Here is a 70,557-nt window from a genome sequence, read left to right as displayed (position 1 = left end):
GGTGGGGACATGTCCATTTCCAGATAAACCTAGCTTGTCCCTACCATTTTTTTTTTACAAATATAATGCAAAAACAGCATATCCGGACCATTTGCTATTGAAATGTCCCCACCACTTTTCGAGTCAAACCTAGACCTTTGTATATAAGTGTATATGAATATGTATTTACCTGCCATATGAGGTGTCACCCAAAATGTAGGTTTTGGCTCCTGTATTCTTGTCTATTTCAGTTGCTATTGGAACGGACTCGACCAAGAGTTCATCAGGAAATTGCAAGGCAACCTGTCAAAAGCCAGAGGCGGCAACACATTGACAATACAGCACTCACTCAATGATGGTAAATTAGTTAGTATTTTTTTCCTGAGGTACATATTGCGTCAACACCTACATACCTTTTTGAACTGGTTAGTGGTGATGAAATGGCAGGTCTCCTTGATTTGGTAGGTCTCCTCCCAGGCCCCAGCAGAACGGTCAGATTTGATGCAGGCTACGTCTACAGAGCGCTGTATGACCAGCTCACTGTTGCTACTAAAAGCGTCTGTCATGACTTCTGGAGATATAACACGCCTATATTGTTACGCCTAAGTTTGAAAGTTGGTGGAGTCTCACACGTGCGTACACATAAGACTTTACTTGTCTAATTCAAGTAGTCGTATATAAATAGAGCGACAGAAGGCTGTCAAGTGGTCAGCAACAAGCCCGAGGTCTCAGTTCTACTAAGTCAACATACCAAAGGACGGGTCTAGGTTCCGAGATCCCGCATTAAGAATACAACTACTTCCCATGAGTAAACATTTAAATTTACAGCTTTGAAAACGTACCAGGATAATTTAACAGGTCCCATAGCAGCCACCACGTGAAAAAGTGTTCACCACAGGCCGGTGCGTTCAGTACTTCCTGTTTACTTATTCTAGTTCTAGCATTACTTGAACATTCTATCGCCATCTGCTGTTCTGGTGGATGACAGTAGTTCTAGTCACTTTAGTAACAGCCAGCCATTTATGAAACACTATGTACAATGAAAAATGAGTGAACTCTACGTTTTTTTTCAAGTGGATGAAATGTCAGTTTATTATACATAAATAATGAATAATCATTTTCTAACAAATTGACTTCATAATGATCATTGTAACCCTTTCAGCATTAGATAAACCATTGTAAAATATTAACTACAAATTGCACCATACAACTCACTGTAGACATATTTTAGAGAAATATAAGACTAACAATAAAACAGTGTATTTGTTTACACCTCAGTAAAAATTCACTGTGCCACTGTGACTATAATAACTGATCATTCAATTGTGAGAAAACGAGAAAAAACAATGTTTCAAAGGAGCAACAGATGAAATGGGTTTACAACCTCACAAGGCATTCAATATAAAACACGTGTATATACAGTTTGTGGAAAAACAGCTGCTTTTTCTCCATAGTCAAAAGTCTTCGCATGAAGCAAATCCACTTGCGTGCGTTTGTTCTGTGTTGTTGTCCTGACTGCTCTAGTTTACATCCATATCCGATAGAATCCCAGAACCACAGTTAGACAGGTGAAGACAGAGCCTGTGATAAGGACAAGATAAGCAAGTTAAGTCAATCAGTCAAGGAATTACTGTGTGTGAACCCTTCATCATATACGCTGGTAGTCAGCGTTTAGTCTACGTAGAACGCAGGTATACACAGTATACCCGCCTCAAAATGTCATGGATTTCAGTATACCCACCTAAAATTGTATTGATCCATTATTAGAATAGCACAAATATATACAGTTACCCACCTCAAAAAATGCTCAAATATTCACTATACCCAACCCACCACAAAAAAAGACTACACCACTGCTGGAAGTGGACAGATAACTTAATGCAGCACCAACCTAGGCTTGACAAGGAGACAGCTGGGGTTGGTATTATCATCATGGTGTTGGGTGGGGGGCAGTGGCAGGCTTATGATGAGGTAAGGTTTGTGTTTTGGGGTGTTTGTTAAAAAAGGTTGAGAACCAATGATCTACACATGTACACTACAGATGTATATTCAATGGCTGCAGCTATTGATAGGCATGGGGATAAATGATCACCTGCGAGGTATTTGATGGTGTCCAGTTTGTGGGATTCCAGCATGGTCTTCAGGCCAGCCACTTCTGTGTCAATCTTCATATGGATCTGGGTCACATGCCGCTCATTCTCTGCATTCTGGAAAATATATACAAACATTTTAACAGTGCTACACGAGCACAAACAACCAAGGGCTGTAAATAGTTCTGCAGGAACAATGTATTATGTCAATGGGTCATTTTGTTACAAAATCTTTCATGTAAACATCTCAGTCATAAAACAGTAATTACTATAGTAATATGTTTGCTTTTTTACCATCTCCATAAGTTCAGTCCGTGCTTCCAGGAGTCTTCTTTCATGCTCTGCTTTCTATGATAATAGAAAATAACAAAGTAAAATAAATATTCAGACATAATATCTTATATTATTAAGTGATAGGGGTGTAACAATCATTTTTTTCCTGATGTTAACAGTTTTTTTTGCAGACAACATACCATTTCCTTCACTTTACTCTTCTCTGCATTCATGTCCATGATTGCGTCCGCTCTGACTTTGTTCATAACATCCTATAGTTTGGAAAAAAGAGTTTACAATTCAATTAGAGGTTCAGAGAAAATCCTTTATTTCAATATTAAGCATGCATTGTTTTTCTATATGATTTGGAAGGGACTGTTGGCAGCTATGCCCACATCTATAGTGTTCATCATAAATACTTACTGCTAGCTGCATCTTCAGCTGCAACAGTTCCACTTTGACTTTCTGTGTGAAGACAAAAATGGACATTTTAAAGTCGAAACACAGCATATTAAAGTATCTTACTTTCATATTCAAGGCAATATAACCAAGTGCATTTGTCAAAATGAACGCCTAAAATAGGGGAATGGGAGTTGATCCCGAAACCCAACAACTCACCCAATCCATGTGATTTGAGAATTCACTGAGCCACAGTAACTATCATGTATGTTTGTGTAACCAAGGTCTTCCTGCACAGTCTGCCACCCAGGGCTCGAACTCGCAACCTCCCATTCACAGAATGGGAGCACAGGAAAAGTTCTACTAGTCTACTAGGCTAAAGAACTAGGCCGATAGCTCAGCACCATTGCATCAGTCTGCCTCTGCCTACATAAGGCCTTGGGACAGAGGTTTACTAACATTATACCCCGCCCCGTACTCTGCTAGTTGGCATCCGTTACATTTGCGTATACAGTAACCTGCTCTTCTATTTGTGTCATTCACACAGCAGCACTCACTTCATTCTCTGCCAGCAGAGCAGAAAATTCACTCTTCTCCAGGATGATCATGTCTTTCTTCACCGATGCTATGTGGGACATCACTCGCTGTAGCATTATTTCCTATTAAGCACAAAAAAACAACAGCAACCAGATCATACATCAGATCAGTTACCGTATCAAACCAGATCATACAATAACAATTCACACCTCTGTGTCAAGCTTAGGTGCAGTTCAGGCAAAGAAAATGTGAAATGATTTTCTATTGTTTTGACATTGGCGATAAATCTACTTCTCACATTTCCAAAGTTTTGTTGACAAAACTGAACGGCAGTGCTTCCCAACCAGGCGGTACCACTAGGGCGAAGTGACCATACTGCCAGAGGCATGTGAAAAAAATTACTAACAACAAATGTATTGAGTATATGGAGCAGAACATGAGTGAGGGGGCAACGCTCATGGTACGACAAGAAGTCTTAGAGTGTACACAAGACAAACGCAAGAAAACACTGTTGTACTGGACACACACACAGTGACCATTCCTGTACCTTGTGTGTTGTACAATGTTAATAACCACTTGGGACAACATTATTTGAATGGCTGGCCAGTGGCCACCTGATCTCACCTGCTGGGTTTTAGTTACCATGTCAGCATACACTGTATCCATATTAGTGTTAGTTGTGTTCACCATAACAGAAACAACAGCTTCAGACTGCTGTGTGCTGAATCCTGCCAAAAGTAAAAGTAAAGCAAAATGTAACACACAGGGCTTTATGCTTTACAATAATGATGACCTTTCAACATTTTTTTTTTGAGAATTCTTACCACTTTCCTCCAAGAGACGCACTATGGCGTGTGTGTCGAAAAACAGTTTTCTGTTGCCGGACTTCACCATGCCATCACCTGTTTGCCTTAGGTCATATTGCAGATATCTGATTGATGTGCTGAGGTCTTTCACAATGATAAGGGAAAAAGAGGACAGTTTGGCTATTAACTGACATGTCTATGTAGTAATCAGATGGGTGAAATCAAAGTAGGCCTACAGCAGGATGTAGCTACTAGCTACCTTGTTATTACAAGTTCAACCAAGAACAGACTAAAGAAGAATGAGTGATGATGAATGAATAAAGAATAAGAAAGGAAACAAGAATATTAACTGGCATGCCATGTATACACAAAGCTATCAGATGGGTTAAATTTTTTATCATCAGCAGGATTGTATAAGAGGATTTCTTGTTACAGTATTACTTGTTCAAGATTGTTATTCGTGGTTTATTATGATGGGACAGGCAAAAGAAGAGCTAGACAAACATGAAGGAAGTACAAATCTAATATCAGCATTGTTAAAAGATGAAACACAGGTAGTAGACTACCTACCTCTAACCAACATGCGGGTGCGTTTTAGCAGCATCGAGTCCGCTCCCACGTTCAGGAACTTCTCACTCTGACATGCGCTGACTTTGGGACCAAATAAATAACCCACGTGCATCTTTCGCTTAACTCTGAGACTTAACATCTTGTAGACTTGAGACGACATAGACCAGGACGGTCCTGAGCCTGTGCCTGGTGTAAAACAATACCTCCTCTGCAACCATCGGAGGCATAAACGTCTGACGACCTCCAAAGGTTGATGAGCAACAAGGGTGACAGGTCTGTCTAGTTCTAGACTGAGGGCAGCCGAAGAGTCAACTGAAGAACGCCCTGTCCTCCTTCTCTGTGACTGTCCTTTCCCAAGTTGAACAGATTTACTCAAACTCTCCCATAAACCTATCACGTTGCCGTTCGGTGGACACCTGAGAATCATTTTTCTCAGCTCTGTGTTACATATGTACCAAAGAAGGTGGATCTACCTTCTTTGTATGTACACAACTCCCAACTTCCGTGCACATCCTGTCAAAAACTTCCTTCCTACGCTTTTACGTGACGTAGCAACGTTATATTTCCAACGTAAGCGCAGCTGTGAATAGATCACAGGCTTTTACATGAGCCTACGTTATTTGCGTAGGGTAGTGTTCTGTCATTGATGGTTTCTGTTCATGGGTTCCAGATTGAAGAGCAGACTTGCACTTACCTGCATTACTTATGAGTGTTTGCTGAGAAGTTGGCTTAGAAGTCTTTGTAAACATTATTTTAAGGTTGAAAGTGTTCAAACTCTCTTTGTTTTAATTTTTAAACTTTGTTTTAATCTTTCTTTAAACTTTTAAGACAAGGCCAGTAAAGACGCAGGCCTATATCTTTTCAATGATAAGTACAGGCGGACTGGTGTGCATTTATGACTCTACAATGATGTAAAATCTTGTCGGGTGTATTTATGCAAGCTGTATGTGTCTGTGTGTGTCTGTGTGTGTGTCTGTGTGTGTGTGTGTGTGTGTGTGTGTGTGTGTGTGTGTGTGTGTGTGTGTGTGTGTGTGTGTGTGTGTGTGTGTGTGTGTGTGTGTGTGTGTGCGTGCGTGCGCGCGTGCGTGCGTGCATGTGCATGTGCATGCATGTGTGTGTGTAAGAAAGAGAGCGAGGCTAATTGCAAGGCTTATTGCTATATTCAAATGTGTGCTATATGTTTACTGCAATAATGTCTATTAGGTCTTATATGTTTTTGTAATTGTGTAGTTATGTAAGCTGTCAGACACCTTAATTTCCCCTCGGGATCAATACGTACTCTACTCAAAACGAGATGTTTAATGGACAGTGCCGTATGGTGATGTGACCTACAATCGCCACAGATATTTAAGAACATGTTTTAGGTGTGACTTCAGTGGGAGATGTAAGGTGTTGAGGAGCGGCTGAGGAGTGACTGATGCTAATCAGCTTTGTGATGCTGCAAGTAAAAGAAGTCTCAGGTGAATGAAAAACTTTGGGAAACTGACCTAGTACAGAGTGGGAGAAGATCGCTGGAGGGTTAGCTATGAAAGCAGCCATTATGTAGTTCATTGTTGGAGGCTGAACCCTCTTAGTGTCTTCCCAAGTCAGTAGAAACTGTATGGGGATGGGTGACAATGTAGGCCTAATCTGAAATTTAGTGTTGGTTCCTGGTTAGAAATTGTAGAAGTCTACTCCAGTCGGCTGAATTGGTTTAATTTCTTTCTGGAATAGCTCTTCTATTCATCAGTGTATATTACGTGTGTTCATTGAGTAGGCCTAGACAGATCCCTCGCAAGTTTTCAACAGTAGGGCTACTTGTAAATGGTAGAACATTTTTGGAGTTGTGTCTTACTGGTCTTACACTGTTTGCAGGGTACACCACCAGAGACATACAGAGCTGGATCTTATAACCATTTTTCAGTCGTGATTGGAAGCCCTGAGATGTTTGTTTGTGTAGTAAAGAGAGATATCCTCTGCGCTCCTGCACTTCACAATCTGGTGGGTCACAGGAAAGGACTTCATAAATACAGGGCGTTTGCCCAATAAAACAAGTTAGTATCCACATCTGAAGATGCTCCGGTGATTCCTTTCTTTCCCTGAGATGTTTGTTTGTGTTTTTGTGAATGCAAGCAGCAACAAAACAAGCAACTGAACCAATGGTGTCTGTTGTAATTGAGAGTAGTTACAACTAGTTTATAAAGCAGTTATTCCTCTGTACCTAATAAGATATAATAAGACACAATAATAGATTAATAATAATAATAATAATAATAATAGTAGTAACAATAATAATAATAATAATAATAATAATAATAATAATAATAATTGTATTTGTATAGCGTTATATCATACAAGGCATGCAGCTGAAAGTGCTTAACCAATGGAAAAAACATCAATGTTAAAGATGGAGTTAAAAAGAGAAGGAGAGACAGAAACAAGAGCGAATAGCGAGAACAAAGGAGGAAGACATTCATAGACCTAGATTGTAGAGGCATAAGGTCCACATAGGTTGGGGCCAGGGTTCTTAGAGGCATAAGGTCCACAGTGGTTGGCTCCAGGATAAGTGATAGATGGTCACACTGAATTTGGGCACTCAGATGTGGCCCCTGGTGGCAACAGGGGTGTGGAAAAACTCCCTTTTTCACTTGATTCATGGTGTATAGGGGGAAGTACATAAGAGAGTACTTCCACAAATATACTTTTTCTTATACACCTCTGTACACAACCATATTCTCTACTCACTGAGATATCTATCTCCTTTTTATGTGAACAACACTTAATAAATGAGCAAGACCCTGAAAGCTGAGAGGGCTTGGGAAGTGTCTTGTTTGTAAACCTTAAGTGGCCATGGTCAAGGTTTAGGGTTCAGAGTCGAGGTTCCTTTTACAGTACTTTAATTCGTAATGCACCTCCTGACCTATTCTTGAACCTAACATGGTTTTCATCCGGAGTGCTTCAAAGTGTTAAACTTCTCTCTCGGTTGCCGTTCTTCTTGAGTCTTGAGAGCCTCAGATTTCCTTGCCTAAAATGTTTATTACTAATAGCGCTATTACTGTTCTACAAAAATGTTAATGAAAAGAGGGTTACCTTCTCCAGTCCCTTCATTACCATTGTATTGCCTGTACACCAGGGGTGGGGAATCTATGTCTCGAGGGCCGTTTGCGGCTGTTTTATCCACCCCCTGATATAATTTCAATGTTATTCAGCTTCACATGAAATATGACATATTTTGTAAAGGAATCTTAGATCTCTCAGGGAACCTAGAGAAGGTGGTGTTTGTTTAAAAGGTGGCTGCCTTCAATATAGGCCAAAAGTGAAGGGGAAAATCCTGGTTTGTAGTACGGCCCTCGGAGGACTTTTACGGCCCTCGGATGAATTTGAAGTGGCCCTTCGAATGAAAAAGGTTCCCCACCCCTGCTGTACACAGTGCTGGCCTGGGACAAAAAAACCTCTGCATTTTTGGACAGGCAACAGTAAATTGTGGGCCAATCTCTAAGAAAACAGAAAACTCAAAAGCTTTGGTCCCCGAGCACTCTTGGCCCACCGGGAAATGCTGTGTATCATATAGGCTACCAGATTACCAGCCCAGGCCTGGCTGTACATAGCACACCATTTTGTAATGTGATTCACGTGTAGATAATCAGGCGTCCTTCACATAGGCTGTTAAGACACATAGGCTATTAAGGCAAATCTTCTTACGCTGCATCGGCCTATTGTTGCCCCTGTGCTTGAGAGGGATGTTGATTGTAAAGCATGCCTTAGAGGTGGGTCGTCATTGGCCTCATTTAAATAAGCGCTGGTGAATGGAGGTAAAGTTATGGCGGATTCATCGGAGTATTTTGCAGTGAAATCGATAGGTGAAGGTGGCGTCTGCGCCTCTGTTTTGGGAGAGTTTTGCTCGGTGTGATATTAATAATAGTAATTTTCTCTAGCATTACTGGTATCATTGACTCATTAATTCTACCCTGTGGGCCCCAGGCTAAAGAGCTTCATCTTTTTTTTTAAATATATTTTTGGGGCTTTGTGAAAGCAGACAGGAAGGCTGTGGGAGAAATGGATGGGGTAGGGTTGTGAAATGACCTAGGCGGGATTGAAAACTGGGTCTCCACCATGGGCATGTAGTCTGCACGTGGTCATGTGCATTAGTGTTAGCCAGGCAGTTCCATCCTAGTCACGAAACACCTTCAGCGTTACTACTAGTCAGGCCAAGAGCAATGCAAGTACTTTCTGAGCTCCCGAAAAATCGGGAACTCCTCCCACTTTGTAGGGAGGCAAACAACCATTAGCAAACCAAGGGAGGCGGGTCAACCATGGCGTTTGAGAAATGTTAATTGTTATGCTCTTGGTCAGACCAAGTCTCGAAGAGATTTGAAAGTCGATGATAATCAGGCTACATTAGTGTAGCCCCATGGACTTTATTGCTGGATCAGTGTGGTGACTTTACCACTATTCCATCTATATTGTAATGTGTTGTAATACTAAGAAAGGTCTTGGGTTTGCAGGTGGCAGTGAGAAATCATCAACCCTTCAGTATAAATAATTCAACATCATGTCTTGTATAACTGAAATGCATTGGTATTTACCAATGTTTATTTTTTCATACACTTCCATTTCAGCATTTCAGGTACACTTCCACATGGCTGATGAGATCTGAAGACGTAAATAACACAGCAGGCCAGTCAATGAACAACACAAAGGAGAAATATTGCTATTTTGTTGAAGAAATTAATTTTGTTCTCGAAACAAAGTGCAACTGAGTTAATAATGGGGATCAAAATTATGAAAGTGAAATGAGGGATCAATTGAATTGATTGGTCCAAAGACAGCACTGAACGCTCTTTTTCTCTGTTTTAGCCAGTTTATGTATTGGCTTACTTACATATCCGGGCCTAAGGTGTAACCTAACACATTAAAATATCAGTTTCATCATGCTAAAAAGAGAAAGTCACAGAAACACTGGTGAGGATGATCATCTTTCAAGTGCATGTCATTGGGTCTGGAAGCATTTCACTTGATGGCAACACACACTGATACTGTACACTTTAGTTTATACACATACTGTACGTAGCTTTGAGAGGATCATAGAAAACATTCAAACACAGCCATTTTACAAGCTGCAAGCCCTAACATTTGTTACAATTACCATATTGCACCTCAGATTGTTCCTTTTAACAAGCAATTCTGTGTTTGTCTATTGCCCAATTTGCTCTCCAACAGCACAGATGGCAAACCTTTTGATCATTTGGAAAAGAATAATTAGACGGGTCTACTATGTCTCTACGTCGGCCAGAACTAGTATGTGGATCCATTGGGCCACCACCACCCACAGAAGATGGAGGATATTCTCCTCAAGTCCCTCGACATCCTTGTTCGGGTTATTTGGGGCCCTCGGTGTCCCCACAACAGAGGTAGGACAGGTATGCATGCCCGTATCCACCTGTCCGTGGATTTGTTTGATCTCCCACAAGTTTCCAAAAGCAATATGGTTTTCACCGAAAATGTTGTTACTCTTTCTTTTATCTTTAATTTTTCCATATCCGATCTGATCCATATTTCTTGAGTTGACGATTCTTTTGAGACACTGCACCAAACGGAACAGCGCTGTGCGGTGTCGGATGAGAGTACATGTCTCCCAGAAGTCTTCCATGTGGTCCGATGTCTATCTCGCTCCTCCTCAAGCAAAGAGGACGACACCGATGGAGAGGACCACCGCCACTACGCCCACGCCACACAGGGCCACGATAACAGTGCCACGGTTCCCTCCCCCTCCTCCTCCTCGCTCCTCGTCTCCTCCGTCCATCAGGGCAATGGAGGCACTGTCTGTGCTGACCAGTTCTCCATCCTGGGGTCCCCGCGCCTCCACAGCCCAGCGCATGACGTTGACCTTCAGCTCGATGTCGTCGATGGTGCGGTCCACCTGGGCGATCTCCTCCTCTAACTGGCTCAGCTCTTGCCGCTCCACGCTGTCCGATTGGGGCCTCGCCTCGTACTGCAGGTTGTGTAGGCTCAGGGCACGCGCCGCCACCTCTTTGGTGTCCCCTTTATGGGTGTGGGTGGGAGAGAAAAAAATGCATTTTAAAATAAAGTATTGGAATCTTATTTTGCTATTTCATCCCCTTGGTGCACCCTTTAAATTGTGAAAGAGAAACGGATTTTAGAAAAGAAAAAGAGATTCTAAACATTATTTGGTGTCCCCTTTAATGGCAAAACAGACATTTAATTTGTACTTTTTGCACACTTTTAGAGCTATTAAAGGATTATGCTATATTCCCTTACTTGTGTTTGAGCATGTTTTATGTAGGATCCAGAGAACAGTTCCTTTAGCCATTGGATCCACAGAACAGTTCCTTGGGGTATAGGTTATGGCTCATACTGACCCAATACAAAGGAATGCGCGCAGGCCGTAATTTGGATCAAGGAGTACTTAAGCCTCCAATAAAGCCTTTGAGCCAGGATTAAATTGTGTTATAACTCTACTAATCTTACAAGATGAAATAAAGTTATATCTTTAGTGATCTTACAAGATGCAGAGAATAAAACAACTGAGCAACTAATTCTAACATTTGGACATGCAAATACTTTTGCAGTGGAATACCTGTCGACCTGCTGATTGCTAAATACACAGAACCAAAGGTTCTAGACCCAAGTGTAGAGTTCTAGAATCTTTGCACAGAACCACAGGCTTTCTAGGGCACACAGTCAACCAGATATACCAATACCAGTGAATATTGAAGGAGGTAGATCTTCACCAAACACCAAACCCAAAAGTCACTACATCCTTTGCTTTTACAGTCATTAAACCATTCTCTGTCCACATTGCCAACAATGACAATCTTCAAGTTGAAAAAGAAAAAATACCAAGGCACTCTCATCTATCAAAAGTAAAAAGCCTTTATTGCATGGCTTGGGTACAATAAACCTTTAAAAAAAACTCCAACATGTTTCGGTCGTCCGGCCTGAGGAAGGCCGAAACATGTTGGAGTTTTTTTTAAAGGTTTATTGTAACCAAGCCATGCAATAAAGGCTTTTTACTTCTGATAGATGAAAGTGCCTTGGTATTTTTTCTTTTTCAACCTCTACATGTGCCCATCCAAAGAGCACCACAAAGAGCACCTTTTTTGAGTCCAGGAAGCTCTTACAACAAAGACTTTTTGTGATTTCTCTACAATGCCAATCTTCACTTCACTCTTGCACAACCAGCCTCACCTTGCATGCCCGTCTGCACCAAGGCACAGGTGTTGGCCAGGGAGAAGACGTTGCCCATGTTTAAGACTTTGCACATGTCGGCGTGCATGAGTTCCAGGGAGGAGGAGAAGGCCACCCACAGCAGCTCTGCGTCCTTGCGCTCGGCCTCGGGCAGAGCCTTGTCCCTCAGACGCGCCGTCAGGTGCTGCCGACAGGACAGGGTGAGCTGCAGGCCACGCTCGCGCGTCTGCTTCAACTCCTGCCGCAGGTTGGGACTGTCCGTGTTCCCGCCCACGCACGAGGCAAGGTGCCGGTGACAGGCCACCACCTGTGAGCATCATAATTATGTTTAGTAAAAACAATAACAGTCTTTGTGCAGCATAATTCATACAAGATGAGCCTGAAAGTGCCAAAACAGTATGGTAGACGTTGGGGCTGTCCATGTTGCCACCCATGCATGAGGCCAGGTTTCGATGGCAGGTCACCACCTGTGGGGATCATAATTTGAACAAAAGCAATCAGACCTGGCACCCTGGCACCCCTGCCAATGCTACATGCACGTATACGACAATGAACTCACACTTACTGGACAATGTTCATCTGTAAAGGACTGTGTACCTTGTAGGGAAGCTCAAATCTCATTATACTTTGTATAATGACGATAAAGGCTTTCTATTCTATTCTATTTATTCTATTGTTGGCGCCCCCGCAGGCAACCCAAAACACTGCGGGTGGAGACACAGACAGACAGACAGACAGATAGACAGGGCAGCATTGAAATTGCAACAACTTGCCCAAATCCCCTCTGGGGGGCTGGTATTTACAGTATATAGCACAATATGTAGTCGAGAGTGTTTCAATAGTTTAGGAGACACACAGAAATTGACACTGTCTGTGCTGTCTCCCACGCAAGAGGTCAGATGCCAAGACTTTTTCTACATTACGTGATGCATGTCATGTTGTCATGTGTGTGTGAGTGTGTGTGTGTGTATGTGTGTGTGTGTTTTTGCACAGGGTGTGTGTATGGTCTTTGCCATGGCTACAACGGCACTGTATTGTTATGCCAAGGATTCAATTCCGATCATTTTCCAATCCTTCCCGGTCTCTTTCTCCAACTCACTTCCTGGCACCATCTCATACTGTCCTGTTCATTAAAGGATGTGCATGACTCTGTGTGTGTTTAGCTCCACCTGCAGACGACACATGCTCTATCAGACAGACCAATGGAGTAACAGACAGAGACAGACATGTTCATTTCAATACCTGGCCAAAACCCCACCTGGGGACAGGCAGGTGACAATAGCTGTATTTGTACAGCGCAGTTCACTCAAAATGCAGCTCACGATGTCGCAACAGTTTGGTCAGAGCCACGGACTGTATGGCTAGAACACATAGTGTGGTGTTGCTGAGCTGCAGTACAAAATGTATACTATTGGACATCTTAATTTCCTTTGGGATTAATAACTGTTACTCTACTCTGCTCTACAATGTGTAGTCTAGTGAGACAGATTATCTGTGGTATGTCAGATGTAGGCCCTCATTTCAGCACAGAACATTTACAATACAGAATGAGTACGTATTTAATGGTTTTCAAGTGTTCAGATTTTTTTAATTCCCTCTGAGGAATACTAACTGATGAGGTTAAAGGAACTGGTGCGAAGGTGACGTGACAGTGAAGAGGCCTGACAATCCAGAGCGCTGACCTTTCTTCTGTGTACATTTTCAACATAGATGTTTTGAAAACACAGCTCCTATAATTGACAGACGTGCAGACACATTTGTAGAAATTGCCATAGCCAACATATAGGGGAGATTCTCAGTCTTATATGGTCCAATTTGCTGTAGCCCACATGTGACACAAAATGGAGGACTGGTCTGTCTTCAGCTGTCAGTTACATCTTTGTTAAAACTGCACTAGCGTTGTGAAAGCTCAGTATGGTAGTCACCATCCCAAGCAATGACAACACAGACAGTTTCCTGAAGATTGCATGCAAGAGGGAGTGCATGGTTTCCTTTAGATATGTGCAATACCATACACATCATATTTAAAACTGACATTTGCACTGTCAGATCAAATTGAAATCAGATTCCTTTTGTATAGAGTAGAGTAAAGTAGAGTAGAGTATAATTTATCCCAGGGGGAAATTACGGTGTCACGTACTGTAGCATACACACATACATAAATACAAAAAGACATTGCCCTCGAGACATTACACACATACTTATACATAAATTAACCATATATTGCTCACTGTTAAATACATTTAGCCAAGGTATCTCTCTCTCTCTCTCTCTCTCTCTCTCTCTCTCTCTCTCTCTCTCTCTCTCTCTCTCTCTCTCTCTCTCACAAACACACACACACACACACACACACACACACACACACACACACACACACACACACACACACACACACACACACACACACACCAAATTATAAAGTGACCATAGTGCCACATGTGCCTTAGCTGAGTGGCACATAGAGGCCAAGACAAAGTGATTACTGATGCCTATTTTTTAATTTGAGAGCTACCAGTGCTAATAATACACTGGAAACATATCTAATAATCTGGTAGGCCCAAGGTCTATTTCAGTATAAGCCTTATAGCTGCTTAGAATCAGTCATCTCGCGAGAGGAACAGAACGAAATCCCTCCAGGGATATGCAAATAAAGAATATTAAAGGCAGTATAAAAAAATGTGTATACCTGTGAAAGTGACAAATGTAAACATTTTACAACATTGCTTTGTCACACACACTATATTACCAAAACGGTAGCTAGTAAGGTTCATTTATGCAGATATTAAAGGCATAGGCCTACTAGTGGCTTTCAATTTAAATGGTTCCTTGATTAATAAACTAAAATAACCAAACCCAATGGATGTATCCAATGTTGCTTTAATATATCCTAAGACATCGTAAAATCTGACATGTTTATCTGTTTTGAGCAAGGCATGCTGTTAAATAATGTTATATGTTATTACACACACTTGCAACTGTGTCATCTTCACTGAAGTAGTGCAACATTTAATGATGGGCATAGTGCATTGTGTCTTTCACTTCCTTTGCAAAAGCTCTACAAAACCTGAGGTGACCCAAATTTCATTCATTGTTGGTTCCTGGTTCCAATGTTTGGTGAAGCAAATCATTTTTGTCTTCAGCCTGAGCTTGTAAATATAGGCTGTAGAGATAAATAATTAGGCACTGAACCATAGACCTTTTTGTGTAGACTTAGTGCCTTTTTGCCCTTGGGGTGTATCACATGACATCTCAAGGAGGTTGGGAGACGTAGAAACAGATTTTTAGTCAGAGACTATAACATACATAAGCCCACTACAATACTACGACTACTATTATTAGAGTATAAAATTTTACACTAAAATAGAAGATATTACCTGGAACACATACCATGCCTTACTTACTTAAGCGTAGGGAGCACTGAATTATAGGTGGCTTTGGCAAACATCAACACAAACACCAGCACACACAGGAGCAATTAAATAAATACTGTCACTTTCTCTAAAAAAAACTCAATTTCAGCATCTCACCTTGACGAGGCAGTCCACCAAAGCTCTTCCCTCCTCGGGAGTCTTGTTTTCGCCGGCAGAGCCATCACCAGCTGCCACCTTATTGTTGGTAAGTGGCATGAGTGTGGTGCTCCAGGTGCGACAGGGAAGGGATGCCCCCCTGTCTCCCTGTCCAGTCCCGGCCCAGCTAACCCCTACTGGGAGGAGGAGGAGGAGGAGGAGGAGGTGAGGGTCTTCTCCTGCCCCAGCTCAACCCTCCAAGCTCCCGAGCTGAAGTGGCCGGCGGTGTCCCACAGGCAGGACTTCGCTCCTGCGGTCCGCTGCTGGATTAAACATGCCACTCTCAAGGTGCCCAGCTCGCTCCGCGGGCCAAAGACAATACGCTCCGAAGATGTCAAATTCCTCTGTGAAAAGTAGAGAGCAGTCATCCAACCAAAATATAACAATAAAAAAAATAAAGAAAATAAACTACAAAGTGTTTTTAATCAAACAGCTGGGTTAGTTAAAAGAGGCGATGTGTAAGTCCTAGGTATATGTGATAATCCCTATGATTGACCCCTGTGTGCTGACGCAGGTTAACACCGGTGGCTAATCTCATTATGTGTGTCTAGGAGATGCAGTGATGCTACTACTACTGCTGCTGCTGCACTACTACTGGGGAACATGCCTCCTCTCCTCCGCCTCCTCCAAGACAGCACTTTCACTAACTGGACTGACTGACTGACTGGTGAGCAGAGGGATCCAGCCACGAGGGGCAGAACTAGATATACAGACATACAGACACACGCACACCAGGGCCGCGGACTGCTGTGACCGAGCCCAGGACAATCGGAAAGGGCCCCTTTCTCAATACTTACAATTTAATAGGGACCCAATTCTGGGCCCCCTCTCACCCTGGGGCCGGGACAACTGACCTGTTTGTCCCTTCCTGTCTGCAGGCCTGCACACACACACACACCCCTCTTCCTGTATCACACACACACACACACACACACACACACACACACACACACACACACACACACACACACACACACACACACACACACACAGAGCTCACCTCTACCCCCTCGACCCCCGTTCATTTCCCCCTGTTACTGCTTTTGCCCATAATGACCCCAGGCTGGCTAAAAGGACAAGGCAGCGCTGCACTCTTCATGATGCATTCGGCATTCCACTTTGAAGGATGTCATGCGACAGTAAAAGAAAATTGAAAGGAAGAGGGGACAAACATATGACCTACTGCTTTCTCATCTCTTTTCACAATTATTCTATTGTATTTGATTTGGTTTTAAGGTCTTGTGTGTCTTTAGTAATGTGGAGAGTATGACAGGAAGTGAGTGAGACGGAGAAAGAGATTGGGGTAGTGTTGAGAAATGACAGACTCGAACCCGGGTCCCCATGGGCATGGGCATATAAGCCCATATGTGGAGGCCTACTGATCAAAATTAATGAATTTTTGCACAAACAATGATTTCATGGAACATAAACAATATATTGGTTTGTATGCTAATCAAGATAAATCTGTGTGACAACAAATGGCACATTGGCTATACCAACAGTATGTTTATTTCAATCAGGAAATATGAGGGAATGTGATATTGTCCCTATAAAAATAGACAAGAAATTAACAAACTGGCGGCACTAGCTTTTGCCCTTTGGTGCCCCTTTAAGTCCTCAGACTTTCAGACGATGCAAATAAAGTGAAGTATACAATCCAGTGTTTGGCCGGATATTTGAACATATGCATCATGCATGTTAAAGCACATTCAAGTAAACAGTCCGGATAGCCAGGAAGCCCTGTGGCGTGTAGGAGTATGCAGTCCATCTAGCCTTGGCCTAAATGCATACAGTAGGCCTACTGTTAAGAGCCCCTTTTGTTGGACAGGTCTCTTTCTATTGGCCAGGCCTCCATTCAACATGCAGGCAATATGCATTCTTTCATTGAATGTTTTCAGGTTTTGTGACACCGTAACCTCAAGTGTCTCTATGAAGTCAAGACCCCTTGCATGGGATGTTGTTAGTGCAAGCTTCATTAGCAAGAGCAATCAGAGGGACAAAGGGTTCAAAGTTGCATCGGGTGGGGGGCCTTTTAGATTACTTTGTCCTGGGCCCGTTCAAAGCTGTCAATGACCCTGTATCATTACTTTGCCTATGTTGTATACATGTTCTCAATTCAACTTCTCTATCCTTTCTGCCAGGGAAGGGAGCCATGATGTGGCAGTGGCAGGCACACACAGTCTAGCAAGCAGAGCAGAGTTGATCACCCACTGTAGGCCTAGCCTATGTGAATGTCCTCTGCGGCAGGTCGAAGCAGATTAAGGACACGGCGAAAATAATCCTTGAAATATGGCTGGAGGATTGGCCTGCCCTGGATATCCCATGTGAATCAAAACCTCGGAGCCAATCAGATACCGATCCCTCCGTAATGGCAGTGTGAGGCCAGCTTCACGGCACGCACTATGGCCTGCTGCAGCCATTGGACTCTGCATTACCTCACTTGTTTAACCCAGGTGGAATATGTGGGGGCAGGGAGTTTAGAGTTGACTAGACTTTCGAATGTTGACAGTGATTTGATCAAGGAACTTGGATTGAACTAGCCTAGCAATTAGCATCCTGCTTCATACTCTAATTGCAATAGCCAGGTGAGAATTGTACTATTGACTACTAGTACACCAACCACATCATAACCACCATCATCACCATCACCACCATCATCATCATCATCCACAACAACAACATCTGCAACGACAATACAAACATCAGCATATACTAATCCTTACATAGGCCTATCTGTGCATGTTTAAAAAACCCTCCTGCACATGTGTTTTATTAGGCCTATAGCTGCCAAATATTGGACAATCAGTAACCTGTTTAACCCAGATTTTGGGTCAGCATTTGAATGGTGACTGGTTTAAGCTTAGTGGAGGGACTAGAACTGAATTAGATGCACCTCATAATCATCATCATCATCAACAACATAAACAACAAACAACAACGTCTAGGCTATAAATATTTTTCAAGCCACATTTCCAACCACCACCACCACCACCACCACCAGAAATATATCTTTCATTGAAGTAAGATCAAGGCAGCTAGCCTAAACCATTCTGATAAAAATGTTTATACAATTGGATAAAACAAGTCCCCTTTGGCACTGTTAATATTTGCAAATAATAATAATAATAATAGGCCTAAATATATATACCGGTATATATATTTATGCCTAGTCCTAGGGCCTTTTTATTTTTTTTATTTTAACATTTGGTCGTTTACAGCTAATCTCATTCTTCTTCCTCCATTGTAGCAAAATGTATCATAGAATTCTGTAGCAAGAGATTCCATTCAGAACTCAGAACTGGTTGTCAGTTAACTTGTAGCACCATTGCTAATATTTGCTACTGTTAGCCAGCCAGTTGCCAACAAATTGTTTCAATTACTTCTTTTGACAATGTCATCTAGAAAGAAGGACGTTAATTTCCAAGTAAGCACAAACCTTTATATTAACTTGTTCAGTCAGTGTGCATTTATTTTTGGAAACGTTGGATTCCACTTTGACCCATTACAAGCTAGCATCCGGTTTGTTTATGCTATGTGGGTTAAACTGTTGCTATAATGGTTGGCAAAATTAGTTTGACAGTAAATTATATTATGAAGTTGTTATTCTTCCTAGATCGAAATAGCAAATGAAGAACAGTGGTTCGAAACCGTATCTGCCCCCGGACTTTTGGGTAGGCTTTAATACTACAGGATTTAATCACATTATTCGTATTTGTAGTAGTAGCTTCGCTGTGCAAAGTGGACTATATCGAAATAACATGCATATCCCAAAAATAATTTGGCAGTTGTGGACGTTTACCAGCAGTGGTGTGGTCTTTGCAAGGCAGTGCTAAACCTCTTCAAAAAACTACGGACAGAATGTGGAGAGGAATACATTCGATTTGGAGTGGTGAGTGTGACTGTGCGCAGCATAAAACCTGTGAGTGTGTGTGTGTGTGTGTGTTACTGTGTTTGTGTGTGTGGAGCCCATTCTCGTGAAAATCAACTAGCTTGTTTTTCTCGCAAAGACTTCACGTATGTTGGAGCGCGCCTGTGTGTGTGTGTATGTCATACGACCCTAAACCTAAACCTAACCCTAACCCTAAACCTAACCCTAACCCTAAATTGCTTGTTTGAAATGTTTTGATTACCATGTGACGGTACCGAAAGGGCGTCAAACTAGTGGGTCCCGTGTGTGTGTGTGTGTGTGTGTGTGTAATGTATTTTTTGTTTTGGTACAGCAAAGGGGTTACTTTTTTCTTCCTCAGGTTGAAGCAAGTTCTGTAGCTGATCTGAAAATGTTTAAAGGGAAATGTCAACCAGCTTTTTTGTTTTATTTGGTAAGTACACAATGATTTTGACAACCTTGTTGTGTTGTATTATTTCTGTTTCTAATATAGTTTCTATTTTAGGATAGCAAATTAATTGCAGTTGTGAAGGGGGTGAATGGACCACGTTTGCAAAGAGCAATTATTGAATATGTGGAAGAGCAAAAGAAGAGACAGGAATTGGGCTCCAAATACAAATCCAAAGTGAGTGAAATTTTCAGTTTCACTGAGTAGGCAATCAAAAAATAATGGCAGTGAACAGATTATTTGATTTGATTGATTTGATAGCAGATTTATTTATTATTATTTTATAATATTTTTATTCATTTTGTGGAAGGTGGAAGAAATACGTCTGGAAGACTTTGAGGAGCCAAATAAACCAGATTGTGAGAACCCTGATGGTATGTACTCTCTGGTGGTAGCACACAGAACAATATTCTCATCCCAACACTGTATGTAATGATGACTGATTGTTGTACCGCACGTCATGTGTATGTTGTGTAGGAGATTGCTCTTCTGAAGAACCCATGGGCTCTTACCATGTGATCATTGTGAAACCAGATGCTGTGGCTGAGGGACAAGTGGAGGACATCAAAACAAAGGTATAATTTTGCTGCTGTTGTTACTCAAGGCTAATGGGAAATCCCATGCCGCCTTGTGTGGTTGTTGTGTGTGTAACATACCATGTTCAATGGCAGGTATAAGGCAAGGAAGAACGGTCCAAACACGTATATCACAAGAACCACATATTTTTGGTGAAATTCTCCAAGGATATTTCCAACTCTGTTGCATAATTTTTATTGTCGACTAATTGTTCAATTTAATTCAATGTTTTTTTTACTTACTTTACTAATGCTTTATTACTTTATTGAAACCTAACATTGCCCAGCACGTATGAATTGGACGTTGTGTCTTGGAGTTAATAAGTTAATATCATGATTTAAAGCTCATTGTGAGCTGTAAGATTTTTTTCACTTCCCTGCACTAGAGGCTGGGAAGGTTTGTCAGAGGTTGGAGCAAGTATTTTTGACTTATTGACTAATCGTAACTAGATCTATCGATTAGTCGACTATGAAAATAATCGTTAGTTGCAGCCCTAGAACCCAAACATAGAAAGGGGAAGGGAACAGAAGACTATTATTAGACAAATGAAGGCTTGTAGTTCGTTTACTGATCCACCATTTAAATACCACATGCGAAACCACCTCTCCATCAAGCTTTAGCTGGTATTTTTAAACAGTTAAGCTCAACCAGAGAGACTGGATAAGATACTCCTCGAATCTCTGGCTCAACCTCTCCTTCGAGAAAATGAATGGATGATTCCCAGACTATTTCTCAGTTGTGATAAAATATGGCAATAGCCAGACTAACAGACAGCATGATCAATCAGCAAGTGGGCGAAGGATGAGGGAGGGGGTGAATGATGGTATTACACAAGAGCAGATTACACATTATGACCAATCGTAAGTGATTAGGTAAAATCTTATCCAGTCTCACACCTCAGTTGACACCATTTGACCAGGCAGCAATTTTGACACTCAGGGGGCATACCGGTACCTGTCATGTGCATGGTGGCGTGGCCGCCTAGACGCAGACCTCTCCATGACACTGACTGCCAGTGAAGTGAAGTTATGCTCCAACGAGCCGTCACTTTTGACGTCAAGGGCATGTATTTTGTGTCAAAATTGGCCATCAAATGGCGTCAGAAATTGATTGTTCGGGATGAGACTGAATAGCAACATCTGATCTAAATTTGAAAGAGTTAACCCCTTTCTCTGGTAATTGATTCTTTTTTTTCCTTTTTCGAATTTATTTGATAGAACATTGTGAGAGGTGGACAGGGGAGAGGGACAGGGTGGATTGGGAGAGAGACGGGGAGGGGTCGGCAGAGGACCAGGGCCGGGAATCGAACCCGGGTCACCTGCATGGTAGGCGAGTGCCCTAACGGTTGGCCATGGCAGGGCTGGTAATTGATTCTTAAGCAGGCAGTTCTCAGGCAGTATGAAATGGGAAGACCAGGCTAATTCAAGGCTACATCAGCAAGACTCAAAACGGGAGACTTTTCAACTTAACGTTACGTTATACGTTACATTGTAACTTTGTGCAATGTCTCTATTACTGCTTCATATGCATGCTTACCTTATTAAAATCAAGATCCCTTTGCAATTTGAACTTTGTGTTGGCCCGCAGACTGTGAGTGCTGGATACCATGTAGTTGCAGAGCAAGAGCGGCTTCTAAATGAAAATGAGATTCGTGATTTTTATCAGGAGAAGGCTGATGACGTAAGAACACACATTTCTCTACTTATTCAACTTAATATACTGCATAGATGCGCAAGTCTTGTGCCAGGGAAAAGGATAAGGGCAATTGTCCAACATGACAATCCACAATAAGGTTTTATTTCCATTATTAATAAATAAACTCACTCCTTTCCAGCCTGCGTTTATGGAGTTAATGTGTAGTGGGCCTGTTAATGCACTCATACTGACGAAAAGAGAAACGGGTGAGGAAAGCCTACCTGCCCTCACGGAGATGATTGACCCCGGTCATGTTGACCTGATCAAGCCCAAAGCCAGGTGAGACAAAGCACATTGCTTCATATATATGTATGCTATATATACTGTATGCTATATACAGTATGTGCTGATGGCATACCTTTTTGCAAAGTTCATACATTTGATTTTTCCTGATTAACCCATTTTGTCCTGAGCCCTTTTTGGGAAAGGGTGCCCTCTGCCTATTAAATCCTTAATATCTCAGCCTCCGAAGCACATACAAACATGAAATAGGTTACATTTAAAATCTAGAACCTTCATTTTGCACTAGTATAGTGTACATTCAGCTCTAACATGCCCACATCTTTAAGAAAACAGCTAAAATCTCAAGAACTTGAATGCAGCGTATATGTCGCTCCAGGACACAATGGGTTAAACTGGAGTTCCTAATGTCCAGCTTCAGTAAAACCCTTCTTTGCACTTTGGACTTTTTTTATATTTTCTTGTACCCAAAAACGAGGGTCTGGAACTGATGCTTAACTTGTAATGGAATGAATTTCCTGTTTTGATACAGAGAGACCAACAACAAATGTAAAGGTGCACTGTGTACTATTTTGAATAGTTAATTTCCAGAATTCATGCTGCCCATTCACTGATGTTACCTGTTTCGTGAATACTTTCCACCACCAAATTCTAAGTATTCATTATGACTGGGAAAATACTGATATATACCTCTGTTCTGAAGGTGTGATTGACTGACTCCCACTCCCATTTTGGATGCAGGTCAAAAGACGGTCAGGAGGTGATTCTGGAGGTGTGTAGCGACAGCAGGGAGGTGGCCAGCAGACAACTGGGTTTCTTCTTCCCCTCCTTCAAGTTCTTCGACTTCAGCAAAGGAATCATGGGAAAGACACAGCCCGGGCTCCCCAGAACCTTCGCTCTCATTCGACCCGGTCTCGTCAAGGAGACAAGAGGTGACGTTGAATTCACATATTTTTTCAATTGACCAGGGGCCTCATTACAGTAACTTCCCAACTGTAGTTAGGGCTGAAATATTGGACAAAATCCCAAGTACTTAATTGTTGAAACAATTCCTAACCTTTTTGCAGTATCCTAAGATAACCCATACCAGGCTAATATAGGTTTTCAAGGTTGGGAGGTGTTTGTAATTAAGCTAATTAAGCTATGTAATTAAGCTGTAATTAAGAGATTGTTAAATGTTCATAGTTTTAATTGCATAAGATTAGGATTTTGTTGATACTGCAAGCATATTATATACTTTGTGTGTTTAGCTCTACCTGTTATGTAAATGTAACAAAATGTAATGGTGTCGGAGTAGAGGTAAGGATGATTCACAGATGTACAAACTCACACCAATACAGTGGCAAGTAGCTTAGTCTGACGAAGGGCTGTGGTGGCCCAAAACATCACTTAAATCAGGTTTGGGAACCTTTTTCAATCAAGGGGCCACTTAAAATTCCTCCAAGGGCCATACATGTCCTCCAAGGGCTATTTTATGAACACAAACCAGGATTTCCCCCTGCACTTTAAGCCTATATTGAAGGCAGCCACCTCTAAAATCAGACCCGCCTTCTCCAAATCCCCTGAATATAACTTAATTGTATTGCAAATGTAATTTCTAAGATTAATTTACAAAATATATCATATTTCATGTTAGGCTGCATTAAAAGTATATTGGGGGCCGGATAATGGCCTCAGGGGCAAGACATAGGTTCCCCACCCCTGACTTGAATGAATATGTTGACGGGAGCTTGTCTGTGTGTGGATTATATTAGTTTCTATATGATCCTATGTTTTGACTTGGCACTTGGGTCTTTCAGATGACTTTGGTCCTGGCCATGATGACTCCTCTGTAGGATAATGTGCTATACAAATGCTATTGATAAAGCTATTTACTGAAAACAAAGAAAGTTGTCATCTGAGCCTTAACTTAGAATCGCTTGTTGCTTGGTGCGACTGCTCACCAAAAATAGTGATACTAGGACAGTCAAAAAAAGATGAGGCGCACACAAGGCTTGCAGGTTCAAAAAGTGTATTGTGGCCGACAAATTAACAAAAGAAGAAGTCAACAGAAAATATCTGGAGCTACAAACGTTTCGGACCCAGTCCATTATCAATGTCTCCAGTAGGAAGCGCATGGCACGCTGTTTACTAACATATTAACATGATGGATGTGCGCGTGATAGTTGACTGTGTGAAACAAATGGGTGTTTGGTCACATTCCTTGTACCAGAGGAGATCTTGCAGGCGATCCATGATGCTGGCTTCCAGATAGCCATGCAGAAAGAGATGACGCTGACTGAGGAGCAGGCCCGGGAGTTCTACAAGCAGCACGAGGGCCAAGACTACTTCGACAGCTTCATAAGTCACATGACCAGGTAGGACAAGCCGGGGGCCACTGACACTTTTGACCGGGTCCAAGACAAAATCATCTGAAAGTGCCCAATCTCTAGCCTGATTATCATCGACGTTCAAATCTCTTCGAGACTTGGTCTGACCAAGAGCATAACAATTAACATTTCCCAAACAGCATGATTGACCCACCTGCCTTGGTTTGCTTTTGGTTGTTTGCTTCCCGGTTGAACTTCGGCTTTTTTCGCACACCTCAGCTGGCAGGTGCGTCGGAGATGGCACCATGGGTCACTCAGCAATAGTTTAAAGAAACTCCCGCACACTGACCATTTCGCTGTTCTTTCTTTAATAAACGACGTTTCGGTACTAGACCTTCATCAGGCAATGAAGGTCTAGTACCGAAACGTCATTTATTAAAGAAAGAACAGCGAAATGGTCAGTGTGCGGGAGTTTCTTTAAACTATTGGTTGTTTGTTTCCCGACAAAGTGGGAGGAGTTCACGTATATTCGGGAACTCAGAAAGTACTCGCATTGCTCTTGACCTGACTGGTAGCAACGCTGAAGATGTTGCGTCACTAGGATGGCACAGCCTGGCTACCCAATCTCAATACACACAATATAATGGGGTTCCAATTCTGTGTCCTGCAGTGGGCCAGTCCTTGCTCTGGCACTAACAAGAGAAGATGCGGTGCAACACTGGAGGAATTTGCTGGGACCTAAAATCTTGGCGGAAGCCAAAGAAACCTGCCCTGAAAGGTAAAGTACAGCAAAGACAGTTGCTTGTTGTGTGAGTCTTGTTTTATAGGAACAGGCCACTCTGTTTCCATACTGAGTAATGTTCTTATCTGATCTGAGACGAGTTCTTGCACACCTCTCTGGTGTTTGTGTGCATGCAATCAATTTGTCTACCCTGTTAGCATTAAGCTCGCTCAGCATGGCATGGAGTACCGAATACGCCTTGAGTGAGAAGTGACGCTCCTTCACTCGCCTGCCATGCGGCTGACCCGGGTTCGATTCCGGGCCCGGGTCCTTTGCCAACCCCTCCCCATCTCTCTCCCACTCATTTCATGTCCTGCTCTTCACTGTCCTGTCCTAATAAAGTTGAACCCTCCCCCCCCAAAAATAAATAAATAAATAAACGAATACACTTGCACAACTAGTTACACAATCAAAGTGTAAGTGGGTCAAAGACGTGCAAAATGAAATTGTCATTCAGTGTAACGGATGCCTTCTGCTGACTATAACTGTAAAAAGACTCTTTTTATTTTATTTTTCCTCCAGTGAATTCATGAAAGCCTCTGCTGTCATCCATTCACTTGAAACAATTTAAAAATCATGTTTTTTTACCGTTACAGTCAGCAGAAGGTATCCGTTACACTGAATGATAATGCCATTTTGCTCGTCTTTGACCCAAGTACACATGAATGCATCTCAGATCAAAGAAGAACATAGGTCAGTATGGAAGCACAGTGGACTGTTCCTTTAAATGTTGTTTTTGCTTATTCAATCTTCAATCTATTCAATCTTATTCCAGTTCTACCAACCAAGCAAAGCCTCTTCAGGACACGTAGGCCTATACATTACCCCAAGAAGGCAAACATGGAATTACTCAGTGCTGTCCCAAAAAAACTCACTCAAAATACCACAGTGGAAATGCCTCCAATGCTCAATGTTAAATTAGCTTTACAGAATGCCAGGTCTCTAAGGAACAAGCCTTTTATTGTCAATGAGTTTATCTGTACCCACAACCTTGATTTTTTATTTTTAACTGAAACATGGCTGGAAAAATCCACTAGTTCTATCACACTTATAGAAGCAACCCCGCCTCACTTTCATTTCATTAGTACAGAAAGGCAGAATAAACAGGGAGGGGGGATAGCAATTATTTTCAAGGCACTGTTTCAATGTCAAAAGACAGCACTAGGTGAATTTTCATCTTTTGAATACTTAGCTGCAGTTCTAAAATGTTCTTCCGACATACTGTTATTAACTATCTACAGACCTCCAAGACTTTCTGCACCACTCTTCTTAGAGGAATTTGGTGAGCTGTTGTCGAATGTTTGTGTGGACTATGATAGCCTTTTTATAACAGGCGACTTCAATTTCCACGTAAACGACTTAGAGAATGTCTATGCTAAGGAATTTTTAAGTCTTATTGACATTTTTAGCCTTACACAGCATGTAACAGGACCAACACACAACCAAGGTCACACTCTAGACCTAATAATAACAAAAGGCCTCAATGCTTGTGCTAGTGTCAAAGTGGCTTTTCACTGGATTTTCTGACCATTACTGCATTTTTTCTGATGTTTCTATGTACCCTCATGTTCAAAGGGAATCTGTTACAGTCAAAAAACGTATAATCAACTGTGAGACAGCCTCACTCTTTCAGCAAGCACTTTCAGAGATCCAAAGTCAAACTTCAGAGAATGCAGATGATCTCATGGTTAATTTTAATGCAAGGATGACCCATATTATGGATGTTATTGCCCCCGAAAAAATCAAAACAGTGGGACATCAAAAAGCAGCTTGGAGAATGAATCCCACAGTTATATTGCTAAAGCAAGAATGCAGGAGGGCTGAAAGACAGTGGCGTAAATCCAAACTTGAAGTCCACTACCAAATCTATAAACACACACTCTCGAAATACAACCAAGAAATTTCTTATGCTAGACAATCTTTTTTGTCTGACATAATTAACAGAAATATTAATAATGCAGGCATCCTGTTTGGCACTGTGGAAAAGCTAGCAAGGCCCCCAAATCAAATGCCCTCTGAGTTCCTCTCAGTCAGCAAATGCAATGAGTTTGCATCCTTTTTCAAAGGTAAGATTGAAAAAATACGTACAAACATACTCACACACATGTGCAACCGACCCAAGATTCGGACCAACTTGTTACGGTGAAGTTAAATCCTAACCTCATGAGAAATTTTAATTTAGTTGATGTGGACATTCTTAATAGAACGGTACAAAGTCTTAGCTCCTCTACATCTGACTTAGATATTCTACCAACAGCCTTCTTCAAATCCATCTTACACCTAATATCACCAGACGTACTTCAGATCATCAACACCTCACTACAAACAGGCATATTCCCAGGCTGTCCTGAAAGAAGCAGTTGTGAAACCCTTACTGAAAAAGAACAACCTGGATGCACTGGTACTAAACAACTATAGGCCCATATCCAATCTACCATTTATGGGTAAAATAATAGAGAAAATTGTTTTTAACCAATTAACTGCCTTTTTAATGTCTAATAGCTATTTTGATAAGTTTCAATCTGGTTTCCGTGCCTACCACAGCACTGAAACAGCTCTTATCAAAGTTATGAATGACATAAGATTGAACTCTGATGCTGGCAAATCATCCGTCTTGGTACTTCTTGATTTAAGTGCTGCTTTCGATACAGTTAATCAGTCTATACTACTACATAGACTGGAACACTGGGTTGGTTTTACGGGCATAGTGATCGACTGGTTAAAATCGTACTTACAACAAAGAAGTTTTTTGTCGCCATTGGAAGACATACTTCATCACCAATGTCTCTGGATTGTGGGGTCCCCCAGGGCTCCATTCTGGGACCACTACTGTTCAATCTGTATATGTTGCCACTGGGACACATTATCGAGAATAACTCCATAAATTACCATAGCTATGCGGATGATACCCAGCTCTACTTATCTATGTCCCCCAATGACTACACCCCCCTTGAATCACTCTATCATTGCATGGACCAAATTAACAAATGGATGTCTCACAATTTCCTCCAGCTGAACACAGAAAAAAAACTGAAGTAATTATATTTGGGAAAAGAGAGGAGAGACAAAAGATTGCTACTATCCTTGAAACGAAGGGACTGAAACCAAGGGAAACAGTTAAAAATCTTGGGGTCCTCATTGACAGTGACCTAAATTTCAACAGTCACATGAAAGCTATTACTAAGTCTGCATTCTATCACATAAAAAACGTCTCTAAATTTTAGGGGCCTGATGTCTAAACATGATCTGGAGAAGCTAATACATGCCTTCATTTCTAGTAAAGTCGATTACTGTAACAGTCTTTTTTACTGGCCTCCCAAATAAGACCATTAAACAGCTTCAACTGGTACAAAATGCAGCTGCAAGGGTTCTTACAAAGACAAGGAAGTTTGACCACATTACTCCAATTTTAAGATCGCTGCATTGGCTCCCAGTAAGCTACAGAATTGATTTTAAGGCAATGCTACTTGTATTTAAATCATTAAATGGAATGGGACCCACATATCTACTGGATATGTTTCAGCTGTATGCACCGACCAGGTCACTAAGGTCAACGGAGAAGAATTTGCTGGTGATTCCAAAAGTCAAAAAAAATGTGGAGAGGCAGCCTTTAGCTTCTATGCTTCAAAGCTTTGGAACCAGCTTCCAGATGACGTAAAAAATGCACCCACTATTGATAGCTTTAAATCTAGACTCAAGACAAAGCTGTTCTCAGATGCTTTCTTAAATTATTGAATGAAAAGACGGTAAAATAAGAGAAGTAAATTAGTAAAATAAGAATTGTTTTTCAAGGTTTTATGTTTATTTATGTTTTATTTTATTATTATTTTTACCTTATGTTTTATCTTAATGTTTTAAATGTTTTTTTTGACTCTAATTCATTTCCCTGCTTTCCTTTCATTTACATTTGTTAACTTTGTGAAGCACATTGAGTTGCACCTGTGTATGAAATGCGCTATATAAATAAACTTGCCTTGCCTTGCCTTTGCTGCAAGTCATAGTCAAATAAAAATGTACAGCACAAATACACTCATTCACACCTCACAAATCAGAACTTAAAACCCCATCCAAGACCACATACTGTATGTACCTAAGATGTGAAGACAAAGTGTTGTTCCTTTTTTGGAGGGCATATGGGGCATTTTCGCCCTAATTATGATAGTGCAGTGAAGAGTGTTACGACCCCCTGTGCTCCCCCTTCAGGCCCTTCCCTGCCACTGCACGGGTAGGGATGGATATGTGTGGCTCTCCTGCAGGTCTCCTCTGTCAGTGCACAGGTGGGGTGGGGCCTGATTAGTATAACTGAGTGCACCTGGTCTCTGGTGGTGGGTATTTATGAAGCTAACTTCAGTTCTTTTGTTAGGCACTTTTGGGTAGGGACTAGAGGCTCTTGATTGGCTTTTGGTTAAATTTGGTTTATTTAGGTTTTGGATAGGCACATAGGGTTTTCTTACAGGTTTCTTTGAATCTCTCTCTCTTGCTTTTGCTCTGTCTTTCTCTCACTCTCCTGCTCTTTCTTTTGCTCTCTCTGTTCTCTTATTTTTAGGAACTGAGTGACTGATTACTCGGCAGGGCCAAGATGGAAACATCTTACAGTGTGTGTCTGTCTTTTCACGCGTGTTTGTGCAGTTTGCGGGCCCAGTTTGCAGTTGACGACGTGCCCATCAACCAGCTGCATGGCAGCTCGACCGTGGAGGAGGCGGAGAGCGAGCTGAGGCAGTTCTTCCCCGTAGAGCACACCCTCGCCGTCATCAAGGCCGATGCCTTACAGGAGCACAGGGGTATTAGCCTAATCCAGAGATTCTCAAAGTGTGGTCCGGGGACCACTGGTGGTCCGCGACAGAGCTCAGGTGGTCCGCGGGGGGATTTCTACTTTTCTAAGACAAGCTAGCAGTTGGCTGTATTTGTAACATTATTACAAAGCTAAACATAGCTGAAGTGTTATTTTTACCACAATAAGACATGATTGTAATGTGAATAAAAAGTAAGTGATCTGAATGAGAATCAGCAGTGTCAAATTAGCACACGTCAACTATGAATTAAGTTGACAGGTGGTCCCTGAACATTTTTGGAGGGACAAAAAGGTCTGAAAAAGTTCAAGAAACACTGGCCTAATCCTTTGCACTAGTTTCGTTGGTATGATGCACGAAGCGCGAAGGATCTGCGTGAGAGCCAGACTAGGTCTGGAATGGCTGAATTGAGAAACGTTTACTGGAGGGAGGGGTGTACTCTGTTGAAATTTCAAATGTGCATCTTATTTTGCCCAATCACTAACATTTGGTCGTGACATTGAAAAAAGTACCTTGTTGTCAGTCACGGAATGTACAGGTAATAGTTATTACACAGGGCAATCAACACACACACATAAACCACACACACAGACACAAAACGCACATGATCATACACTTCTACACACATGTACACACACACGCACACATGCACACACACACACACACACACACACACACACACACACACACACACACACACACACACACACACACACAGAAAAAGCACACCATGAATGTAATGTAACCATCTAAATGGGTGATGAAAGCATACTCCAGTCTGAAACTTTTAGTTAATGGTGTGTGTGTGTGTGTGTGTGTGTGTGTGTGTGTGTGTGTGTGTGTGTGTGTGTGTGTGTGTGTGTGTGTGTGTGTGTGTGTGTGTGTGTGTGTGTGTGTGTGTGTGTGTGCTTGCATGTGTGTGTGTGTGATTGTGTGCGCACGTGTGTGTAACTTTACAGACAGCATCATCAGCCGTATAGAGGCAGCAGGCTTTACCATCTCGCAGGTGAAGGAGGCCCAGCTGACCCGGGAGATGGCTGAGAACTTCTACATAGATCACCACGACAAGAGCTTCTTCAACCCACTGGTGGACTACATGACACAGTGCGTGGTGTCTGCTCATCTTCAAATCCTGAAAATTATTCTGTTTTTCTCAATCAAGTTCTTGCAATACACAGTAAATTCTGCAGTGTTCATTTAACACTTAGAGAGTTGATTTGACATCATTTGGACTTAAATGAACTCTCTAAGTGTTGAATTAACACCGCAACATTTACTGTGTACTATATATTAGACTATTAGGATGACCAATGATGATCAACGGACTTGGTTTTCAGGCGGTGCTAACCAAAGATTCTAGAATGCTACTTGGCTCTAGAATCTCTGGCTCTAACTGTTATGCGTGCATTCTTTTGAAACTCGGTTGTTGGAAATCCAGACCTCCGCCTTGGGAAAGTGCAAAAGAACGGGTACTCAACCCGGGGTTGCGAAACACAAACTCTGAGACCTTCGGTGGACTCCGAGTTCGTTTAACATTAATGTTTTCAGACATTTGTATTGTCCCCAGCTGTTGCAATAGAATGCATTTACAACAGTTGTCGGGAGAACAACCTCAGGTCTACTGACAGTCGAGTTTCAAAAGAATGAGTCCTTACTGTCCAACTGTTCATGGCACATGCTCTGGTGTTTTGTGTGCAGAGGTCCGTCTGTGATGATGGTTCTGAGTAAAGAGAACGCCATCGCTGAGTGGAGGGAGATGATGGGGCCAGTTGACCCAGAGCAGGCTAAAGAGGTCAGCCCTAACTCCCTGAGAGCCTGCTTTGCCAAAAGCATCCTGGAGAACGCAGTGCACGGCTCCTCTAACACTCAGCACGCCATGGACTCCATCCACTTCATCTTTGGGGACGTCTGCTTGTAGAGACCTGCCGTGCTGGTTACAGTGGGGAGGCAGAAATAGGTCCATCAGCAAACACTCTCCATCTGATGTCATTTCCCACAAATAACCCAGTTTGGCCATTAAAGTGATGCAGAACGTTGACTGTGCACATTTTGTTTATTAAGAGTTTGGATTCGGACAGTTGGTGGCATTTTTGATCGCAATACTAACTGAGGAGGATGCAATATGTACTTTAAAATCCCTTCCTTATTGAAAAAAAGGTTGTGGAAACAATTTAGGTTGTTGAAACAATTGAGGTTGTTTAAAGGAATTCGAGACGATTCGTCTAATGAATTGTTGAGAGGGGACCATTCGAACAAAACGTTGGACCATTCGTAGAAGGCATGGGGCGTTTCGTGCAGTACCTGAGGATTTTTCGTAGAAGACCTAAGGACGTTACGTTCAACCCATGCAGACCTTTCGTGTAACTGGGCAGATGTTTAGTTTAGTCTGCCTATTTTATTAGCCTATTATTTTTTATATTTTATCAAACTTGTGTGCCTACCACCACAATGCAATGAAAACAAAAATGAACCATGTAGAAAGTGCGTGCGTCTCTATTTTTTTTAAATTAATTATTAATTTTAGTTCAGGCTGCTTTTTTATCATTAGGCCTATTTTATAGCCTATTTTATATATACTATATTGTAACGGACTGCCTCTGCCTCCTCCGGAGTGAGATAACAGCGTTACCCCCTGTGAACTACACGCGCAGCCTATAAAATGGAGTTAATTTCAAATGGCGGGTGAGACTGTCAGGTAGCAACAAGAGAGCAAGAGAGAGGGAACCATGAAGTGTGCGCCGAGAAGATCACCATTCGCAAGAATCGCTAAAGCCAGACATTGATGTGAGCTGTTCCAAATTGAGAGGGTTTTGCAAAAGTGCACTACTAAACGTAAGAAAAGATATTCGTTGTGTTGATATGAATTATTTCTAAATGTGTTGGTCACTGATTTTTATTCATTTTGGAAAGGTAACGGCAGTCTTGCTGCCTGGCTGGCGCCCATCCTCATAACTACAGTCGTTTGCACCACTACAATATCAACGAAATGTTTTTAAAATGTACGACATTCAATTTAAAGGTAGTCCTAAGGGATAATGTATTGTCCACACATGACTATAAGAAAATGTTATAACACCCCCGACGCCGAAGGCGTAGTGCTGTTATCTCTGAAGGGAAATGTATTTTCCGTAGTCACGTGTGGACAATACATTATCCCGCTTATCCCGCCTTTACCAACATTATAAAGCATACATAGTTAACCATAGTTTATAGCGTGCGCAAAGAAAGATAGTTCGTGGAACGCTCATAATTTAAACAGGTTAACAAGCAACATGGTTTGGCTACTTTCTAACTTGTTACAGCCACATTGCGCTTCAAACTGTTTGCAGGCTGCCTCGTTCACCGTGCGATATCTACTAAACTCGGGTTCATAACATGATCATTTCTATCTAATCGGCACAGTATTCCAGAAAAGAGCATAGACAACCCAAACACTGATGTGCGCCCTGACCATCATCATTAGCCTATCGACCCTGATACAGGCAGAGCCTATCAAAGGGCGTTGAACACAATGGCTATGGACCTTTTCAGTAGGCTATGGTTGGGGAAGTAAGGCCTGCGTCGTGATTCACCGTTGGTGTTTGTATCAGCACGCCAAAAGTTACCTCACTAACGTTAATGATGTTCTTTGCTGAGTAACCTAGCCAAATATATCCAGATAATCGTGAATTATGCAAAATAAAGTCTGCCAACATGTATTGCCATTCTAGGAGCGATAAGGAGAATGCCGCACAGGCGCGGAGAAAGGGTTCCTTTGACAGAGAGAATGCTCTGTGTGGCTGCGCGCATGCAGTGTTTAGTTTGCAGGTTTCAGGCAAATAATGGTGATCGATACGCCCTAGGTCCATAAGACTAAGGTCCAACGTTTTGTTCGAATGGTCCCCTCTCAAGAATCCATTCGACGAAAAGACCTGTACCCGTTTAAAGCTGTGTATAGCTACATTATAACAGCATTGAAAAGCTGTATGCTGCAAAGTATAAGAGAGAAAGGTATCTTTAACAGCTTTAAAGAGATGTGGTATTTTAGTCAATAAATATCATAATCCTTTAAGTAAAAAACATCAAGAAATACACTGATTTGACAACAGATGTGACATTTCTGAATGACTGAAGAAGTGGTTAGAGAAAAAAAAAGAATTTCATGAAACGAAGGGCTACTGTTGTGCTTAAGATTACAAATACTGCATTACTGTATATAGGGTGTACAACTATGTTACAAATCCCAACTCCATAGAAGTTGGTACACAAGGTAAATTGTGAATAATAACAAAATACTGCCATTTTCAAAGCGTCTGAGTCTTACATTAGATGGAGAACGGCACAAAGAAAACATATCAGCCATCAAAACTGACCAAAATTATTGTTTTGGGGGATATTCATGAAAAACAACACATCCCAAAAGAGTTGGGACGGGGACAAGGCAGCAAATGTCGAGGAAGACTAAAAACAAAACTAAAGACAACACACAACAGTTAAGTACACTAACCGATGAGATGATTTTATATAAAAAACAGTGTTAATTCCTATCTTGGACATGATTTCACCAGCTGAAATGGTGGGTGTATTCCTTGTCATGTTTTGCAATGTTTTCCTTTCTGTAGTGCTTACAGTGGGACAGGTCTTGACCAAAAGCCCGCCATTTTATCACCTGCTGGTCCTTATGATGGAGTTAAACTGTTAAAAGATAATAGAGAATGCAATTTGTCCTTACTGTGTGGCAGTAATTTAAGATCTCCCTTCAAAATAGTGGCTTTTCATGCTGTTAAAACCCATTCAAACCATTCAGCACTGTATTTAACTCCACAGATGAGTGAGAACAGCTTAACCAATGCACTACTGCACCCCCATGCCATCATGGAGGCTGACTTTTGAAGTTAGCACTAAGACAAGTTGGATGGTGCATTTTCACTGTAGCACAGGATGTGCAAGACTCTTTTCAAAAAGAATTGACTTCTGCAACTTCTGCTGACTTCTGTAAGCAAAGGACAGTTTCCCATGTCTTCTGGGTCTATTTCAAGTGAGCTCGGGTGCATAGGAGAATGTTAAACCCCTCTATCATTTGCACACATGAAGCATTCTTAATATGGTCAATTTTCAATAGCTGTAAGAGTGCTAGATTGAGACTGCAGACAATACATTTCATGATGTCATGAACCTATACAATGATTTTAATTACAAAAATATGTTTTATATACACCCACTCATGGCAAATCAAAGGGAATTCAAAAATGTATGTAATAACTATGGTAATTATTCCCTCTGCATCTTAAATTCTGAGTCACTCAGCCTCTCTGTGATGGTCTTATACCTGGACACTCATATTGTCCATTAGTACAATTCATTTTAAAATGTTCTTCTTTGTTGTTTTATCTTATTTGGACGTTTATTACAGTTCACTGATTCCCGTTCCAACTTATTTGAGACGTGTTGCAGTTATCAAATTAGAAATTAGTACATATGTCCCCCAAAACAATATTTTTTCTCGGTTTTAACACTTAATATGTTGTCTTTTCACTATTCTCCATCTAATGGGTGGATTGAATCTTGATAGCATTTTGATTTTATTCACAGTTTACCAAACGTCCCAACTTCACCGGAGCTTGGGTTTGTATTTCCATAGTTGCTATTTGAAAATTGCAGTGTTTTTGCAAGTTTACCGTCTATTTGCAAAGTAAAAAGTAAAAAAAAAATGGATGCATTAGCAGTTGAACTGAATTTGCTGAAAAAGGTTATGAATTTCAATTGGTGGTTTCAGACTGTTCATAAATAGGCCTACATTAGGCCTATGAATGAACTCAAGACATGTTTAGTGGTCAGATTTTTTAAAGAGACAGATGGGGGAGCTCTGCCTAGGGTCTCAAAACCATTGTGCTATGCAGGTGCTCTTCAAGGGACATCAAATGAATGGTCCTGATGCAACTGATTTTGTTTTAGTTATTTGTGCCACACGCACCGACGCGTTTCCACTCGTGCATAACGCGTCGGTGCATGTGGCACAAATAAAACAAAGGACTGCAGAGCTGCCTCAGGACCATTCTTTATTTTTATGTTTAGTGGTCAGTTCAGACAGAGATTCTCTTTTCCAGTCTCTCTGGTTGAGCTGTCTGGCAGAGGTAAATTGTGCAGAGCCGTATACGGCTCTGAAATAGTGCAGAGCCGTCTATAGACGGCTCTGAAATAGTGTAGCGCACAGCGCACTGACGTGTATAGTATAGAAGTCTGTGCGCACAGCGCCATCTATCGGAATATTCCTTTGACATGAGAATGCTCAACAATCTCCTTGACTACGATGTCAACAAAACATAGGACGTTCGGAACCCACGCTGAAATCATGGCATTCTTTTGCATTGGCAAATAACTCACAATCCAGATCTATGTTTTCTTGATTTCTAACGCATAGGTGAGTGTCCGTTTTATTACAGTAGGAGTTGTGAAGCCCATTGATTGATGTAGAGACTTTTAAAAAATGATACAAAGTAACTCGGCAATAGGCTACTCCATTGTAAAGAAACACAATTCTGAAATGAACATTGTATTGAACGTCTATGTACTGACTTGAATTGTACAATTTGCAAGAAATCTTTACTCAGAAGCCATGGGTGACTCTGGCACTGAAGTGAAGGTTTTTGTGCGAATTCGGCCGACTGCTCACTTCGCTCAGGAACTCATCGATTTCTCTCCAGATGGGCAGGTAGGCTGTTCTAGACCTAATAGTCAAACCATTGACGTGAGGCACACACACAAGAATGACACGCGGCAAAAAAAAAAGTCAAAACGGCGTGTATTCATACCAAATTGCATGGACTTTTTCAGACAGTCAATATTCAGCAAAAGAGAGATACTAAAAGAGGGGTGGTGAACAACCAGTTGTGCGCCTGGTCCTTCCGCCTGAGTGGAGTCCTTCATGATGTTTCCCAAGAGAACGTATACAACACGGTGGCACATGATGTTGTCATCGGAGCACTGGAGGGCTACAATGGTCAGTTTTTTCTCTCTCTCTGGTGTTTAAAATGTTGGTTAGCCTACATTATGTCAAAGTGATAAAGTTCATTTTACACTTGGCTATTCTCCAATCATCCAAGGAAGCAATGACTTGTGGGGCATTAGGCAGAGCGATACAAACACACCTTAATAATGTATCTGTGATGTTTCATTACATCTATGCAGGAACAATCATGTGCTGCGGGCAGACTGGGGCAGGGAAGACCTACACCATGACAGGAGCCAATGAGAGCTACAAGCAAAGAGGCGTCATCCCTAGAGCCATTCAGCAGGTAAAGAGTGATTCCCCCAGTAAGATATATGATGATGAAAATGTCAAAGGTCAAGGTCAAGGTGCGTTGAGGCAGTGATGAGGGACCTGGATTCATTGATTACTACAATCCAGTGCCAGATACGTATTCCAAATGACCTGTTTACCTGTCCAATTCAACCAGATGATTGCCTGGTTGAACGATCACCTGGTTGACTTGTACAGGTAAAACCAGGTCATGTGGAATATATATGTGGCACTGGATTGTAAAAACCAGGGCTGCCCATCGATCAATTCTTGAAGGTTGAGAGCGAGTTCGTCTCATGACACCTCACAGTGTGGTCTTTCTGGGTATCAAATACTTACATCTTCAACTGTAAAGATGGCCCACCAGTGCACAAGCACAGCTGCCTTGTCCTTTTTGTTGTTCCTAATGAAAACATGCATATACTGTATCGCATATCAATATCCTATAACAAAGTTGTACTTATAAAATAAAGAAATCTTTGGGGGAAAAAAAACATTCCTCTTGAATGGCTCTCATCAATGTGTCTCCTCCACAGGTCTTCGGTGAGGTGGAGAACCGCAGCAACTACTTGTTCACAGTTCACCTGTCCTACATGGAGATCTACAATGAGACACTTGTGGACCTGTTGTCCTCGGTGCGCGGGAGCAAGGCATCGCCAGGGGGCCTGTCTGTGGTGGAGGAGCCTCGAGGGGCCGTGTCTGTCAAGGGCCTCTCCTTGCACCTGGTCCACAACGAGGAGGAGGCCCTCAACCTGCTCTTTGAGGTAACTACTGTATGACTCACCAAGGGCCCCTGTTCTCTGGAGAATATGTATAAAGTATAAGTAACTTACTGTTACGGATGTAATTACAACACTAGTAGTGTGATATTAAAAAGTTGCAACTGTGTAATATCCTTCTAGTGTTGTAATTATATCCGTAACAGTACTTTCATTTTTACTTATACACCTCTGGTTCCATGGAGATGGGCTGCTTCGTCGAGATGAACTACCCCAAACTCTAACCTCTAGGAGGGCTATTGTAGCGTGTTGTAAAGGCTTGGAAGCTCAGCTTGACAAGTAGTTCATATCGACATGACACTCCCTCTGACCACTCAGCTGTATCAATGTTGAGGGAGAATGAGGTTGTAAAATGTAATATCATGTACTGGATATAATGGACACCGTATTAAACCTCCCAGTCAGTCAGTTTCAGATATTTTTGATGTGTTTGATGTAACATTTTGCATGACGTGAAGTATGTTGCAACTTGAAGTCTGCTTTTGGCAAATTAATAAATGAACTACACTGAGTACAAAAAACAACAAGTGTAACTGGAGAAACAAATGTGTTGAAAGTTTAAATGATCTGTGAATTATTGATCGTGCATGGACCGGTGTTAATTCTTTTGACTATGGACATCTTTTATCAGGGGGAGATGAACCGCATTATCGGATCACATGCCATGAACAAGAACTCATCCAGGTCCCACTGCATATTCACCATTTACATTGAGGTAAGCCACACAAAGGTCAGCACATGCTATGCATTGGAGGAGTTCTTTTCCAAAATGCATCAAAAGACATTTAAAATACAATATAACATGTAATCTTAAGGCATTTGGAACTGGTTTAATGATATTATATTTCAGTTATATTTCAGTACCAAATCTGAACATCAAAACATTCATTTTAGTGATATTAACTGAGAACCATGCTAAAAACACTTCATTTTTGTACATTTCTGAGAATGGATGTATTGCGTTGTAGAAAAGAGCTTTGCACGTTTATATACATGCATGTACACAGCCATCATTGAGCATTATAATTTTAATAATATGCCAATCTGTCCATTTTGCAGTCTCGCTCCCGCACTTACTCAGAGGCCAGGTACGTCACCTCCAAACTGAACCTCGTGGACTTGGCTGGATCAGAGAGACTGGGCAAAACTGGGGTGAGTGTTCACAGAAATCATTATGCTTCACATTACATTCTAGTGTTAGTGAAGTAGACTTGCCCTCTCTTTGCTTGTGTACTCTCTGCAGAGTTCCTATGTTACAAGTTAAGTTTATAATCTCAAGAAGAGGGAAAATTCATGTTGTCAAAACAGTAGGAAAGTACAAAAGGACAAAACATACAGCTAATCACAGACTAATCATAATGTCTCTCTCTGTCCCTCTCTGTCTGTCTCTCTCACTCTCTCTCTATCTGCCTGTCTGTCTGTCTGTCTCCCTCTCTCTCTCCAGTCGGAGGGTCAGACGCAGAAGGAGGCCATGAGCATCAACAGGTCCTTGTCCTTCCTGGAGCAGGCCATCCTGGCGCTGGCTGACAGGCGGAGGGAGCATGTGCCCTTCAGGCAGAGTAAACTCACCCACGCCCTCCGAGACTCTCTGGGTGAGCTCGTACATCCATTAACATATAGCACGTTGAATCAAGATGGAGTACTAGTCCAGTATCTACCTTATTATTGTCCAATTACATGAGCACCACAGTGTTAGCATTGGAGCTCTCATTTGATTTCCAGCTGTTCAGTGGAGTCCATAGACCTCAATGGCGACCATTAACCCAAACTAGCAGAATGGAAATTCAGTGAGAATACGAGATCATAAGAAATGGGTGTAATATGATGGATATGATAATGTGCTAATTGAATACATTTTGATCAATTGATTGATTAATTGATTGACCCACAGATTGATTTTTTAACCACTGATCAGACCTCAGTGCCCAGTTCAATTTTTTCTGTCTTGTTGCCATGTTTGTTTGTTAATGTTATACATGCTGACTAGCTCTGGGTCGTCTTCCCTAAAGTGTCTCTGGTGTGTGTCACACAGGGGGCAACTGTAAAACAGTCCTGGTAGCCAACGTCTATGGTGAGGCCGGCCAGATCGATGAAACAGTGAGTGATATGCCTACAGCAGTTGTTGATGGAGGAAAACATTGTGTGGTACTATTTTTTATTATAAAATTACAGGATTAGGCTTTTCTCTATATTTGTTAGGCGTCCAGAGTATTAGTGTATGAAATAGAAACCAAAATCCACAGGAAGATGCAAAGCTTAGAGAGGGTCATAAATACCTTCAACTGGGACAAAGCAAAACAACCCCAAACCTTATGTATTGACCAGATGCTGTCAAGACCAACTCAATGTCCCATGCTGGTCAGGGCTTTTTCTAGGAATTTTTGGCATGAGGGAGCATCATGGCACGTTGCGGTGGGGTGAAGGGGGGAATTTACTAGGGGCGCTCAAAAAAGTAATTCATATATAAAAAAAAAGAAGTATGAGGGTGCACCCGTGGAGGTATGAGGGTGGAGCACCCCTATTTCCCCGTTCAGAAAAAGCCCTGCTGGTAAACAATCACTAAGTAAACTGTCACCTCGCCCCTCCGGAGGAGGGTAGGAACTCAATGTATAAAAAGATGTATGACCTGTGAGACGGCAGAGTCTGTAAGAATGGAACTGTGGGGTTCTGTGAAACAGCTCTCCGGTTGTTAGGAAAATCTGCAATGCTCACACCTGAATTGTCTGTTGCCAATATATATATATAATGTATATATTTACTTCAATAGTATCACGAGAGATGCTTTATGAAAGCGCCAATGGCTGTGGTCAGGGCTGCTGACAGCTTTGTCTGGCCCCCTGAAAGCCAACGCTACCCCCACCCGATGTATACAATATCATGAGGACCCAATTCGCTGTGTGCTCTGGTATGCTGTGTGCTACAACGACAAAAAATGAAACATCCACTTTCATTTCATCTCCTCGCAGCTGTCCACACTGAGGTTTGCCAGCAGGATGAAGTGTGTCAAGACGGAGCCTGCCGTCAACGAACACATAGACCCTGTAGTAAGTGTTTACATTACACAACATTACACTTAGCGGGCCCTTTTTTTAATCCAAAGCGACTTACAGTTATTTACAGGGTATTGGCTACAGTTGCTGGAACAGTATGGGTTTAGGTACCTTGCTCAAGGGCACCTCAGCCATGGAGTGCACTAGGGGTTGGGAGGGTGGAATTTGAACCTGCAACCCTCTGATCCAGGGCCCATTTCCTTAAGCACTAGGCCACACCTGTTGGAAACTTACTCAAAGTTTTCCATAACATAAACCAGAAAATTCCGAAGTTCCTCACCTGGGGGACACAACATCTTTCAAGCTCTCAAAAGAAGTCCAATTGCTGTAACATGGCCTGGGTGAATGACTATCTTCACAGACATAAAACTGAATGAGTGTTTTAATCACAAAGAGAAAGAATGCATTGCAAGAAATGCAATACATTGCAAGAATGCAGTATGAGTCGATGACTGCATTGTTCATTTTATTTGTATGGAATGGCATTTGGTCTCAACACCATTCTATTCTTCTCTACTCTTCTCCACTCCACTATATTCTATTCTATTCTATTCTATTCTATTCTATTCTATTCTATTCTATTCTATTCTGTTTCACTCAACTCTACTCAGGTGCAGATGAAGACACTACAGAAGGAGATACAGCTTCTGAAGCTGGATCTGGCTTCCAACAACAACGTGGTGCGTTCACAAGCACAAACACCCAGGCTTTGCCTGAAACGCTCACACATTACATGACATTAGTGACGTTATCAATCAGTCAGGGTCTACCATTGATTAATGTGTTAAGACAAGGCCCCTGTTATACATGTGTTGTTACCAGAATGGCAATGACCAAGTCCCAAAGTACTGTGTGTGTCGTCACATTAGTGTAATACCATGGTGGTAGAGTCTTTTCAACATTTAGTACAGTGTTTCACTGGGAGAACGGTACACATAAGGCTACATGATACATTTAATAGAAAGATTTCAAGGGTGCAGAATGTTCTTAATCGGAATGTGCATTTTTATTACCTACACAGTGCACCATGTAGTCAATGAGTGAACGTTTGTAATTCAGCCTCAGTGTCGGAATAATTACTTTAATCATTAAGCAGGGGTATCCAGGACACACAGACACAGTGAAGACAATCTTATTTTACTGTTTATTTAGATTTAGAAATGGTATGGGTTCCAATGGTGTTTTTTGTTGTTGTTGTTGTTGTTGTTGTTCTGTTTCTATCTGTCTCTAAGCCAAACCGGATAACAACAGCCACTGAGACGATCACAGAGACACAGATGGCAGAGATTCAAGACCAGGTGCAACGATTCCTGGATGGCAGTCTGGAAGAGATCAGTGTAAAAGCCAAGATTTCAATTAATCAATTTTATTATTTTATTTATTATTGACACCAACATCATTGTGGGCATCCTTATTATCAAAATCATTATTATTACTATTAGACCATCTTTTCCCTCTCCTCTTTTGTAGATTGTGAACATCAGACAGGTGAAGGAAGTGTTTAAACAGTTCAAGTTGGCTCTTCAGTGAGTATATAACATAGCCATACACAGTACATACTGTACTATTCTTATTATCAAACCACTATGGGCAGTCATGGGTGAGCGGTTAGGGCGTCAGACTTGCATCCCAGAGGTTGCCGGTTCGACTCCCGACCTGCCAGGTTGGTGGGGGGAGTAATCAACCAGTGCTCTCCCCCATCCTCCTCCATGACTGAGGTACCCTGAGCATGGTACCGTCCCACCGCACTGCTCCCCATGGGGCGCCACTGAGGGCTGCCCCCTTGCACGGGTGAGGCATAAATGCAATTTCGTTGTGTGCAATGTGCAGTGTTCACTTGTGTGCTGTGGAGTGCTGTGTCACAATGACAATGGGAGTTGGAGTTACCCAATCGGCTTTCACTTTCACTTTCACTTTTTTTGCTAGTTATGGGGAGTCATGGGGAAAATGATGAATGATGAATTGTTTTCCATTATTTTGACTTTTTTGAATAGACAAATGAAATGAGTATAGAGAGACATTGAATGGTTGCTTTGGTGGCTCCGAAAGCATTAACTTCAGGTGCTCATCAGGATCCAAAAGAGCAAGTCTTGAGTTGAAGAATAAGAAGATTTGAGGCACTCTGAGGTGAAGTTAATTGAAGTGACTTTTCACTTCACATAAAAGTAAAGTGACTTTTCACTTCACTTCAGATTGCCTCAGATTTTCTCTCTTCTACTCAAGACAAATGTGGCTAGCCACAAGAAAGCAGGACGCAAGTAGGCCTGTCTTTCCCCTCCAACCTCATAGTCAAGTTCGCTGACGACACCACCGTTCTTGGACTGATAACAAACAACGATGAGACGGACTACAAGAAGGAGGTACAACATCTGGCATCATGGTGTGACAACAATAACCTGGCCCTAAACACCAAAAAGACCAAGGAAATTATTGTAGACTTTCGGAGGAACAAGACCCCTCACAGACCCCTCTCCATCGGCTCAGAGGTGGTAGAGAGGGTCAACATTCCTGGGGGTGACTGTGGCTGATGATCTGTCCTGGGGTACACAGATAGCCTCAGCCGTGGGTAAGGCCCAGCAAAGACTTTACTTCTTGAGGAAGTTAAGAGGCTATAACATCCCCAGACCGCTGCTGGTGAACTTTTATAACTGTGCGATCAGCAGCGTTCTGATGTATGGGTCTTTGGTGTGGTACTCGGGCTCCACAAAAGCAGACCAGCAGGCACTCCAGCGTGTGGTAAAAACAGCACAGAGAATCACTGGGACACCTCTCCCAGAGATAGGTACAATCTACACCACACGCTGTCTACGAAGAGTGCAAAACATCTTGCAAGACTGTCACCACCCTGCTTACCACCTGTTCCAACTGCTTCCCTCAGGCAGAAGATACAGGTCATTACAGGCACGAACTACAAGACTTTCTAATAGCCTGTACCCTGAAGCCATTAGACTGCTTAATTCTAGTGCTCTTACATAGGTCTCTGGTCATGTTGTTCTGTGTTTTTTTTCCTTTTAAGGGATGGCACTTAGGCCTACTGTAACATCCTATTGATTTTGTGTATTCATACATGTGTGTGTGTGTGTGTGTGTGTGTGTGTGTGTGTGTGTGTGTGTGTGTGTGTGTGTGTGTGTGTGTGTGTGTGTGTGTGTGTGTGTGTGTGTGTGTGTGTGTGTGTGTGTGTGTGTGTGTGTGTGTGTGTGCACCTTAAAAATATCAACAGCACTGGGTTATTAACTTTGAATTGTGGGGAGAGGATCACATTTTTATATTATACTGTTTTTGATTTACTTGATTAATTTGTTAATACTCATATTATTACTATAATTTACTTTAATTTATTATACTTCATGATATACTTCATGAATTTAAACTTTATTTGACTAGGACTACTTCTTTTTGGTTACTTCTATAGGCCTACTTCAAACTACGCAGTGTTGTTTGCTCCACCCACAATTTCGTTGACTTCATTGACAATGACAATAAACTCCTTGAATCTTGAATCTTGAATATCAAGTTCATCATATATTCTCATTGTACAGATTCTAAGCTTAAAATGATACAAAATCTATGCTTTCTGAATATCTAATACTAAATTACTCATTGCTGAATACTGAACCAATGTAGCAGTAGCTCCTTCAAGAGCTGAACTGCAAGAAAAGGGGGGGGGAGTCTTTTTTCTCAGATCCCCCCTGGCCTACAGTACTTGTGGCCTGTTTACTGTCACTAGTCACAAGTGAAATGACTGTGTGGGTGCTGGTGTCCTCTGTGGTGTCACCCATCAGGCAACAGGAGCAGAAAGTCCGAGAGGAGCTGAGTCAGAACTACAACCTGGTGGAGAAAACCCAGAACAACCAGGGAGCCCTCCCAGCCAAGGCAAGGCCACACCACTGCCCATTACACACCTGTCAATGCGGATGTGTATGGCTGTGATACTGTATGTGTGGGTGGGTGTATGAGATTTCAGATTTGTATGCACTTGGGAGTGTGGATGTGCGTGGCTGAATGCGTGATGTTTCGTTGCAATTAACAATTTTTGCAACGCTGATGACCCTGGCAATCTCTTGTGCACCTGACCAAAGGGAGTGTGCAAGAAGACTTTTGAAAAGAACTATGGAATGGGCCTTGGTCTTGGCTCAGGCAATGTATTGTTACGCCGTGGACCTGGGTTTGATTCCAGCCTGAGGTAATTTCCTGATCCACCCCGGCCTCTCTCTCCCGCTCACTTCCTGTCCTGTCACCATCTCACACTGCCCTATAGAATTAAAAGCCAAAATGCCCACAAAGAGCGTTGAACTGTCAGCCACATGTCATGTCATATCATGTGGTGTCCCTTGTGCAGGCGAAAGGCTCCCAGGGCACGGCTGGGGAGATGGACGGCCATGGCTTTGGGGTGGGGGTGGCCTCCTCGCCCCAGAGGAATATCGACGGCCAGGTCTCCGGCAGGAGCAAGACCAGGAAAGCCAAAGACAACCAGTGAGTACAACACATAACAGTTGTAGGAGGCAGCCATTTTTTAACAGTGGTTCTCAACCTTGTCCCGTTAACTTCTTAATTAGCCTTCCAACGTCCCCTGGACCTCATCGTAAGCCTGCCAACGCCCCCTTAAAATAAAAATAGACTAATGCAACCCAGTTTCAACTTAGTACCCCCATTCTCAGCTGTGTCCTTCTCAAAGTCCTCCACTGGTCCCTAAAGAATGAGAAGCCCTTGTTGAGAATCTATGCATTTTACTCTTTAATAAGATTGACCATTCTATTCAGTTCTTTAGAGCCGATAGGTCTTAATCAGATATTGGGGGTCCCAGCCCCCAGTTTGGGAACCACTGGTGTCGTTTCATATACTAGTTTGTGCTGCCACAGTTGGCCTTCTAGTCAGCCACCTCTTCAAACCACTCCTGTAGAGCGCCATGAGTTCAATTGACTTTTATTTCAGTCTATTATTTCAGATCTATTTATTTGGCCCACCCGTCAGCATTTTTCTAGCTCCACCTTTGTTTTGTCTTCCGCCTTATGTCCATGTCTTGCAGAGGTGGCAAGCAGGCGGACGGTAAAGCTGCGACTACCCGCAGGAGTTTGGAAGCTCTCATTCAGGAGCAGCAGGCGGCAGCATCTCCTCGTCCCTCACAAGGAGTCAAAGAGTATGCAGTCATTCTCATGTGACAAGTCCACACACTGTCCATGACATTAGAAAGTAATTCCAATATGTTTCAGTAAAGTAGTCAAGGGTCACTGCTCATCTGTTGCGAAGGTGCAGGATTTATTTGACACTTGACACAAGTAAAGAGGGAAAAAAAATCAGCACACTTAAGATATTTAGAGCTTTACTTATTTCACGTTTTTTTGCACAAGACCTGAATATTTTTCAGAGAGCTAGTTGGATGACCAAAATGTTATCTTAAAATTACTTATTGGAGGAATGGAAAAGTTGAAGAATGAATCTACGGTACTTATAATGAATCAATTCATACATTCCAATTCTGCACGTGCCGCTGTGACTCGGGCAGGTCGCCGCCACCTAAGGGCGAGGCCTTTGAGAGCTTCAAGGCGGAGCGGGGGAGCGAGCTGAACCGCATCCTGCGGGACAACAAGGCCGTGCTGAGCCAACGCCGGAACCGCCTGCGCCAGCTCACCGACAGCGTCAACACCACCAAGCGGCATATCGACCAGACTGCCACCGCCCTGCGACAGAGCCAGGAGAGGAGGAACAGCCAGGGTACGGGATCACACATATGTACACATACACACATACATATGTACACATACACACATACCACATATACATATGTACACATACACACATACCACATATACATATGTACACATACACACATACCACATATATATGTGGCAGGGTATGGGATGACTCATAGTATACATGCACACATGTACCACATACGTATACGCGTGAGGGTATGGGATCACACATACGTACACATACACACATACATATGTACACATACACACATACCACATATACATATGTACACATACACACATACCACAAATACATATGTACACATACACACATACCACATATACATATGTACACATACACACATACCACATATACATATGTACACATACACACATACCACATATACATATGTACACATACACACATACCACATATATATGTGGCAGGGTATGGGATGACTCATAGTATACATGCACACATGTACCACATACGTATACGCGTGAGGGTATGGGATCACACATACGTACACATACACACATATACGCATGTGACAGGGTACGGGATCATGTGCACACAAGCACACATATACCACATAATATACAGTACATGTGACAGGGTATGTGATCACACATAAACATGCACACATATACCACATATACCTACCAGTACCAGTGAAAAAGCCAAGTCTTCAGCCATTACTTCAAGGCTGAACCAGTATGCATTGTCGCCTGTCCCTCGTCTGCCCCCTGTCCCCTGTCCCTGGTCTCTGCATCACGGCTGTAGGTCACTTTGTGGGCTCGGAGGGGGAGCCGGTTCTGGACGAGACGGAGGTGGGCCTGGTGCTGAAGCTGCGCGACCTGAAGGCCCAGTACCGCCAGGACTACCAGGAGCTGGGCAGCACCCGGGCAGAGGTCAACTACTGCCAACACCTGGTGGACCAATGCCGCATACGTCTGCTCACAGGTTCATATATTACTGTCATTATTAACCCCTTAAGACACTACCCCTGTTAGAAATCTGATGTTACCAGAATGGCAATGACCAAGTTGTAATCTATTACTAAGGCCCCGTGCCTTTGACTATTACAACGTCCCAGTGGTGGAACTGTGTCTGGTAAAGGGCTTCAGCACCAGGTGGAACAGTGCCTGCTCACTGGTCAGTCCACTGGTTCATACTACTGTAATTATTAAAGGTGCACTGTGTAGAGTGGTGGCCATAGTAGGTATTGCAACTATGCTGCTCATTGAAAGTGTGCTGCCCATTGCAAAATTGGATCTTTTCATGAATATTTACTAATATGACTAAAGCACAGAAAGTATTGAAGGTGAAAAAAATGGTGGACCATGAAGAAGATCCAACTTTTCATGTATGAAAAGTGCAATTTTCCCAGTCATAAGGAATACTCAGAATTTGATTCTGGTGGTAAATATTTGTTTAAAAGGTAACATTTGTGAATGGGAAGCATGAATTCTGGAAATTAACTACTGTACTAAAAAACTACTAGGACTGGGACATTAATGCATTCATTTTGATTAATTAATCACACGATTCGATTAATTAATTAATGCGATTTAAAAAATTAATGGCAGTCTAATATAGCTACATAGTTCTGGATTAGACCAGTGGAGGGCAGTATTACACCTGATGGTGAACAGCCTGCTGAAATTGAGAAGTGTTCTCTCTTCTTTTAAAAATGAATAATGTTTTTAGATTACGCTTATTTATTGTAATTATTCAAAATCCATGTGAATTTTTTTTTTTCACTCTTCTCAAGTCAGATATTTAAATGCGATTAAAATGTGATTAATTTGATTAATTAATTTCAAAGCCTATAGATTAATGCGATTATTTTTTTTATCAAGTCCCAGCTCTACTAAAAGTATTACACAGTGTACCTTTAAGGGACCAGTGCTGCATGCCTGTATGCCTGCTCTCAGGTCAGTTCATTTAGCCATATACTACTGTCACTAGTTATCATGATTATGGCTGAAAGTCAAACTAGTTCCTCTCGTCCCTTCCTTTTGCACATGGCCTCGTGACACTAATCATTAAAGATCCAGGTTTTATTCAATATCCTGCAAAATCACAATTCAAAGGTCATCTCATTTGCAGTTGGGATGAATGGGGAAAAGCCCCCCAAAAGACACTCTGCCTAGGGTTTTTTTTTTTTTTTTTAGCCCCGGCAGTGGCAGGGCATCAAAAATTAGTTCAAACTCATAATGGTCCTCTCCACGGAAATCTTAAGCAAAAGGCGAAAGATTTATACGATCTGAAGAGAACCCAGAGTGTACTACTCTGCCTAGGTTGACAGCAGGGGAAACGTTATTGTTTTCTCCACTGAGGCAGGGCGGCACTGAGGCAAGAAGCCACAAGCTACAGGAAAGGACAGGAGACACTACTCTGACATTAAACCTGTCTGCCTGTCATGGCTTCTGACTTGAAATGTTAGCAACTAATTCCACATGAAATGTCATGGCTCGTCTTTCGTCTGTGCTGTACGTGTGACAGAGTTCGAGAGTTGGTACAGTGAGTCCTTCCTGCTGCCAGAGGAGGTGAAGGAGGTGCTGCGGACAGGAGGCAGCATCCCACCAGGCCTGATACCTGTGGAGAAAGCCCTCGCCCTGGTAAGTACATTACATTACAATACATTGTAGTAGTGTCTTTACCTCTCATTATACACACACACATACCTCACCAGGCCTCCTGGTACCTGTGGAGAAACCCTTAGCACTGCTTAGTACTGTTTACTGTTCACCACACACAAACACACATGCACGCAGGCGCGCGCACACACACACACACACACACACACACACACACACACACACACACACACACACACACACACACACACACACACACACACACACACACACACACACCTCTGAAGAAGACACTTGTCACAACTGACATGCACTTCCACTTCCTTTAATTATAACTTCATTTTCATTTTATTTGATGTACATAGCCTATGTATTCTACTTTATTCTTGTATAACTATTTTCATTTTTATTTTATTTTATGTTTTAATTATTCTCCTATTTTTTTGTTGTTGTGTTGTATAATTTCATGATTCTTTGTTATTACTTTTTCTACTGTTCTTTTCTCTTTCTTTCAATGTTTTGTGTAAAGTGACCTTGGGTATCTTGAAAGGCACTTAAAAAATAAAATGTATTATTATTATTATTATTATATCCAGGAGGATGACGAGCAGGATCACTTTGAGCGCATGCGTTACAAGATGCTGTCAGAGAACCCAAGTGCTTTCTCATTCTACAACGCCCATCTGCAAACAGCGAAGAGGGTAAGAACAACACCTGTAGGGATCTAGAGCTGGTATGTACACAGTGGCATAACAGAATATACTGATTCAGTGTGTCTCTTACTAAAGGAATCAGTCATGAAAAAAGTTCATGTAGGTAATAGGTAATATTATAAGATATGTAGGTAATAGCTGGCCGCCTTGTGCTTGTCCTATGATATTTCTGTCTGTGATAGTCATCAACAGTAGTGGTGCTAGTGAGGCAGAAGCCAGACTAGCGGCTTCAGAATTTGCTGTGATCTGCTTATGCTTGCTTCATACAGTTTCAAAAAAATATACCATCAGGGGTTCCCAAACTTTCCCATGACAAGGCCCCCCAGATACCTGTAGATTCCAGTCAAGGCGCCCTTGCCATGGGCAGTGACACGCTATTTTTTTTCTGCGCACCTGATTTCACAACTCGAAGTTGGTGCATTTCTAAACCCATATAAGTAGGCCTACTACAGAATGCATAATAGCCTACATTGTAAAGAAGATTGTTTAGCTTATTTTTGTTTATGTTGGCTTCTTAGGCTATTCAATTTATACAATTATTCATTTTATTTTGCTATATTTTTCCTGCCAACCTGCCGCGGCCCCCCAGGGGTACCCGGGCCCCACTTTGAAAACCACTGAGAGAAGCCATCGAAATGCATCAGCTGTTTCCTATGGGATATGAAAATCCAGAAGAAATTAATTTCTCATAAAATATGTGTATTGAGGGTAAGGCTTTTCTCCCAAATTGTAATATTTTAATATGTAAGAAATATTTTTAATGAAGAGTTATACTGTAACTTAACATCATAATCATAGGCTACCTGAACTCAATTCACAAAAGTGAACCACAGCCTGATCTGGCTATTTTACAACTCGAGCACTGGTTAGGATTAAGCATATTGAATACATAGTGTATTTGGTCTAATCAAACTTTTTAACTAGCTGGGTTGAAGGGAAACCTAGTGTCGATAGGTCGATGGGTGATGATGGGTCGATGCCCCCCACCCCCATTTATTAATTTATTTATCTAAATCTCACTCCAAACTATCTTCAAAACTTGAGAGCCCTGGTTAATAGGTCCAGCCGAGACGATTTGATAAGTGCGTGTGTAACCGGATGACACAGCACTCTCGATGAAAATGTGCCAAACATAAACAAAACTGTGTAAAATTGAAAGAAAAACGTCTCCACACTTAAATCCCCTTTGTGTTCTTTTTAATAATAGGCCAAGCTTTCGGTCTACTGACCTTCCTCGGGGCTCAGTTGGGGATATAAGTGTGCAGGCATTTTTCTTTCAATTTTACACAGTAAGTGCGTGTGTAGGCCTAAATGTCGGCAACCCAAAGAAAGCATTCAAAATAAGAAGTAGAACAGCTTACATTTGCTGTTTGTATACTTGCTTTTGAAGCAGACAAGTCATCCCAACAGTCTGATACTTTGAATTGTTGCAAATTCTTTTTTTTCTTTTTTTTTACACCCAAAACCTCCAATTCAGTCAGGTTACTTGTCTGCCTTGTGTAGATAGCCTGTTTCTAATAAATCAGTGTTCAATGATGTTAAGATCTCAAGATTGGTATGGTCATTTGAAAACATTGTACGTGTACTTGTGATTTTGCATTAAGTCCTTGGTCAATTTTAATCATTGCAATGCATGCAATCGTTTTCCTGCTGGTGGAAACTATGCACAGCTGTAGTTCTATGGAGGTGTTCTGTAGCTCAGTCATCATTATTACCATCCTTCACCCAGTCTAACTTTTCTTTTTCAACAAACACACGTGACACGTGAATTTTTTTTACAAGGACTATTCCCGTGGCTTCACATGTTTATTACATTGTTGGCTGTGGAGGAACATGGCCCAATTTTATACTGATTCATAGTAACGAATTACAATACTCAGTAAGTTGGAGGTCAGTGCAGAGCTGTTCAGAGCCTCTTATGTTGCCACTCTCCAAGACAGAATTCAGGACAAGCATAATTTGCTAGTACCTGTAATGATAAATTGACCATCCTATACAATGTTTACAGAGGACTCCATAAAGACAATGTTTTGAAATCTTTTATTGATGAATGACTTTTGATTTGAAACCAAGAAATGATGTGGGGACTGAGCTGGCATTGAATGAGAATAGCCCAAAATATCAATTGCCAAGCCATTAATATTGTCATTGATAAATATGGGGAAAAGCCTTCAAATCGCACAATATACCATTTTATTTTGCTGATTTTAACTTATCTAACATCTTTCATATGTCTGTGCATGTGTTTGTGCTCTGTGCAGAGGAGCGGTAAAGGAGTCCAACGTGAAAGCCCCAGACGAAACTGCACCGCTGTCAGCAAAATGAAGTTGCCCCCCATCCTCTCCGTCAGTTAGAGGAGGAAGGGGGCGTGAGTGACCCCTCTGCTACTCATGCAGATGCACGCCCACCCTCATTATCCTCACTGGACTTGTTCATTCCACTCAATACGGCACACATGTACCACTTTATCAACCACTCGAATAGCCTTGAACTTATGAAATATAGCATTGATACCACTCACTGTACCACAGAGGCTGTTTCTTCATTGTCTGCCCTTCATTAAAATTATATCCTCAATAACCAGAAGTTAAATTCCCAACTAAATTAACATGTCAAATGAAATATAGTCATCGAAGCAGGTAAGATTAGGAAACCTGAAATGACTGAGATATGTAATGCAATGACTGAAACCACATAACCCCTGTTGCCACGTGACTATTAGAGGTAAAACCTTATTCAGGGCTGTGATTGACATAGGCCACAAAGGCAGTAACTGGATGCTGACAGGATTAATGAAGTCCATTTGCCTTTGAGAAAAAGTAAAAAATAAGAAACTAGAGTGCCACAGTCTTCTGCTCTTTATTTTTTTGATGTCTACTTCACCCACTTACTGTTCGAGCACCTGTGTTAAAAAAGTTTGGATCCACGCAGCGCTTGAGGATTAATGCATTAGCAAAGCTAGTTTTTAGGTTATCAAAGCTATTATGTCAGTCAGCTACTAGACAGCGCTAGGTGATGTAGCAAATTAAAAACACAGGCACACAAAAAGGTCATGTTAAATGAAAAGTAAACTTTATTATTCCTGAACCACAAAATAGACTTCTTTGGTTGTACAAATTCACTAGTTACAGTCTTGGATGACTTCTAACCCTTGTCCTGTCACCCGTTGACCCCCCCACACCCCCTTTGCAAAAAAACCCTCCCTCCCTCCCCCACCCTGCATCCTTCCCTCCCTAGAGAAGAAAAGAATCGAAAGAAAAGAAAAGAAGGGATAAAACTGCCCTGTAATGGGAGGTGAAACTATAGCAATGTAGTGGATCTGGTTAGTTGTGGAGAACCGATTTGATTTTTGACTGCTGGCTTTTGGGGTAAGAAGACCAATTAGAAAGCTAAAAATCAGCCGTTCCCAGGAAGTGTTATCAACCAAACTGAATTTCAGTCAGCGAAAGCAACATGAAAAAGCAAAATGAAATAAAACAAAACATGACACAAAATAAAAACAGATTAAAAACAACAGATTTTCTAAGATTAGTACAATTAAATTAAAAAACACAAATGCTATTTTCATGATATGATTCTTCAAAAAAACAAATCCCTCCAAAGTTGTAGATTCTGAGGGCGGTTTGTTGCCCTGAGAAGAGACCGTCTTCTGAAAAATACGCTCAAAAATAAAATACATTTTCTTCTATCTCTTTCCTTTAACTAATGGAGGATCAATCTCTCTCCCTCAGCAGAAAACAAACAAACAAGGAATCGACGCACTAGAGGCAATATACAAGCATTGAGCAGCCCCATCCACACCCACATCTTACAACGCTCAGGACTCGATGGTGTGGTGGGCTGAAGCAGCTCACATTACATGTGTTTTTTTTGTTTTTGTTAGTTTTTGTTTCGTTTTAGCCTTACATGTTATTTGTACATTATTCACATGGCCATTACATTTTTATTCATTTTCTTATTCAGTGGCTTCAGATTGTTTTAAATTAATGATTCATAATGCTAAAAGATACTGGTACTTTTTCATAATGGTAAAAGATGGGTACTTTTTCCTGCATGAAAGTGAAATTTAGCAATGACCTTCTTCACAAGCCAGTCTGGAGTAAACCTATTCCCCAGAGAGCAGATATGTGTAACAACAAGCTTTAGAAACACACACAAGGACTTAACAAATCAAAGCCATGGATTTCTGCTTGCGTTGTCCCCCTTCCCATCAACAATGAAAAGGAAAGCATGGTACCATTTAGTCCACAAAATGAGATGCATTGCCTTTAAACTGGCTCTTAGAGGTTGTGGTCAAACGTCAATGTGAGCGTGTATTTGAACATTTGTTCATGAAACATTAACAAGATTTATTTGCTCGTCTGGACCAGCGTGTTTGTCACATTGTGTGGAATGGGGATTGGACTGGAAAATAGCATTGTGGTCCAGGCAGAGACTCTCAATCACCCCTGATGGGTCCCGAAAGACCACACACTTGAATGCTGCTGACTACTGCACTTCAGGACTGGCAAACCCGCATAGCTTAGCATAGCATAATAGCATGGCCAACCAAGAGGCTTGGTGGCTGCTTTGATTGTAAGAGAAAACGGAGAGAGGAAAAACAAACAAACAAAAAAACAATAACTTTCTCTCTCTGACAGTGTTTGACGTGCGAGTGGTCATAACAGAACAAGAGAAAATCGTCCAGTTCAAAAGGGTGAAACGACATCTACAACAGCCTACTTTCAATTTGAAAATATCGCAAGAGAAATCATCAGCACGCCACTGGCTGCTGATTTGATGTCTTCTAGCAAGACGCCCGAATATAGAGCCAAAAAATAACAAAAAAGGAGAGAGGAGGAAGGGAGGGAAAAATAGTGAATAATTACATTCATCTGTATAAATCATCTGTGGTTTGAAAGCAGGCTCCAATTCACACATGGAGGATATTGACAGATAATGTTATGAATTTAAAGCTCTGTGACAAAGGCCTCGAGTTTTGAAAAGAACAGAAGGAAGAAAAAAAGCTTCACGACAGACAGACAATCAGACACACAGAGCGATTGTGTGATTACGACTACAGCCAGATCGCTACACCACCTTTCTCCCGCACTATGAGGTACACTGGTGAACCCACCTCCTCTCATGTTCTAAAGGATGGCAGTCACCTTAAAAGCCTGAAGAACACCCAACGATTATGAGGAATAATGAAGAAGATCTGGTGGGCATTAGGACCTTGGGGAAGTGAGGGTAAGAAGTATTTCTTCCATCTAACAATCCCTTCTATCAAAATCACCAAACTTAAACAGAGGAGTTTGCACAACAACAACTACAACAGTCTCTTTACACCTTTTTTCAGTTGTCTTTTCACACATTAAAAAACTAGGCGTGAATTTGAAAATATTAATGATAAAAAAACAACAACACAGCGCGAGTTGTCAGTTTAAAATAATTCAGCTTCTAAAACGGAAACTGAAGGCCCAGGCTAAAAGACGATTAAAAAAAATAAAAAACAAAATAAAACAAATGGCGAGATGACTAGTTGTTGGTGTCGTTCCTCCAACTTCTGCTCTTGATGTCCAACATCAAGCACCGGGCAACAGGAGCACTTGGTTTCCCTGGCAACCCACTGGAGCCAGGGGTCGCGGAGAGCAGACACATGTCCATGGTGGACACCCCATGAGGTTATTGTGGCGGCCGGCCGGGTGAGACATTGGCTGACGTCTTGGTGCTTTGATCTGAGAGGAACGCGAGTGTGTGACACTGACAGTGTGTCTGTGTGTTTGTGATGGCTGTGCAGAATCTGTACTTCTGTACTGTGTGTGTGTGTGTGTGTGTGTGTGTGTGTGTGTGTGTGTGTGTGTGTGTGTATGAGGGCGTTAGTGTTCCAACTTCTCAGTCATTAGTGTTTCAGAGGTGTGTGCTTGCATGTGTTTCCATGACTACGTGTCAGGCGTATGTAGGTGCGTGTGTGTTAGATTGTGTTATGGGTTGTTTGTTTGGGGGTTGTGTGAGTGTTGTGTGGAGGTTATGTGGGCACTGCCGTCTCCAGGCTGCGACGAGCCTGGCGGAGTTTGCGCTTGTTGCTGTAAAGGGCCATCTCCTCCAGAGCAGTGCTGCCCACCACTGGGGACACCTCCACATCACCAGCCACCGCTGCAGAGAGAGAAAGATAGAAAGAAAGAGAGAGAGAGAGAGGCATGACAGAGAGAGAGGCATGACAGAGAGAGAGCAAGAGGGAGAGAGAAAGGGAAGGGGAGAGATACACACAGACATAACAGAGAGAGGAAGGGAGGCAGAGAGATGGAAAGAAGAGATAGAGACACAAGACAGAGAGAGAGAGAGAGAGAGAGAGAGAGAGAGAGAGAGAGAGAGAGAGAGTCAGATTTAGTTCATAAGCTTGTTTCAACAACAACCCAGTGTAGAGCAGGCGCAGCAGAGAGAAGGTACAGTAGTCTTTGGAATGAAGCTGGGCAGTGGAGGAGAGGAGAGGAGAGGAGAGGGAGTCAGGTCTGTTTGCACACTCAGCAGAGGGAGAAAACACTCCCCTCCCCAGTCCTCTATGCGTACTGTACATCAAGTACAAACTTGCTCAGAGCGTCGTTTGAATGCCAATCGATCAGGTAGTTAACATGGAGATGACCTGCATACTGTAGCTTAGCATTACTTGAGAAGAAGCAGGAAGCATGAAGACCCGATTGTCAAATAATCATTCTCTGTATTCACTCGAACGTTAACAAAAGTGCATGGTAAAAAGTGGTCAGAGAGAGAGAGAGAGAGAGAGAGAGAGAGAGAGAGAGAGAGAGAGAGAGAGAGAGAGAGAGAGAGAGAGAGAGAGAGAGAGAGAGAGCGAGAGAGAGAGAGAGAGAAGGGAGAATAAAAGGCTGGCATCTATGAAGTTTGATATGCTGCTTGTTCAAAGCACATTCCCTAGCAAAGTTATTATTGTTATTTGTAAAACAATGAAGACAATGGAGCCAAATCACTCACACACCATAAGGTCCTGTAGACAAGATTAAAACGCACAAGATCATGCACACACCACCCATACAAGGCCCACACATGTATCCACACAAACACACGCACAGATCCCATTCGAATCTACAGAATCTGCCTTAAAGTGATACTGTGCCGTATCTGGAAATAAGCTCATTTTACACCTCCTCTAAATAACTCAGTTTTACCCAAGGAGGCAGAGATAGGAGGGTTTACACTAGACGTCATTGGAGCGTAGTACGGAATGATGGCGAGGGGAGTCAAAATTTCTTCCTCTACAGTCAAATTGGAAGCATGGTAAAGGACAATGCCACTACCGCCGGGGTCGGAGTGTGGAACAGGTCATAGGACACGCAGTGTGATACTTCTTATCCAATCTACGTTCTTTGGTTTTACCATTCTCCAGTTCTTCCAGCCCTTCTCGGAGTCTGACAGAGCTAATTTGATCTCTAAGCTAGCATATATCATTGAATCAGCATCTAGCTGGACCCAAACAATTCAATGATATTTGCTTGCATGTACTGTAACTAGTAGCATCTAAGAGAACAACTGAAAGAACAGAAGAAAGCTAAAACTGAAGGATAGGTACAAAATTAGCTTATTTACAGAAATGGTACAGTGTCACTTTAAGATGTGTGTCTGTCTACTCTAGGTGTTTTTCCATGCAGGATGTGTGTTTATTATCAGCTGTGTGGTGTGTAGTGTGAGAGGACACACAGTAGCAGCAGCAATGCATTTAGCATATGCACTCCGCCTGTCTGTCTTTGAACAGATGATTATACAATAGCAATAGCATGAACTTGGAGTGAGTACAAATCTGTGGTAATCATCACAAATGCACAATGCAAGATCTTGACAAAGAAAGGGAAAGAGATTTTGTTTTTTTAAAAGAGAGAGAGAGAGAGAGAGCGCGAGAGAGAGAGAGAGCGCGAGAGAGAGAGAGAGAGCGAGAGAGAGCGAGAGCGAGAGAGAGAGCACATGATACACACTCAGAGGAAACACCTCAGGACCAAAGCAGCCCCTCCCCCTTTCCCGCGTTACAAACGGCTATGAATTGGTAAGCCTGCGCTGAGGTGTAGACCAATTGAGAACCGTGGAGCCACACTGATCCTAGAGAGCATTGCTTAGTAGAGTTTGGTTAATTTCAGATAATCAAATAATCAAGCCGTGGAAGAGAGGAGCTGTGAGCTCACACACGCGCGCACACACACACAAAGATAGAGCACTGGAGGGAGAGAGAGTCCTACCAATATCAGACGACTTATCCCAGGAAGTCACCTGTGTTTAGGAACAACAAATAACACTGAGAATACGCATATGACATCAGTATGAAAAGGTTGAGACACTATAGAACGTCACACAGTTCTACCCCAAGTACTATTAGACTTTTTCACACAGTGACATCAGACATGTTCCATTTTGATGCAACACAGGAAAAAGGGTAACACTTTACTTGACGCTGGCTTCATAGTCATGACATAATGTCATAACGGTGTCATAGTGCAGCCATTCATGTGTCATAAACATTATGTCAATGTCATAAACATTTCATGACTTTATCAAAGACAGCCCTAACAACGTCAACTTTTCATGACCATAAAACTTTCATGACACTGCCACCATGTTTATGACTCGCTCATGGCGGTCATGACACTGTTTTGACGCTATTATGACACTGTTATGTCATCCGTATGACGCCGGCGTCAAGTAAAGTATTACCGGAAAAACAAGGATCTGTTTCCACACAAAACAGTGGGGTGTAAGTTTATGTTCATATGCCACAGGATTCTACTTCTCCTGCTTCAAATGCATTGAATGGAAAAGTGTCTGACGTAACAAGAAAAGGGCTAATTGAGGAAATGTAGAGAGCAGCGTTCTTACCTGGGCTGCTGGAGCCATCTTCAATGTAGCGCACGTTGTCAAGAGTGTCGGGAGACTGTAGAGAAGACAGAGCAAAAAAAAAAAGAGGGAGCGTTAGCCACCACAGAGAGTTGAGAAACGAGAAACGAGCCTCCTAGGGAAAGGAGTCGTCAGAGAGACAGGGGACAGAGACATCGAGGAGCAGAAAGCTGCCATGGCAACGGGGGTGGGAGGGGCCCATCCTGATTGGTTGCTTTTTCGACACATTCCATGGCTGCAGGAGCAGGGATGCTGTTAAGGAATTAACCTTTTTTAAGACCATTCGGCCTTGAGGTGAGAGGAAGGGTGCAGTTTCAGCTTCTGGTCACCAGGTGGCATTGGTGATGCAACAAAACTGCTCGGCCCCATTAAAAAAAAAAAATTCAAACTGGGGGTTAGGGGCAACATTTCAATGGATGGTGGGTTAGTTAGTGTCACAGCTCTTAGCAGATTTGGCAGCCGCCTTTTGCATAAGCCAAAGTTCTGCCAAGTCTCATTCTCATTCACGAGCACAGAAAGACACAATCCAGCATTATCAAACCACTTAGAACCATTCTTTCCACAAAAAACATTCAAAACACTCACAAGACTGTTTCACAAAAGCATGCAAAAACCACACAAACATTTACAGTCTTACAAAGGTCACACGAGGCATCATTTTGTGTAAGACAACACTTCCACATAACTTCCAACACGTTCCAGACATTGACCATATTTCCAGACAATGAATTCCATCTCCACCTGAACGGTCTAGTCATCCTGTGGATGGTTCTATAGGCTACATACTTCACTATGCGCATATCTGTGAAGGCACATTTATCCTCATTCAATGTTTCACCAGTGTATGCTTACTGTACGTAGTTCAAATGACTAGGTTATAACCAGAGCTCTAAATTAAACTCCTTCATCACCAGCCAAAATGGCTAGTATATGTTTATCTTACTAGCCAAACACACACTAATGGGTCAAAGTGGCTAGTAAGTTTTATTTTCTACCAGCCAAACTGAATTTTCACCAGCGTTTGGCTGGTTGGCAGGTGTTAATTTAGAGCCCTGGTTATAACTTGTGAAAAACTTGTGATTTTTTTTCCGCACACCTGAAGCGGGTGCGTTGGAGTTGCCCTTACAGTTCGGTCGTTGATCAGAGAATAATTATTAAACTCCCTGGATGGACCAACTTTATTTACAACGGCTCCTAACAAACAGGTTATAACTGCAGCCTGGAGAGGGAGTTGGAAAAAGGGAGGCCTTGACAGCTTGTATATTCACACTTTGAACATCACAGGCGTGCAACGCACACAGACACACACACACTTTCAAAATCAACTGTCTGTCCCTCCCTTTAACACGATACTCTGAAATACAATACAACAAACACAATCCACAATATCCTAGCATGAATACCAATTATTATGACACATGGACCACTTACAAGACAACTACACACACGAGCTCCCCCAATACCGTACGTGACCCCCCCGCAATCCCATCTCCAGGCCTCCTGCTCCCTCTCCTTTCAGACTAGAAAAAGACCCAGAAGACATGGCCACCTAGAAATGGCTCACTACCTAGAAATACCTTACTGCTGATAATGGCCGCCTAGATATACCTCAGTAGAAAGAAACAAGCGGAATGGCCAGCTTCTGTCTTTTCTGATTGATTACACAGCAGCATTAAAAAAATTAAAGACTTTCTCCATTGATATCAAATGCCCCATGGTTAGAGTGTTTGTCCAGCTTAAATTAAGGAAGGCACATAATTCTACACACATCTGCAACGGCACCATTGGTTGACAGGCAAACTGAAGCAGGAAGTGGAAACTGTGGCAAGCGCAGCTATGCAGCGGCTCTGCATGCAGCCCACACTCGAGCCAATATGGCGGCTGATGCTTATCGCTGGGGCTGCAGTGCGGTCGGTGCGGTGCGGAGTACAGGTAGGTGGCTCTGTAAGGCTTCTGAGGTGTCTAGTCCTCAGTGGGGAGGGCAGGAGAGACGAGAGGAGGAGGAGGAGGGCCTGAGGTGTGGGGTGGGTGTTCAGACAATTGGGGGGGTGGGAAGAGGAGGTGACCGGTGGAGGGGTCCGAGGAACAGGGCATGCAGGTAATACCTGGATGTCGTAAACAGGTTTGGAAGAAGGAATGGCAGCGAACTGCCGGTAGTCAAACTTCTTTTCCGACAGGGACTAGAGGAGGACAGCACATAGGAGTGAGGAGGTGAGGAACCAAAGGAAAGAGGAGACGGTGAGAGGGGGAGAGGTGCGGACAGATGGTGAAAGGAGGACAGGAGGCGGAAAAGATGTGGAAAAGGAAACATGATTTGGGGGAAAGATAAATGGAAGGCAAAGGCAAACAGAAATGCAATGAAAAAGAAAGACAAAAATGATGAGAAGAAAAGGACAGCAACAGAACAGGTTCAGGACAGGACAAGGGAGAGAGGAGCCAAAGAAGGAAGCAGGACGAGTTCCAAGAGCAAATCTAACTTCATGAGCTCAGCTAATAAGTCTTGTTTGAAATAATCTGACTGGCGCAGACTGGGCTTGGAAATACCATAGTAATATTTTGTGGAACAAACATCTCAAAAACATCAGCAACATTGCACTATTTATGCTACGCCAGTCTGTCTGACCAGACAGAGAGTTTCAAACAAGCCCAATGTCTTGCAGCTGCTGTACAGAGACAAGTGTATGGAGTCTACAACTAAATACTATAACTAATTAGAAATGTTTGGGTGTCCCTGGATGAAGCAGTGAGCTGTCACGGTGCTAACAGAAGCTGTGGGTGACAGAGCTGTAGGTGATATGGCACAGGTGGGGCAAGTTGAGTCATGTGACTGGAATCATGTGACTGAAATCATGTGACTGCTCAGTGTGCTCTGCAACGCCCTGCTTGAGAGGCAACAGGTAGAGTAAGCATAACCTGCAATCTCAACAAGTGTTACAAAGGTTTCAGATGCTTACCAGTCTGCCCGGCGACGTCACACCTCGGGGGGAGAGGTCTGTGAGAGGAACACACAAAAATCACACCATTAAAAAGTGGATCACAGGAGCTCAGTGAATCATGACAATGGTGCACTGAGGAGATGAAGTAATCCTGTATCTACATGCCTACCATTACATTGCTATGCAAAAAACAACACGTCACAAAAAGTTAGGACTGGAATACAGAAAAAACAAGCTATCTTCCAGAGATATTCGTGTTTATGTGTATGCACGTTGACATTGTGTGTCTGTGTGCATGCATGTGTATGTCGGTTGCGAATGTTGCATAGTGCCTGCCTACCTTCCAGAGGGGTGGGGGTGGGGGTGGGGGCCGGCGAGGGTGACTCGGCCAGCTGGTCCAGTGTGCTGCGCTTCTTGTTCTCCTTAGACTTGGCGATCACCATCTGCGCCTTCAGAGCATCCTGCTCCAGTGACTTCATCCTAGCGTAGAGAGAGATGGAGAATAAGCTTCCATAAGACACCGCAAGTGAGATGGAGGGAGAGAGAGAGAGGGAAGGGGGAGAGCAGGAGAAGGATGGGAATGATTAGTAGAGGAGGAATGGAGAATGAGAAGGAGGAGAAGGCAGAGAAGGCTGGAGAAGCAAGCGATATAAGTGAGGAAGAATAGGGACAAAACAAAATAACAAAACTGATAACAAAGCAGCATAACATACAGTTGTTAATGGACGTGGAGGCAACAACGCACTGTGCTGTTATAACAAGGCAGCAGAAATGCATTTCAGACAGCCTGGTTAGAAACCGGATGATAGGAGTGTTACGAACAGCAGTGTGGATCAAAGAGTAAGGAAAATAGAGAGAAGAGCGAGACAATAGAAAAAATACAGACATAATCTAAACACCTTTAACAGATCACAAAGCCTTCAGCATTTGGCGAAAGTTGGGTGTAAACCAAAAAAGCTGAGGAGATGGATGGAAAGGAAGAACTGGAGAAAGAAAATAAAGAAGGGGAAGGAGGGAAAGGCTTAACCGACCAAAAACCAAGTGCAACTCAAAGTGCAGGTGTGTGTGATCGTGCAAAGCTCGGAAGCAGGGAAGTGGCTTTTGCTGGAACCCTTGGGGTGAGTGTCAGTCCACAAAAGCCCCTGCAAAAACCCTCTGTCAGGCTTAATGGTCCACACACACAAACACACAACTCCTCTATCTGATCCCACCCTTATTTTCCAAAGCCAACCCGTGATCAAGCACCACCCAAAGCAGCCCAGAGCAGAGCAGTGGCCCCCCACGATGCATTGCACAGCGGGCAGTGCGGGAGCAGACCTGGGCTGGGAGGAAGAGGAGGAGGAGAAGAAGGAGGAAGGAGGAGGAAGGTTGGGGTTGTTGTTGGCGTTGGCACTGGCGGCCTGTGATGCCCGCACCCGGGACTGGTACAGTCTCCTGGCCAGGTCCTGCTCATACTGCCTGACATCCTCCTCCAGGCCATACGGCCTACAGGACACCCAGCACAGCAGCACCCAGGAGACACAGAGGGAAAGAGGAGAGGAGATAGGGAGGGAGGATAGGAGAGGGAGAGGAGAGAGGGAGAGAGGGAGAATAGAGAAGAGGAGACGGAAAGAGACAAGAGAAGGCCAGATGGAGCGAGAAAGAGAGAGAGAGAATCAGAGACAGTGTGAGTAAGAGAGAGGAGGAGAGAGGAGGGGACAGAGGGAAAACCAGAAAGAAGGGAAAGGAGAGGGAGGACAACAGCATAAAGGAGGTTGATAGAAGATGATGAAAGGAGGAGGAGAAGAAGATGGAAGAAAGACAAGAGGAAAGGGCAGAAAATCATGGAGAAAGGACACATGTAAAAAAAAATATAACGAATAAAAAAAGGCACAGAGGAGGAGAAGAGAATGATATATGGCAAAGGACAGGCACAAACACACACACACATCAACACAGAAACAGAAGAGAAGGAGAGAAAACAGGATAGACAAAGGAGGTAAAACACCATGACAAACAGGAAAGGTAAGAGGAAATAGGAAGACTGAGGAGTCACCAGAGAGGATACTAACAGGCCGGCAAAGACAGACAGACAGACAGACAGACACTAGTTGATGGTCAGTTGCTGTCAGTAACATTTGTGTTACACGTCGACACATATTGCTGATAGTTTTATGTTGGAATAGAATTGAATGTTTTTATTGTAACTACACATTTAAAATGTCACACACAAAGTTCTAAATAAAAAAAAAAATCCATCACCAGCCAAAATGGCTAGGCTTCACCTGCATTTGGTTGGTTGACTGGTGTTAATTTAAACCCCTGGTCACAAATATGAAAAAATGAGACTGAAGAAGTTAAATCAATCTAGTAATCGTGAAACAGGAAATTGTATATTACTATAATGTGTAGTGCACACATGTGCTCTACTACACTCTTCACTATAGGAAATGTGATCAGAATCAGTAGTATTTAATCTAGGATGACTTCATGGATGAGAGAGTGGAGCTGGCTCTTCCTCAGTAACCAACGTCACAGACAGATGCAAGACAGAGAGTAGCACAGATACACAGAGTGAAACCACAGACACTGTGCATCACAAAAAGGATACAACGTACAGTACAGTACAGCACCAGAGAGCACTGAGGATTCGGAGAGTACACAAATACAGAAAAGTGCCACAGCGGCAGGACGGGAGCAGAGGAGGGAAGGAATGAGCTGGAGGACAGGAAAGGACTTCCTATTGAACTCAAAAGGGATGTTCAGGTAGGCGCGTTCTATGAAGGTGATATGATGATCAACTAACTTTGTCTCAGTGTGAAATCACTGTTCATTGAATTTGTGTGTGTGGATGGTACCCTGAATATTTAGTGCTTTTGTGTGTGTGCTTTTGTGTGTGTGCATCTGTGTGTGTGTGTGTGTGTGTGTGTGTGTGTGTGTGTGTGTGTGTGTGTGTGTGTGTGTGCATCTGTGCGTATGCATGCATGCATGTGTTGTGTGTGTAGTGGAGCGGCTACAGGAAAAATCGTGCAAATTATGATACAAGCATGAAATTCGGCAGGTATGTGCTTAAGATCAATACAATCAAATCTACCCGATTTGCCACGTGAAATGGCGGCCATTTTCCAAGATGGCCGCCAAAAAAGAGCCCAGATATTGATTTATTGCATAGAATTGACATATAAAATTATGATACATGCATGATATTGAACATGTATGTGCTCAGGACCAACACAATTAAATCTACCTGATTTGCCACTTAAAATGGTGGCCATTTTCCAAGATGGCCGCCAAAGATAATGTCAGAAATTGATTTATTGCACAGAATTGACAAAGCAAATCCTATTACAAGCATGACATTCAACATGTATGTGCTCAAGACCAATGAAATCAAATCCACCTGATTTGCCACTTTAAATGGTGGCCATTTTCCAAGATGGCCGCCAAAAATACCTCAGTAATTGATGAATTGCATAGAATTGGCTTAGCAAATTATGATACAAGCATGAAATTCGACATGCATGAGCTCAAGACCAATGTAATTAAAGCTACCTGATTTGCCACTTGAAATTGCGGCCATTTTCCAAGATGGCCGCCAAGATCTCAGAAATTGATTTATTGCACACAATTGATCAATCAAATTACGATGTAGGCATGAAGTTCGACATAAATGTGCACAAGATCAATGTAATCAAATCCACCTTATTTGCCTCTTGAAATGGTGGCCATTTTTCAAGATGTAAAAAATACCGTAGATTACCATACCATAGATATTGAATTTTGCACTCAGTTGACCAAGTAAGTTATTATACAAGTATGAAATGTTGTGTAAATGTGCTAACAAACAATACAAGAACATTTACCTGATTTACCACTTGAACTGGTAGCCATTTCACAATATGGGCTCCAAAAAGATTGAATTTAGCGCGGAATCCAGCAAGAGAATTACGCTAAAAGCTTCTAATTTTGTTTGTTTGTGCTATAGAGCAATATAATCAAATCTTCCTGACTTGCTGGACACTTGGAAATTTACGGTAATATGGCAGGAGGTGTTAGTGTATTTCAGGGGGCATTATCCTACACAGAGAAGAAATTGATAAAAGCACTATACACTATAGGGGGCTAGAATAGCTATGGCAGTGTTTCTCAACCTTTTGTGAAACACCAATGCCGCCTTGACCTCATAAAACAGCCTCCCAAGCCTCCCAAACCCGCCCCCCCCCCCCCCCCCCCCCCCCCCTTATTATAAAATAATGAAATAGACTAATTCCCCCCATTGACAACTAAGGGTGAATCCCATTACACCCCTTAGCCCTACGCCGATTCACTTTGCCTCCGTTTTGCGCGTCCACGTGTAAGCGTAGTGGCATCCCGATTCACGTTCAGACAGATGGGTAGGGGTTCGACGAAGGGCTTTCATCCCTTCCGCTAAGAGATTTTCCAACACCTCACTCCATGGACGGAGGGCTTCGACAGATTTCCCTGAATGCATTGCGAGTACTACCTCCTCTCAGCTTTATCCTCCTCAACACCCCCCAGGACTCCCCAATACCCCCTGGGGGTCTGTAGAGTCCCCTTTGAGAAGCAGTAACCAAAAATGAATTTTGGACACAAATGCCTAGATGCACTGTCTGTCATTGAATTCCTTCTAAAGTTAAACTGTGCACTGTCATTTGTACAACACTCATTTTGCACACTGTGAAGTTTGAACACCCCTATGCCTTCCCCTTGCCCCTCGTCCCTTCAAACCTTGAAACGCAACCCCTACGAATTGAGACACCCCTTCAACAATCCCGGCATGACACCCATAGCATTCAAAAAACAGCCTCTCGATGGTTAAACCAACAATATTACTTGTAATCACTCGGACAACAATTTTAAAAAAGGACAACGGTGTTGCATGACCCTTGCAATTCCTTCACGACTTCCATGCATTAAGTAGACATTAATAGCAATTTTTTCATGCACGTTTCCTGGAGAAAATAACCCATTGAGACAATGTTTAACTTAGTACAATGCAACATTTATTACAACAGTAAAAACATAAATTACATAAAGTACTTATTTTTGCGTGCTTTTGTGGATGCCGACCTTTTTTAAAGACATTCACAATGCATTTGGGGGAAATAGGTCTTACCCCTCCGTTTGAAGTCTTCCTCTGGAAAATCTCTATTTGAAGGGGTAGAAAGCCCCTTACCCCTACCCCTACCCCTCTGTCTTAACGTGAATTCGGACAGCCCTACGCCTATGAACGTGCAAAACGGAGGGTAAGGGGAAAGGCGTAGGGCTAAAGCCTGGTTTATGCTCAGAATCAAAGTTGTCTGTGCGATGATGCAGACAGCCACGCAGTTATTTTTACCACCTCTGCCGTCACTTGGTGTGCACCTGAAGATGTGACTGCCCGCAGACAGCTACGCGGTTAACGGCAGCAAGAGCCGCTGTGATTGGTCCTCTCGACCAGACTGCTCTGTGCTCGAGAACAAACAGCTACTTCCTTGTTCTAACCTTCACTGGGCTACGGACTATGAGATGTTCATTGAATAAGTTCCTCATGCTTTGTAGCTTCATTTATTTACACGAACCAAAGACAACATGTGCACTTGCAAGTTACGATGCTGAAGTTATATTGGGACAGTAAATAGTGTTTCCATAGTTCATTCTGCTTTGTGCGACCTGTTCTCGACAATGACCCACTTCCTTGTTCCAAACTACCGTGGTGGATAGTGCAATCAAAAAAAAAAGGTAGACGTTTATTGCATGTTTCATTTCCATTGTCTTTGAGTCTGTGTAGCTGTGTAGCTACAAGGCAACAGACTTGTATAGTTTACTCCTTGTATTGAAGGCAGTTTGAATCCTCTCACAGCGCAGACCAGATCGAGCAAAAATCAAAACGGTCTGCGTTGACCTCTGTGCGACAGGCGGCAAAGAGAGTATACACAGCCCTCAAGGGGGTGAAATGAGATTCAGCCATAGACTTCTAACCTCCTCAAAAAGACAGGCCCGTTCACACTTTGCTGGAAAGACTCAACTACATCATAACAGCATTGCTAAGACATTAAAGAGAGCCTTAAGTTATCAACATATTACAGTATTAGTATGTTTTAAGGGCTTATTTGACATTGGAGACACATCTGTATCACCTCATCATCTGAATTAAGGATAATGAACAATTTAGACCACATTTGCAATTCTATACAACAGACGCCATCTTGGAAAATGGCCACCATTTCAAGTAGCAAATCAGGTGGATTTGATTGTATTGGTCTTGATCACATATATGCTGAATTTCATGTGTGTATCATAATTTGCTTGGTCAATTTGGAGCAATAAATCAATTTCTGGGGTCTTTTTGACGGCCATCTTGGAAAATGGCCGCAATTTCAAGTGGCAAATCAGGTGGATTTGATTGTATTGGTCTTGATCACATATATGCCGAATTTCATGTGTGTATCATAATTTGCTTGGTCGATTTGGTGCAATAAACCAATTTCTGGGGTCTGTTTGGCGGCCATCTTGGAAAATGGCCACCATTTCAAGTGGCAAATCAGGTGGATTTGATTGTATTGGTCTTGATCACATATATGCCAAATTTCATGTGTGTATCATAATTTGCTTGGTCAATTTGGTGAAATAAATCAATTTCTGGGGTCTTTTTGGCGGCCATCTTGGAAAATGGCCGCCATTTTGAGTGGCAAATCAGGTGGATTTAATTTCATTGGTCTTGTGTACAAACATGTCGAATTTCATGCTTGTATCACAATTTGTTTGGTCATTTCTGTGCAAAAAATCAATTTCTTTGGTTTTCTTTGGCGGCCATCTTGGAAAATGGCCACCATTTCAAGTGGCAAATCAGGTAGATTTATTCATGCTGGTCTTGAGCACAAACGTGTTGAATTTCATGCTTGTATCTTAATTTTATATGTCAATTCTTTGCAATAAATTAACTTTTGGGGTATTTTTTGGCGGCCATCTTGGAAAATGGCCGCCATTTCAAGTGGCAAATCGGGTAGATTTGATTGTAAGTGTCTTTGGCACATACCTGCCAAATTTCATGCTTGTATCATAATTTGCACGATTCTTGCCATATTGGCCTTGTAGCTGCTCCACTAGTGGGTGTGCATGTGTTAGTGAGTTCTGGTTGACTGCCCTCCACATAGCTCTCTGCTCTTTGTGTGTGTGTGTGTGTGTGTGTGTGTGTGTGTGTGTGTGTGTGTGTGTGTGTGTGTGTGTGTGTGTGTGTGTGTGTGTGTGTGTGTGTTGTACCTGGCTGCTCTCCACATGGCCCTCTTCTCTGCCTCCAGCGCTCTCTTCTCCGCGGGGGACAGGTCCTTGTCGGAGGCCACGGCCAGCTCTGGGCTCTGCATGCGCAGCCGCTCCTGGTGCCGCCGCTCAGCCTTGGCAGTGCGGATAGGCGCCGCCGCGTCACCGCCCGGGTACATGGGCACCAACCTGGCACACACATGAATATGGAAAATGGATTTTAAAAAGTTACACTACATATAATTTAACTGATGCTTTCATACACATCGACTTGGTTATTTACAGGGTATTGGTTACAGTCCCTGGAGCAATGTGGGGTTAGGTGCCTTGCACAAGGGCACTTCAGCCATGGATGGAGGTGTAGGGAGAGCTAAGGTAGGGTTTGACCCTGCAACCCTCTGATCTTTAGAACCCTCTCCCCAACCCAGGGGTGGGGAAACTTTTTCATTCGAAGGGCCACTTCAAATCATCCAAGGGCTGTAAAAGTCCTCCGAGGGCCGTACAAACTGGGATTTTCCCCTTCACTTTGGCCTATATTGAAGGCAGCCACATTTTAAACAAACATCACCTTCTCAAGGTTCCCAGAATATAACTTAATTGTTTTGCAAATGCATTTTCTAAGATTCCTTTACAAAATATGTCATATTTCATGTGAAGCTGAATAACATTAAAATTATATCGGGGGCCGGATAAAACGGCCTCAAGGCCCGCAAACGGCCCTCGAGACATAGGTTCCCCACCCCTGCCCTAACCATTAGGCCACGGCTGCCTCCAGTTACTTTCACAGTCTTGACTGTATCTCATAGTCACCACACTCTTACGCTAGGGACCCGGGTTACATTTCTTGATTGCAAAGGTCATTTCCCGATCCCACTCATTTCCTGTCACACTCTCAAAACTGTCCAGTCTGAATAAAGGCTTAAAAGCCCAACAAAATGTGATTCACATGTTTGATTATTGCCTTTTCATGCAGCATGCTTGAGGAGATTTTGAGTGATGCTGTGCACTGCTCACCCAATCATGGAGTTTGGCCTCTGGTCCAGTCTGAAGGTCTCCTCCATGGAGTTCCTCTGAGAGTCTACTGGTGAAGGCCTATGAAATGGCAAAGATAGACACATTGATGGAGGTGAAGACAGACAAAGATACACACACAATTAATACTGCCCTACGAAGCCAAGGCAAAACGCAGTAACTACACCAACACTGAAACGGAGAAAAATGCCTTGAAAGTCTTGGTATTAGGTTGGATATTGTAGA

At 42.4% G+C, this 70,557-nt stretch overlaps 6 protein-coding genes and 1 non-coding gene across 24 annotated transcripts in view; 2 read left to right on the top strand and 5 right to left on the bottom strand.

The window, feature by feature from the left end:
• The window catches only part of dph2 (diphthamide biosynthesis 2), a 7,765-nt gene extending 6,769 nt beyond the window's left edge, over positions 1-996 (bottom strand). Inside the window, exons 1-3 of the mRNA XM_063207032.1 lie at positions 822-996; positions 393-550; positions 170-282 (exon numbers count right to left, since the gene is read on the bottom strand). Coding sequence (XP_063063102.1) covers positions 170-282; positions 393-550; positions 822-945 — 395 coding nt within the window. The 5' untranslated portion in view covers positions 946-996. The remainder of the gene's footprint in view (positions 1-169; positions 283-392; positions 551-821) is intronic.
• A 50-nt stretch (positions 997-1,046) lies between these two features.
• On the bottom strand, positions 1,047-5,172 carry mcur1 (mitochondrial calcium uniporter regulator 1). Its single transcript, XM_063207034.1, has 9 exons — positions 4,655-5,172; positions 4,103-4,228; positions 3,903-4,006; positions 3,299-3,400; positions 2,766-2,807; positions 2,543-2,614; positions 2,364-2,417; positions 2,072-2,186; positions 1,047-1,560 (listed from the first exon to the last, which is right to left on the bottom strand). Exons 1-9 carry the CDS (start codon positions 5,079-5,081, stop codon positions 1,505-1,507), a joined length of 1,098 nt encoding a protein of 365 aa, XP_063063104.1. The 5' UTR covers positions 5,082-5,172; the 3' UTR covers positions 1,047-1,504.
• A 4,074-nt stretch (positions 5,173-9,246) lies between these two features.
• On the bottom strand, positions 9,247-15,468 carry rgs9bp (regulator of G protein signaling 9 binding protein). The gene is made up of 3 exons (XM_063206181.1): positions 15,370-15,468; positions 11,843-12,149; positions 9,247-10,675 (listed from the first exon to the last, which is right to left on the bottom strand). The coding sequence occupies exons 1-3, from the start codon at positions 15,466-15,468 to the stop codon at positions 10,311-10,313; spliced, it is 771 nt and encodes a 256-aa protein (XP_063062251.1). The 3' UTR covers positions 9,247-10,310.
• Positions 15,469-18,705: 3,237 nt separating this feature from the next.
• On the top strand, positions 18,706-32,171 carry LOC134455753 (thioredoxin domain-containing protein 6-like). The gene is made up of 15 exons (XM_063207030.1): positions 18,706-18,832; positions 19,022-19,079; positions 19,194-19,297; positions 19,656-19,727; positions 19,800-19,919; positions 20,053-20,116; positions 20,220-20,317; positions 21,906-21,998; positions 22,153-22,292; positions 22,995-23,185; positions 24,466-24,610; positions 25,233-25,340; positions 29,973-30,124; positions 31,093-31,237; positions 31,832-32,171. Exons 1-15 carry the CDS (start codon positions 18,800-18,802, stop codon positions 32,049-32,051), a joined length of 1,743 nt encoding a protein of 580 aa, XP_063063100.1. The 5' UTR covers positions 18,706-18,799; the 3' UTR covers positions 32,052-32,171.
• Positions 32,172-36,443: 4,272 nt separating this feature from the next.
• On the top strand, positions 36,444-52,776 carry kif9 (kinesin family member 9). 2 transcript variants are annotated; one of them, XM_063207029.1, is made up of 22 exons: positions 36,444-36,533; positions 36,710-36,824; positions 36,947-37,112; positions 37,301-37,407; positions 37,949-38,176; positions 38,823-38,906; positions 39,251-39,343; positions 39,636-39,783; positions 40,224-40,288; positions 41,158-41,235; positions 41,853-41,921; positions 42,474-42,578; positions 42,712-42,767; positions 45,024-45,114; positions 45,581-45,714; positions 46,268-46,378; positions 46,745-46,953; positions 47,719-47,898; positions 49,444-49,559; positions 50,135-50,239; positions 50,841-50,959; positions 52,513-52,610. In XM_063207029.1, the coding sequence occupies exons 2-21, from the start codon at positions 36,729-36,731 to the stop codon at positions 50,913-50,915; spliced, it is 2,316 nt and encodes a 771-aa protein (XP_063063099.1). In that variant the 5' UTR covers positions 36,444-36,533; positions 36,710-36,728; the 3' UTR covers positions 50,916-50,959; positions 52,513-52,610. The 2 variants fall into 2 exon arrangements, with proteins under 2 accessions (XP_063063099.1, XP_063063098.1); XM_063207028.1 differs by lacking the exon at positions 50,841-50,959 and having other exon boundaries at positions 52,513-52,776.
• On the bottom strand, positions 49,113-49,224 carry LOC134456136 (U5 spliceosomal RNA). The gene has a single exon (XR_010036221.1). It is a non-coding gene; the product is annotated as a U5 spliceosomal RNA (small nuclear RNA).
• Positions 52,777-55,568: 2,792 nt separating the features above from the next.
• The window catches only part of scrib (scribble planar cell polarity protein), a 135,837-nt gene continuing 120,848 nt past the window's right edge, over positions 55,569-70,557 (bottom strand). For 12 of the 17 annotated variants that reach the window (XM_063207010.1, XM_063207020.1, XM_063207018.1 and 9 more), the window contains 8 exons: positions 70,315-70,392; positions 69,304-69,489; positions 63,379-63,546; positions 62,402-62,541; positions 62,080-62,117; positions 61,231-61,305; positions 59,108-59,162; positions 55,569-56,386 (listed from right to left, as the gene is read on the bottom strand). In XM_063207010.1, coding sequence (XP_063063080.1) covers positions 56,259-56,386; positions 59,108-59,162; positions 61,231-61,305; positions 62,080-62,117; positions 62,402-62,541; positions 63,379-63,546; positions 69,304-69,489; positions 70,315-70,392 — 868 coding nt within the window. In that variant the 3' untranslated portion in view covers positions 55,569-56,258. Of the gene's footprint in view, positions 56,387-58,473; positions 58,505-59,107; positions 59,163-61,230; positions 61,306-62,079; positions 62,118-62,401; positions 62,542-63,378; positions 63,547-69,303; positions 69,490-70,314; positions 70,393-70,557 lie in introns of all 17 variants that reach the window. The other 5 variants (XM_063207017.1, XM_063207022.1, XM_063207015.1 and 2 more) reach the window with 5 other exon arrangements.

This window comes from Engraulis encrasicolus, chromosome 9 (assembly GCF_034702125.1).
Source record: "Engraulis encrasicolus isolate BLACKSEA-1 chromosome 9, IST_EnEncr_1.0, whole genome shotgun sequence".
Taxonomy (NCBI): Eukaryota; Metazoa; Chordata; class Actinopteri; order Clupeiformes; family Engraulidae; genus Engraulis; species Engraulis encrasicolus.
Note: the sequence above shows the minus strand (reverse complement) of the source record. Positions and strands in the feature narration are given on the sequence as shown.

Excerpts from the sequence above, each read along its gene's own strand:
- kif9 (XM_063207028.1), top strand. The coding sequence starts at position 36,729 with ATGGGTGACTCTGGCACTGAAGTGAAGGTTTTTGTGCGAATTCGGCCG. Across the intron at positions 37,113-37,300 it reads AGCACTGGAGGGCTACAATG|GAACAATCATGTGCTGCGGG; the intron begins GTCAGTTTTTTC and ends ACATCTATGCAG. Across the intron at positions 46,379-46,744 it reads CCCTCACAAGGAGTCAAAGA|GTCGCCGCCACCTAAGGGCG; the intron begins GTATGCAGTCAT and ends TGACTCGGGCAG.
- rgs9bp (XM_063206181.1), bottom strand. The coding sequence starts at position 15,468 with ATGCCACTTACCAACAATAAGGTGGCAGCTGGTGATGGCTCTGCCGGC. Across the intron at positions 12,150-15,369 it reads TGGTGGACTGCCTCGTCAAG|GTGGTGGCCTGTCACCGGCA; the intron begins GTGAGATGCTGA and ends TGATGCTCACAG. Across the intron at positions 10,676-11,842 it reads GGTGCAGACGGGCATGCAAG|GGGACACCAAAGAGGTGGCG; the intron begins GTGAGGCTGGTT and ends ACACCCATAAAG.
- LOC134455753 (XM_063207030.1), top strand. The coding sequence starts at position 18,800 with ATGTCATCTAGAAAGAAGGACGTTAATTTCCAA. Across the intron at positions 24,611-25,232 it reads TTCATAAGTCACATGACCAG|TGGGCCAGTCCTTGCTCTGG; the intron begins GTAGGACAAGCC and ends TGTGTCCTGCAG. Across the intron at positions 31,238-31,831 it reads CTGGTGGACTACATGACACA|AGGTCCGTCTGTGATGATGG; the intron begins GTGCGTGGTGTC and ends TTTTGTGTGCAG.
- mcur1 (XM_063207034.1), bottom strand. The coding sequence starts at position 5,081 with ATGATTCTCAGGTGTCCACCGAACGGCAACGTGATAGGTTTATGGGAG. Across the intron at positions 4,229-4,654 it reads CACCCGCATGTTGGTTAGAG|ACCTCAGCACATCAATCAGA; the intron begins GTAGGTAGTCTA and ends TCATTGTGAAAG. Across the intron at positions 2,615-2,765 it reads AGCTGAAGATGCAGCTAGCA|GATGTTATGAACAAAGTCAG; the intron begins GTAAGTATTTAT and ends TCCAAACTATAG.